The sequence below is a fragment of the Carassius gibelio genome, chromosome A1, assembly GCF_023724105.1.
Source record: "Carassius gibelio isolate Cgi1373 ecotype wild population from Czech Republic chromosome A1, carGib1.2-hapl.c, whole genome shotgun sequence".
NCBI classification, from domain to species: Eukaryota; Metazoa; Chordata; class Actinopteri; order Cypriniformes; family Cyprinidae; genus Carassius; species Carassius gibelio.
This window is the reverse complement of record NC_068371.1, coordinates 30,330,802-30,402,890: the sequence shown is the minus strand read 5'-3', so window position 1 is coordinate 30,402,890 and position 72,089 is coordinate 30,330,802. Positions and strand designations below refer to the sequence as shown.

The window sequence follows — 72,089 nt, the reverse complement described above, 5'->3', positions numbered from 1 at the left end:
GCAAACATTTAAACCAATATTTCACAAAATCACTTTGAGTGATGAACAAATAAAGTTACTCGGTATAGAGATTGAGTATATTGAAAATAGTTATTTTCTAATTAATTCAATGAAAACAGCAATCAAATCCAACATAGCGACACATCAACATCATGAAAACTTGCATGCTTAATGAAATCACAAAATGTGGTTGTGAGACACACAAGAACTGACAAATGATTGATATTTTAGTTTTAAGAAGTTTAAAGTGGTTTGATTTGACAATATGATGATACAAAATACATATCTTAAATGAAGTAAACGTGACATCAGTGTCTGGACTGCAAATCAGTTCACATGCCATCATTGCAATAAACATATATGTAATATATAATATATGTATATATGTATATATAACTAAATAATATTACTTAATAAAATAGGCTACATATCATTATCATAAACAAAGTGAAACACTTTCTACATTCAGTTTTTCCTTGTTGAAACCAAAGTCCCTAAAAGTTTAGTGTGCACATGCAGTAAATATTGCTATATATCAATATAATGTTATAAAACATATTATAAACAAAAGTAAAACACTTCTGGTGTTTCCCTGTTATAGCAAAATGAATGAATGAATGAATAATAAATAAAATTGACCTAAGTATATTTCAGTCCAAGAAAATGAATTTTCTTAGCCCCGAAATACATTTAGAAAGATATTTTGGTATATGAAGGCTGAAACTCAATATATTTCCTATTTCAAAAATAAATTTAATTGAGCTTCACTGTTTGCAACATATATATTCAAATATATTCAGTATATATGGGTGTGTGTGTGTGTGTGTGTGTGTATACTCCACTATACTCCAGCTCCACTGTTTCCTTCTCAAATTTTAAATTAAAATTAAAATATAAATGAATCATGGGAATCTCACATATCCAGTTGCTTGTCAGTGCATTTTCATAAAAACAGGACTTTTACTTTCTACCAGGAAGATTGCACTATAATAATAATTTTAATGAGTGGAAATATTATCTTTTAATGATAAAAAGCGGTCTGCTTGCTTACTTGCATGTTTGCAAGTGAATCATATGCTTTTATATCATGGGTGTTTTTGAGTGTTACATTGTTAAGGTAAATTGTATAATCTGGAACTAAGGAGTATTGCATTTAAGTAAATAACTAAGTAGATATTACTCAAACTTTAACTGGCAATGTTAAATTTACTTAATTCCTTTGCTAAATTGACCTAATGTAGTTAAGTAGATTTTACTTGGTTCAATAGCTACTTTAAATTTAATTAAAGATGTGTTTTTAAAAAAATCCTACAAGTTTTTTTTTTTTTTTTTTTAAGTGTAATATCACTGTGTTTGTTGTAGGGGTGACACCAAATAGTCAACGAATAGATGCTTTGATTCGAGGAGCCTGATTCAACTACCAATCTAACAGTCGAATATTCGTGGCCTGTTATTAATTATGCCATTTTGGCTATATGGGGGAGCTCAAATGTCTGATTTCACATACAGGTTTTATTAAGTTAATATACCGCCTATTATATTAAAGCTGTAAGAATCTGAAAAGAAAGAAGCTTCAAATTAATATTTTAAAGTGCGTGAATAAATCCAACCACCCCTATAGATCTATGTCATAGTGACACAGGCACAGACTGGATGTTTTCGAACAGGTAGGGTACAAGTGATTTCAAAATATTTCAGCTGGTTTATATATATCATGGATATATTATTTACCTGATATAAGATGTATTTGGTTTTGAGTCAAGGGCTTCATTGTAGCACTACGGTGATATCTCTTCAGCACACAGCGCGAGCAAGTCAAACTACAATGTAGAATATTAATAACTATGACTGTGACTGTTAAATACATACTAATACTATTATAATGAGAAGACCATTATACTAAAACGCTATGCATTTTTAGAGTTTAGCGACCGTGTTTCTGCATTGTTTTGTGAAGAACATGTCGAAAAAAGGAGTTCGCATTCAGAGCCCGCAGACACGTTTATGTGCATTCAGGCCCTTTTTGCAAATAGCCGTTAAGTCTTAATATTAATGTTATGTTGTATAAATAAAGCATATTCTAGATGAAATTATAAGTTGAATCCCATTGATTAAAAACTTGCTATCAAATGCTCACTGCACACGCAGCTCAAAACAGAAATGCAGAACATGATAACATTTTAGGCTAACGCTATAATGAGAGTACTATTGTAAAAAAAAAAAAAAAAAAAAAAAGTTCTGTTGATGTTAAGTGTTAGCTATTTGTTAATCAAAACACAAAACATTATTTCCCCCCGTTTATATCTGCAAGGTGTTTGTTACTCATTCTCACTGAGTTAACGTCAGAAATTATGTTAGTCGAATGTCTGACTTGACTCTTGTTAATGTATTTTGCCCCGTTCCCAAACATATATGATTCGACTAACAGTCGAATGTCGGCAAGATTCGGAAATTCTGATTTGACTATATGAAAATCCTTAGTTGGGGACACCCCTTGTTGTACCCATGGTACGGCAGCAAAGTTCCTTGATTATTACACCAGAATGAGAGTATAGTATTACATCAATAGGATCAACAGTTGCAATTTGAAGAAACTTGTATGTCATGTTTTTCTAGAATCTGAAACTTCGACATCTAGCATCCAAACATATTGATTCTGTGACATGAAATCAACTGTGTATTAATGGCCATTCAGCAGTACTTTGTATTGTCTGAACCTGAAGCTGTGGTCTCAGTGTCCTCAGGTGTTGCTGGCGTCAGAGGATGAACATGAGTTTCCGATAGAATACATGAAAACACCTGTAATAGTCTCTCATGTCCAGATTTCACATGTAAACTGAGTGATGTCAGATTTGATTATTCAGGACACAACAGATCAGAAAGTAGATCGGGTCTCTGCTTCAAATGGTAATGTCATTGATATCTGGAGTCTGGGCAAAGAAAGAAATAGAGAAGGAACAAATGTATTTCGATGAGGAGGTGAATAGTGAGGACAATAAAGATACATTTACTTATTTAAAAGAACACCATTGAGAGACACCAAGTTTTATGACTTTCTGTGTTCACATGTATTTATAAGTGTGAACACTAGGTGGCTAAATTAAACACTAAATTAAATTACTATCTTGAAGGATGGTTTCAAATGAGTGTCATATTTAAAATTTTACTCTCACAAACTATCAAATTCTCATACACTAACACTATACTGTCTCTCTCTCACACACACGCACACTATCAAACACTCTCTCGTACACTAACACTATACTGTCTCTCTCTCACACACACACACACTCAAACACTCGCTCGTACACCAACACTATACTGTCTCTCTCTCTCACACACACACACTCAAACACTCGCTCGTACACTAACACTATACTGTCTCTCTCTCACACACACACACATACACACACACACTATCAAACACTTTCTCGTACACTAACACTATACTGTCTCTCTCTCACACACACACACACACACACACACACACACACATACACTATCAAACACTCTCTCGTACACTAACACTATACTGTCTCTCACACACACTTACACACACACACACACACACACACACACACACACACACACACACACTATCAAACACTCTCTCGTACACTAACACTATACTGTCTCTCACACACACTTACACACACACACACACACACACACACTATCAAACACTCTCTCATACACTGACACTATACGGTCTCTCACACACACTTACACACACACACACACACACACACACACTATCAAACACTCTCTCGTACACTAACACTATACTGTCTCTCACACACACTTACACTTACACACACACACACACACACACACACACTATCAAACACTCTCTCATACACTGACACTATACGGTTTCTCTCTCTCTCTCTCTCTCTCTCTCTCTCTCTCTGTGTGCGCGCGCGCGTGTGTGCCGGTTGAGTGGGCGGAGCGATTGTGAGCGAGCGCTGCTGTGAGCTTGTTGAATGTTGCTGAGAGCGTTTTGCACACTGTAAGTTTTTTCTTATACTTTTCGCGTTGACCCCCCCCCACCACCCCTTTTCTGCCTGTTTTTGTGTTTTCATAAGGTTTTCAACGTTTGTTTGGTAGCGAAGAGTGCTGCCAGCGTTGCTGGCTAGCATGGCTTCGGGTGAGACTTTTAGCTTTCAGAAGCTGACGCGCAGGCACGCTGTTCGTTTGTCTCCACCTGGAGGGAGTTCAGTTGAAGAATGTAGTATAGCGGTGGGTGAAACTGTTGGGTTTGAGAGTATTAAATCTGCTGCAAGAATGAATAGTGCTGTTGTGATTTTTTTGGATAGTGTGGACAAAGCTAACCAGTTGCTTGAGAGTGGAGTAGTGATTCAAGGTACTTTTACACCTGTTCTGTCTCTAGTAAGTCCCGCAAAAAAGATAATGATTTCCAATGTACCACCTTTTCTGAAGAATGAGATGTTAGAGAAGGAGCTAGGAAGACACGGAAAACTAGTGTCTCCAATTAAAATGATCCCAATCAGTTCCAAATCTCCACAACTCAAACATGTAATGTCTTTTCGGAGACAAGTACTAATGATCCCTAAAAAGAGTAATGAGGAATTAAACTTGATTTTCAAGTTTAAAGTAGATGATTATGAATACACCGTGCATGTTACTTCAGAAACAATGAATTGTTTTGGGTGCGGATCTGTGGGTCACCTAATTCGTTCGTGTCCGGACAAAACAAACAATAGCCAGTTAGCCGCTAATGTAGCGGAACAGACGTCTGTTAGTGCTGACACTAGTGATGTTCTACCGAAAGATCCACCAGGAAATGTACAAATGGTGCAGGGAGATGGAAATTAAGTTAACAATGAGGAGAACGAAGTGTTGGAAAACACAGTGAGTAAAAAAAGTGAACAGGAAGCATGCAGTGATTTGAATGCAGATTTAAATGTGGGTGAAACCGCGACCGGAGTGGCGGAATCTGTGTTGTGTAATGAGACTGATGTTATGATTGACAGGGAAGTTGGCAAAATGTCAACTAAGAGGAAAAATCTTGAAAACAAAGCAAATTTGCAGCAAGTAACAAAAGTGTCAAAGCTAAATCTAATGTGTGCTTCCTCTCAGTCTGAGGATGGTTTGATGGAAACGCAAGAAAGTGAATATGAGGGAAGTAGTGACACGCAGGTGGATATGGATTGTGCTTACCCTTTCTCTAAGATTCGTTCCTTTTTACAAAGCACAAAAGGAATGAGATCTGTTAAAGTTGACGATTTTTTCCCCGATCTAAAGTTGTTCCTTGATTCTGTCAGACTGCTTATGAAAAACCCTGAACAAAGTGATCAATGCATTTTTACTGATCAAGAAATTTACCGTCTAAAAAAATTACTTGTAAAAGTAAGAGCACAATTGAGTGAGGTTAAAGAATGATGTTTAAGAGATTTATTTTTATTAATTTCCTTCTTGTTTATTTTCAAGTGTTATTTGAAAGCAGATTTACTTTCAAAATGTGTGATTTCAAACTGGGCTCTTTAAACATTAATGGTGCTAGGGAGGATGCTAAGAGAGTTTCTCTTTTCAATCTGTTCAAGAGTAAGAGGCTAAATGTAATCTTTTTGCAAGAAACACATAGTACACATGACAATGAAGCTGCTTGGAGAAAAGAATGGGATGGGGAAATTTTCCTCAGTCACAAGAGTAGTAACAGTGGTGGTGTTGGCATCTTGTTTTCTAGAGACTTTACACCTATCTCTTGTGATATTAATGAAATAATTGAAGGCCGTTTGCTAAAAATACAAGCTGTGTTTGAAAATGTTAAAATAACTTTCTTCAATGTTTATGCTCCAACTTTAGGCACAGAAAGAGCTATTTTTTTCAACACTCTTAACACTGCTATTAATAATTGTAACAATGATGGTTACTTTTTTCTGGGTGGTGATTTTAATTGCACGGTCAATGCATCCTTAGATAGAAACCATCAAGAACCTCATGGACCTAGTAAGAGAGTTTTAACTAGTTTAATTGAAATGCATGATCTGAGTGATGTTTGGAGAGTTTTTCATCCTACTCAGCGTCAATATACTTGGACTCATGTCAAAGATAATGTCCTGTCTATGGCTAGGCTTGATAGATTTTATTGTTTCAAGCATCAATTTAATATTCTTAAAAGTTGCTCAATACATCCAGTGGGAATTTCTGATCATTTTCTTGTACAAGTCTCAGTTTTCATCAAAGATGTGAAATGTAAGAGCGCTTATTGGCACTTTAATGTAACATTACTTTCTGATAAAGTTTTTAAAGAAGCCTTTAATTTTTTCTGGAACAATTATTCAAAGACAAAGTCTGAGTATACATCTTTACAACAATGGTGGGACATAGGAAAAATTCAGATTAAACAGCTGTGTATACAGTATTCTCTAAATGTCACAAAGGATATGACTAAATCAATGGAAGCCCTGGAGAATGAAATAGTGATGCTGCAAGATTTAGCAGATTTCACAGGAAATGGAGAACATATTAAAGCTCTCAAAAAGAAAAAATCAGCTCTGTCAAATCTGTTGGGTTTTTCTGCTAAAGGTGCCCTTGTACGTTCCCGTTTTCAAAACGTCATTAAAATGGATGCACCCTCCCATTTCTTTTTTGGCTTAGAACGCAAAAATGGACAGAAAAGACTTATACACTCTCTGCGGTCCAGCAATGGACAGCTGCTAAAGGAGTCTGAAGAAATCCGTAAGTGCGCAGTGACTTTTTATGAAAAGCTGTTTAAAAAAGAATATCAAGAAAATCCAGAGGTGGCACAGTGCTTTTACCAGAACTTGCCTAAGGTCACTGAGGAAGCCAACGCAGAGCTGAGGGCAAGGATCTCGGCTGAGGAGCTACATACTGCACTACAAAGCCTAGAAAATGGAAAGGCTCCAGGCCTCGATGGCCTTCCTGTGGACTTTTACAAAGCTTTTTGGCCTATCATAGGCAAGGACTTGTTGATTGTTCTAAGAGACAGTTTAACCAAAGGACACTTACCACTCAGCTACAGGAGAGGAATTCTTACACTCCTCCCTAAAAAAGGGGACTTACAAGAAATTAAGAACTGGCGACCCGTGGCTCTGCTCTGCACCGATTATAAACTCTTGTCTAAGGTGTTGGCCATGAGACTTAAAAAAGTGATGGAAGATATTATTCATGTTGATCAAACTTACTGTATACCAAACAGATTGATATCTGATAATATTTTCCTAATTCGGGATATTTTGGACCTCTCCAGTTCATTAGGCTATGAAATTGGTCTTATTTCAATAGACCAAGAAAAGGCTTTCGATAGAGTCGAACACCAATATCTGTGGCAAACACTCGAAGCCTTTGGTTTCGACTCTAATCTTATAGCCATGATCAAGGTTTTATATTGTGACATTGAGAGCTTATTAAAAATCAACGGTGGTTTAAGCGCTCCTTTTAAGGTCCAAAGAGGGATCAGACAAGGTTGCTCACTTTCTGGAATGCTGTACTCTATTGCTATAGAGCCTCTTTTGCATAAATTAAGACAGTCCCTTTCTGGTGTTATTTTTCCTGGTTGTGAGTCAAGTTTTAAACTATCGGCCTATGCTGATGATGTCATTGTCATTGTTAATCAACAAAATGATGTTAATTCCCTTAAAAAAGCAATTAATGACTTTGGTGTTTTGTCGTCAGCAAAAATTAACTGGGGAAAAAGTGAAGCATTAGCCGTGGGTGATGAGCTGAGCAAAGAGCTTGTCTTACCTGGTGGGTTAGTGTGGAAAAAAGATGGTTTAAAATACCTTGGTGTCTATCTTGGTGATGACTCATTTGTATGTAAAAATTGGGAAAATGTTTTTGAGAAAGTTGAAAGGACGCTTAAGGAAATGGAAATGGCTTTTGCCACACATGTCCTATAGAGGACGGACTTTAATCATAAACAACTTGGTGGCCTCTATGTTGTGGCACCGTCTGACTTGTGTGGATCCGCCAACACAACTGCTTAATAAAATACAGTCAGCACTTGTAGACTTCTTCTGGGATCGTCTGCACTGGGTCCCTCAAAGTGTTCTTTTTCTGTCAAAGGAAGATGGAGGACAAGGTCTTATTCATCTTGCAAGTAGAGGGGCTGCCTTTCGACTCCAGTTTATTCAAAGATTCCTTACTGGACCTGCACACCTTGTTTGGAGACCTTTGGCTCGGACAATACTGGGCCGAGGAGGAGATCTGGGTCTCGCTGAATCTTTGTTTTTGATGGACTTAAATGCCTCGAAAATAAACAATCTCCCTAAATTCTACCTTGGACTATTCACAGTGTGGGGGCTGTTTATTAAACAGAGAGCAGAAAATTGCACTTCTCTTTCGTGGCTGCTGAAAGAGCCAATTATATATGGATCCCGTTTTAATGTTGAGCTTACAACAGGACATTCTGTGCTACAGCTTTTCCGTTCTGCTGGGGTAGTGACTCTGGGACATGTAGTTAACATATGTGGACCCAATTTAACTGATTCTGATGGTCTGGCTTCTCATGTGAGAGTTAGATCCACCAGGCTTTTGAATCAGATGCTTAAGGCTCTGAAGTGTGAACTCACAGAAACTGAACTCTCTTTATTAAAGAGTCCCTGTAATGATTTTTGTCAAACAAATGTTGAAGACCCTTTTCCTGTTTTGTCACTTTCTCCTGATTTTAAAAACTGTACTGGTCAACTGTTAGAGCTCAATGAGACTCTCACTAATGAGTTGGGTGTTATGGAGGGCAAAACAATGTATAACATACTTGTCAAAATTTTGAACAAAAACAAACTAAATGGTCGAGCTGATACTCCCTGGAGAGCTCATTTAAAGGTTAACAGTGAAATCAGACCTGTGTGGAGAACGATCTATAAACCACCGTTGACAAAAAAGATTGGAGATTTACAGTGGAAGGTATTGCATGGCTGTGTGGCTGTAAATGCTTTTGTTTCTGTTATCAACCCTAATGTTAATGATAACTGTCCCTTTTGCTTAAACAGAGAAACTGTCTTTCATTGCTTTTTGGAGTGTGATAGATTATCTTTTTTATTCGAGCTGTTACAGCAAATGCTCCGATTGTTTGGAGATGCTTTTTCTAAACAAGACTTCATCTTTGGCTTTAGGTACAATCAAAAGGGTAGAAAGAAATGCCAATTGTTTAACTTTCTCTTTGGACAAGCAAAAATGGCCATTTACATTAGCCGAAGAAATAAGACAGAGGGGTCTTTGGACTCTGATGCAAATACAATTTTTGTGAGAATGTTAAAAGCCAGATTGAAGATTGATTTTGATTTTTACAGCATCACAAATAATGTGGAGGAATTTCTGCACATTTGGGGTTACGAAAATGTCTTGTGCTCTGTTGTGGAAAATGTTTTGTTTTTTGGAAATCTATTGGTTTGAGTATATTTTGTGTTGTGTATTTTTATATATATATATATTTATTTATTTTATTTTTGTTTTTTAGTCTGTGTGGTTTATAATTACCACTAATGGTATTCTTTTGATAAAATAAAGTGATTCAAAATCAAAATCTCTCTCTCTCTCTCTCTCTCTCTGAGGATTGTGGGTAGCGAGGGTGTTTGCAGTAGAGCACGTTGTTTTTGGCGTTCCCTGATAGTTTTTTTCTATTCCATTTCTCTTTAATTATAAACTGTTTTTGAAGTTAAATTGCCAGATTAACCTCGGAGCGCTGACTGCGGTCAGCGCGGGTTCGCGCGCAGGTATGGAGCTGGGCGGTGATTTCTCTCGTCTGACCCTCGATCACGGCTGTAAGTGTACACCGGATGACTCTATGTCAATTGAGGACGTACTGATAGCGATCAGCGAACAGGTCGGTGGTTTAAATATTAAATCTGCCTCAAGGATGAACAGAGCACTCGTTATATTTCTCAAAGAAGTTTCAATGGTTGATGAACTGTTAGAGAAAGGACTTGTTGTAAACGATACTTTTTTACCGCTACTGCCTCTGTCAAATCCTTCTAAGAAAGTTGTACTTTCAAACGTACCACCCTTCATAAAAGAAGGAACTTTAAAAGAGATTCTTGAACGCTACGGAAAATTAACTGCTCCGATTAAGATGATTCCGTTAGGTCTTAAAAATCCAAACTTTAAGCATGTCATGTCTTTCCGACGTTTCACGTACATGATACCCAATTCGCAAAATGAGCCGCTTAATCTGGTGCTAAAAATAGCAGTAGAGGGTAAAGATTACACAATCTTTGTCACTTCGGATAACATGCGCTGTTTTTTGTGCAGTGAATACGGACATCAGAAACAGGCATGTCCCAAACAACAGAGCGCTAACAATCCGGCAGGTTTACAAACATCTCCCAAAATAAATGTTCAGGAGAATAACGTGAGCGTTAAAGAAAGTAACGCGGCTGTTCATGATGTGACAGAAGAAGCTGTTGAGAGGAATGTGGAGATAAACAATGTAAACACGGTAGATGATACAGTAGATGGTGCTACAAGTGTTAATGCTGTAGGGGAGGGGGGAGAAAATGAAGAATTACAGAAATTACAATCTCAGACTAAAAACAGAGATGAAGATCTATTGATGGAGTGTGCAGAAACAGATGACAGAAACGATGATAAGTCAGATGAAGCAAATGAAAGTTGTAGTCAGTCGTTTCCAACCGGCTCTGGTGTGGTCCGGTCTGATAGTGATTCAGATGAATGTGAGAGTGTAGGGAGTTTCCTAGAAATGGGAGACATTGATTCCCAAATAGGCACATCAGAATTGAGTGGCTGTGAAACTAAGTTATATTCTACGAGGGAGATTAGTGCTTTCCTTGATGAAACTAAAGGTGTACGGAATCCACAGTTTGATTTGTTTTTCCCAGATTTAAAAAGATTTTTAGTGTCTTGTAGAGATGTAATGATAAATGCAACAGTTGAGGAGTTTAGTAGACAAAAACGGTATCGTCTTAAAAAAATAATGACCAAAGTAAAGAAAATGATTCATCAAGATGGAAAAAAGTAGCTGCAAAGAGTTTGGAAAAGATAGTCTTGTGAGATATCACCTGCTGCATTAAGATATAATGACATCCTTAAATATTGGATCTTTAAATGTAAATGGATGTCGTAATAAAGAAAAGAGAAGTGCACTTTTAAAGTTTTTGGCTTTTAAAAAGTCAAGTGTGATATTCTTACAAGAAACACACACAGATGTATTTAACCAGGCAGAATGGCTAAGTGAATGGAAAGGACAGGCTTTTCTCAGCCATGGTTCCAGTGTAAGTGCTGGAGTAGCTGTTCTCATATCAGAAAGTGTTCAGGGTAACGCTTCTAATATGATCGAAATTATTCCTGGAAGAATGCAGCGGGTGGATATCACTTTGCAAGATCTGTCTTTTTCCTTCATTAATGTATATGCTCCTAATGTTGGGTATGAAAGAGGTTTATTTTTTAAAAAATTACAGGACGCAATGATTAATATTCCTCGTGATAACTTAATCATTGTGGCTGGAGATTTTAATTGTACTCTTAATAATATAGTTGATAGGAATCATGATGAACCGCATCCCAATTCCGCTGAAGCTCTTAAGAAAGTAATAACTTTTCATTCTCTTGTAGATGTGTGGAGAGAATCTTTCCCCAAAAGCAGGCAGTACACATGGATGAAAGTAAATTCCAATACAATATCAGGCGCTCGATTAGATCGAATATATGTTCAGAAATGTCGAAGAGGACAATTTTTTGATAGCAAAATTGTTCCTACTCCAATTTCTGACCATTTCTATGTCTCTGTTACAGTTACAACATCGAGTAATACCTTTAAATCATATTGGCGTTTTAACAACACTCTGTTGCGAGATCGTACGTTTATACATCTATTTGATTTCTTTTGGAGAGCTTGGAGAGAGAGAAAGACAGATTTTAAATCCCTAAGTCAGTGGTGGGACATTGGGAAAATCAATATTCAGTCTTTTTGCCAACAGTATGTACAAAATAATACAAAAGAAATTCAGAAGAAAATTGAAGAGTTAGAACAAGAAATCATGAGACTGAACAGCTCCATAAGTGAAAGTGGTGGAACAAGTGTGGATCTACTTGAACAATATCATTTTCTCCTGAAAAACTTGCATGAAGAAAGAGATCAAGGAAAAATAGTACAACAAAGATTTACTCAGCTCAACAACATGGACTCTTCAACATCATTCTTTTTTGCTTTAGAGAAAAAAGTCCAAGACAAGAAATCAATAAGTCATCTTAAATTATCAAATGGAAGGGAGACAACCGATAAGAGAGAAATTACTTCACAAGTTTTGTCTTTTTATGAAGAACTGTATAGTGCTGAACCTTGTGATTCCGAAGCGACAGATTATTTTCTTACTGGAACTCCAAAACTGAAGGAAGAAGAGAAGACACTATTAGAAAAGCCACTTTCACTAGAAGAGTTGAGCGAGGCTGCTAAACAGCAGTCGGTGGGACGATCTCCAGGATTGGATGGACTGACTTCAGAGTTCTACAAGGCTTTGTGGTCATTGATTGGACCAGATCTGTACTCCGTGTTCCTTGAATGTGAAAAATCAAGACTACTTCCTCTCAGTTGTAGAAGAGCAATAATTACGCTATTGCCAAAGAAAGGAGATCTAGGACTTTTAAAGAACTGGCGCCCTATCTCCCTTTTAGGGATAGATTATAAAATACTTTCAAAGACATTAACGAACCGCTTGAAAAATGTTATGGCTTCAATAATTTATAAAGACCAATCTTATTGTGTTCCAAGACGTTCTATTTTTGATAACCTTTTTCTTGTGCGAGATTTATTGCATTTTACTGAGATTTATGGACTTGATGTGGGCCTTTTATCCCTTGACCAGGAAAAGGCGTTCGACAGAGTCGATCATGGATACCTTTTTAATGCCTTATCAGCTTTTGGCTTTGGAGAACAGTTCATTTCATGGATCAAGATACTCTATACAGATGTTTTTAGTATGTTGAAGTTAAACGGAACACTAACTAGAACTTTTCCTGTGCGTAGAGGCATAAGACAAGGATGTAGCCTCTCAGGACTTTTGTATTCAATATCCATCGAACCATTATTGAGAGTTCTCAGAGAAAAGCTACAAGGTATTTCAGTCCTCAATCCCAGTATATCGGAAACTACTGTAGTAAGGCTTATTGCCTATGCTGATGACGTTACAGTCATAATAAGATCTCAAGAAGACATTTTTCAGTTGAGGAAGTGTCTAGACTGGTTTCAGAAAGCATCTTCAGCGAAGGTAAATTGGAACAAAACGGAAGCATTACTTTGTGGCCAGTGGCGGGAAGAAGTTCCACCTCATCTCCCACAACAGTGCCACTGGAACACAGACGGATTGAAGATCCTTGGAATCTTTTTTGGCACTCAGCAGTATATGACAAGGAATTGGGATGGAGTGGTTGAAAAGATTTTAGGACGATTGAAGAGATGGAACTGGATTCAGCCACAGTTATCATGTAGAGGAAGAGTCTTAGTGATAAACAACTTAGCTGCTTCAATGTTGTGGCATCGACTGACTGTTTTAGACCCTCCAGCTGGACTTTTACAGCTACTCCAGAAACATTTTGTGAATTTCTTCTGGGGAGGCCATCATTGGGTTCATCCAGGGATTCTGAATTTACCTGTGTTTGAGGGCGGTCAGGGTCTCATTGATCTAACCACTAAATGGAGAGCTATGAGACTACAATCAGCTCAAAAACTGCTGTATAACACTGATCCACAACCATGGATTATGTATGGGTTAGCAGTATTACGAGCAGTTAGTAAAATGGGACTTGATAGACATTTATTCCTTATTTCTAATGATGCAGTCAAAGCTCTGGGTATAAATGGATTCTACCAGTCTGTATTAAGAGCATGGAATATTTTTAAAAAGGAAAGAGAGAGCCATTTTGGACTTGAAGAACCAATATTTCATAACTCATGGCTATGTCATCCGTCTAACTTGCCAAATGTTGGAATTAACACTTTTATTTCATCGGGGGTTTTAAAAGTGGCAGATTTAGTTGACACCGAACATAGTACATGGTTTTCAGCACTAGAAATAACTAAACAAATGGGTAAGAAGTCAGAAAGGATAGTGAAGAATGTTTTAAGCAAGTTAAAATCATCATTTCCTATATCATTTAATAAGTTTCTTGAAGATTATTTTGTTAATGGTTCAAATCAAATGGTTTTTCCTGAATTATTTGTAACACCATATAATTGCCAGGATAATGAAGATAAGAGACAACTTCTTTCCTTAAAAGAACTTCAACATATGTCTTTTTCAGAAAGCAGTAAGCGACTTTTGTATATAGCTTGTGTGAAGTCAAGATTTCGTGAACAACTTAAAAATAAGACGGATACAAAATGGAGGAGTTATTTATCTGTCCCTGACGTTCAATTACCTTCATGGCGTTTATTTTATAAAAGTCCATTGCCCAAACGATCAGGAGATTTACAGTGGCGTATCTTGCACTGTGCTTTAGCAACAAAAACATTTTTGTTTAAGTGTAACTTTAGTACATCTTCAGTTTGCAAATTTTGTAATGTATCAGATACTGTTTTTCACATTTTTTCTGAGTGTTATAGAATTGTACCTCTTTTGGATCTCTTAGAAAATTTATTTAGAGGTTTTGGTTGGAATTTTTCAAAAACGGTATTTATTTTTGGGGTTAAATATATGAAGTCTCAAAGTGAGTCCTGCACATTTTCCAATTTTTTAATTGGGCAAGCGAAGTTAACCATTTGGAAAGCATATCAAATTGAAAATGAAGACAAAAGAATTAATATAGTAGGATTGTTCAAAGCTTTGGTAGAGTCCAGAGTTAAAATAGAGTATGAATTTTATAAAATGAACAATAATATGTTAATTTTTATAAAAAAGTGGTGTATAAATGCAGATTTTATTTTTGTGAATGATGATGATAAATTAGTGTTTCAGTGGTACTCTTGAAATTTGAAAGAATTAATATCGAATTTAAAGTGTTATTTATTACTCATTGTTTATTAAGTATTGTCATGAATTTTGGAAACGTGATGATCATTGTATAATATGATAGAATAATAAAAGTGGATAAGTCTCTCTTCTCTCTCTCTCTCTCTCTCTCTCTCTCTCTCTCTCACACACACACATAAACACTCTCTCATACACTAACACTATACTGTCTCTCTCTCTCTCACACACACACACTATCAAACACTCTCATACACTGACACTATACGGTTTCTCTCTCTCTCTCTCTCTCTCACACACACACATAAACACTCTCTCATACACTAACACTATACTGTCTCTCTCTCTCTCTCTCTCTCTCTCTCTCTCTCTCTCTCACACACACACACACACACACACACACACACACTATCAAACACTCTCATACACTGACACTATACGGTTTCTCTCTCTCTCTCTCTCTCTCACACACACATAAACACACTCTCATACACTAACACTATACTGTCTCTCTCTCTCACACACACACACACTATCAAACACTCTATCATACACTGACACTATACTGTCTCTCTCTCTCTCTCTCTCTCTCTCTCTCTCTCTCTCTCTCTCTCTCTCTCTCTCTCTCTCTCTCTCTCTCTCTCTCTCTCTCTCTCTCTCTCTCTCTCTCTCTCTCTCTCTCTCTCACACACACACACACACACATAAACACTCTCTCATACACTAACACTATACTGTTTATCCAGAGGTGTCAAGTAACGAAGTACAAATACTTAGTTACATTACTTAAGTATACATTTTGGGTATCTATACTTTACTTGAGTAATTATTTTTCAGCCGACGTTTTACTTCTACTTTACTTCTTACTTTTTACTTCTAATTGCACTAGATTATTATTAAAATTAATGGCAAACTAATTCCTACTGACACACTACAGCAAAATATATAAATAACTGGCTTAAAACCCTTTTTGGGGGGTGAAAATACTGTGCCTAAGACTTTTGCACAGTACTGTATTTTAAAAACGACATTGTTGCTACTTTATAAAGAATGATTCAAGACAGTGACAGACAGCACTCATTTTAACTAAATATCAGAGAGATTGACAGAGAAACAGTAGAAACATTATGTGTGGTTTTGTATTAAATAATGACCCAGATTGTGAAATACATTTATTAGCTTTAGATTAAGGGAAGCACAACTTGGGAAATGAGAGCAAGGTGAAAGCTATGGATTTAAATATTTGTAATGTTCTTTAATAATATCCATTTTTTTTTTTTTTTTTTTTTTTTTTTTTTTTGTGGTTCTTTTTTTTTTAGGCACCGGTACTGTTTTAAAAGTATCGAAAAGTCACTGGACCCTACTTAAAAGTTATTATTTCTCACTGGCTCATTTACCAAATGGGTGCTTTCTCGTCCTCCACAAATTAAGCTACTGTAGGTAGTTCGGTAGCGAGACGTTTTAATAAATTATCGTTTGTGTTTGACAACGCGGTTGACAATGTTGTGATAAGTAGGCTATGCCAATTTTGTAACTCGTTCCCCCCTGAACACTGAACATAGCAGACATATGTACAGAATACAAGAAGCTATCAATCAAGAAGGTATCAGGATTAGGAGTTATTTTTCATTTCTAGTTTTTGATTATTCACTTGGATTAATCATTCATTTTGACAGCACTATAATGTTTATTGTAAATAGACAACCATACAAGACTTATTGTTATTAAGCCTGCCCTGGGTACACCAATGTTCTTTTCCATTGCCCTCACAGACTCCTGCAGCTAAGCTTGGATATGCATTAACATTCCATTAAAGGTTATTGATGACATAATTACTGATGTTAACTCAGGGAGAATGTGTAACGAACACCTTGCAGATATAAATGGGGGGAAATAATGTTTTGTGTTTTGATTAACTTATATCTAACATTTAACATGACAAGTTTGACTTTGCACCAAACAAAATACACAGCTTACTGCAAAATGATACATATAGGAAATTTATACAGTACCAAAATATAGAGTATATTAAATACAGTACTGTTGATATAGTACATGCAGTAAGCAATGGATTTTCTGTTGACTGAAGAGAAGTTTCTCACCTGTGCTCTTGACGAAATGTCCGAACTATTGATGCCACCGTGTACCTGCTGAGGTTAGGCTGTACTCTCAATCCAGCCTCCCTCAGAGTTAATCCGTGGTTTATTACATGGTCCACAATTGTAGCACGAATTTTGTTACACAGATTTGGTTGTCTTCTTCTTTGGGAATGTCCTACCCCTCCTCCAGGTCTTCCTCTCCCTCTTCCTCGGCCTCTTCCTCCACCTGGTACTCTCTGGATTCCCCCTCTCATCCGCACTCTCCCTTTTCCTCTGACACCATCCATTTTTTGTTGAAGACAGGTGAACTTACCTGTTGCCTTTTTATAGTGCTTTAACCTGATTGGTGTGTCTACAATTAAGCACCAGTGTGTGTGCACACCTGGTGCCTGTGTTTAACCAATTGGTTCATGTGTGCGCTCATTTGAAAGCCTTTGCTTTGAAATTGCAAAGAAATTACATCATGATAAATTTCTGTGTCAAATGCATACAAGCGTGTTTAGTGTTTTGCAAATCACTGTGTGTAATGTTTTGCAAAAAGTGTGAAGCTGACAATGTGCTTACAGTTGTGCAAATCTAGGCCAGTGTTTTGCTCCTTAAGGGTACGGTTTTGCTAATTGTGGGAAAGTTCTAATTTTAGTGTGTAAGCAATTGAAAAAAAAAAAAAACTGTAATATCATAATTATAGATTCAATGAATATTTGACTTAACATTTGTATGTGAAGTGAAGAATATGAGAATGTGAATAATAAATAAGTCACTGTTTTGTTTTATTTTGCTTTTCTTTTTGCTTCTTTTTTTATCTTTCTTTTGCTCTCGTATTCTTCCTCACTATTCGCCTCAGAGTCTTCATCCTCATCCTCATCCTTTTCTACGGAGCCCCCCTAGGTTCTGGGAAGAGAAAAATAAATAAACTGTGCGCACGGTTTTAGAATCCGTGGGGACGGATTTTAAACTGTGGGTACAGATTGTCAATTTACATCCATGTGGACAGATTGGTAAACTGTTTTACAAACCTTCACACATGGTACAGTTTATTTATTTTTCTCCCGCCTGAGCTTCAGGACAATGACCACAAGAGGGAGTTAAACCACCTTTTAACATTATTTAACACTAGAAAACTGATGGGATATCAAATATAGACTGATTTACCAAGTACATTATATACACAGTAAACATCTGATAATTAACATTTGCAGACAGAAATAAATATCATCCTGAATACACAAATTCTTTATTTATTCTTGCATAATAAAATCTCTCCTACTGTCCAGTCAGTCACCATCAGTCGCAACTCACGCGCATTTATTTTAAGTTTACTCACTTACTGACAACGTTTTCCTAACCAGAAAAAAAAAAAAAAAACAGATTGCCCTGCTCAGCCTCTGATTGGCTAGTACTCGTTGCCATCTGGGTTAGAGCCAATTAGAAGCACAATGTATGTGGGTGGAAAACTCTGCTGTCTCCTGTGTGTATGAGGGAAAGGGAGGGACAGAGAGAACAGGCTGGAACTCCTACGTTTAAATAACATATAGAAAATATTTGCTTGATAACTTATTATGGACCTGAGATTATGCCCAAATAAGCAACTACATTTTAGAAACAAGCCCCAAAAAAAACCGACCCGCGACTACCAATATTTGTATATTTGTAAGCGACTTTACAGAAAAACAAGCCTAAAGTCACTTATAATAAGCGGACTTGGCAACACTGGCTCTGAGCCACCCCTCGCTGCAGACTGTAGCGTGGTGACGTCACGTACGTACGTAACATATGTGTTTACAGCACATGCGCTTGTAATTTGCATTGCGTGATGACATTAGTTGTTTTCGTGTCGTGCATGCATTAAAACAATGCAAATACTTAACAGAAAACTCTAATAAAATGTTAAAGTATTAAATACCATTAAGGTGTAAAAAAAGACGGGAAAAACAACAGTAAAAAACAGCCCATATCGATTATTTTAACAATGTTTCATCTGAGGTAAAATTAATTAAAGTTTATTCTGTGATATATGTGTAGTAGCTTACTTACAATATATTAACATTCTGTTGCACTTTACCTCACTGTGTATATTGTAATATTATACTTTAATGGCACCTTATATATTTCTTATTGAGCTAGTCAAAATTACAACAGATAAAGTAGTCGTCATCTCTAATAGTGCAGATGGTAAAACGTGTGTTGTTCACAATCGATCCGGGTCCGAATCTGCCTTTTGACAGTTTTTTTTTCTCCCTTTTCAAATTTCAAATCACATCAGAAAAACAGTTGTGAGGGAGGGCTTTATTGTCCTAATATGGTGACATACATTTAATAATTTTATATTAAAATTATAATTTACACTCAGTAATTATTGCATACCGTTTTATAATGTACTATAATACTGAGGTGCAGGTAATTGCCACTGTTTGCAATAAGTAATATAAATAGCAGACAATCCTGCTATTTTAACATAGTATAAATAGAATAGCATTTGCACTTAGTGTAAATAGCCACTGCCTTTCTTTCTTACAAACTGCTGGCACCCTCTATTGTCTTAGCTGCAGAGTGTTGAAACTGAAACTATTAAATACACTCACTCTGGCCTGCATAGTTTTATAGGTCTATATTTAGACGTGAGATTGCTAGACATCTTGCTCCCTTATTAAAACTGTGATTAAGCTGGAGCACATTTTAAGCATGTCTGCACTTTCATGAAAAACCATCTGTGTTGCGTTTATAAAAGGTCAGCATGGTCTGTGTTCACACTGCATCACTGCTCAAATTGATTTATTGCTCAGATTATATGTGCACAGTAGTTTATTTGTTACTTTTGTCCTTGTCCCTATCTTAAATAACTGCGTGTGAATGTAACCAGTAAATACATCTGGGTATCATAAGAAATGTGAATTCAGCCAAATGTTTTCAAAGAGTTTAATGAGTCTAAATAGGTCCAAATGCATTTATACAAGGGAATGACGTGGTCTATAAATATATATATTGTAATTACCTAAATACCAAATCTGTATACCTTTATATTAACCTGTTATTAACCGCTCTTGTTTAGCCTGTATATGCTTCCACTAAGTCAAATAATGAGAAAGAACCAAATTGCCTACCACAGCTATGCTGATGATACCCAGATTTACCTAGCCTTATCTCCAAATGACTACAGCCTTCTGCCAATGCATTGATGAAATTAATAGTTGGATGTGCCAGAACTATCTTCAGTTAAACAAGGAAAAAACTGAAGTCATTGCATTTGGAAACAAAGATGAAGTGTTCAAGGTGAATGCATACCTTAACTCTAGGGGTCAAACAACTGAAACTCAAGTCAGGAATCTTGGTGTGATTCTGGAGACAGACCTTAGTTTCAGTAGTCATGTCAAAGCAGTAACTAAATCAGCATACTATCATTTAAAAAACATTGCAATAATTAGATGTTTTGTTTCCAGCCAAGACTTGGAGAAACTTGTTCATGCCTTTATCACCAGCAGGGTGGACTATTGTAATGGGCTCCTCACTGGCCTTCCCAAAAAGACCATTAGACAGCTGCAGCTCATCCAGAACGCTGCTGCCAGTGTTATATCAGTTCACATTTTTAAGAGCATGGCAAAGAAAAATAAGCCATAAGAAGTCAGTACAGCATTAGAATGATTGAACTGATGTTTCAAGGAGAAAGATTTGCTTGAACAGAAACTGGATTATTTGCATCTCCCTGATGCTCCACCAGTAACAGATTTCAGTGCTGCATTTCCAGCAGCCATTGCTCCTGCCATTAAAGCTTCAGATAGTGTCTCTCCTTTAACAAAAGAGGTCAGAGCTGCGCCTCCTGCAGCTGCTGCTCCTGAGATCAAAACTTCAGATGTCTTTCCTTTAACAACAGAGGTCAGAGCTGCGCCTCCTGCAGCTGCTGCTCCTGAGATCAAAACTGGACCAAGTGTCCCTCCACTAACTACAGCTGCTGCTCCTGCACCCACTACTACACCTGTTCCCATTAAGGCCACCTTTTTCAGTCTATATCTTTCCTCTTCTCTTATCTTTTCCTCCTCTTCCAACTTCTGTCTCTCCTCTTCTTCTCTCTTCTTTTTCTCTTTTTCCCAGATTTTTATCTGAGCTTCCTGGTACATCTCCTTAATGTAATGCTCTCCTCCGTTCTCCTTCACCATTCTGTCGATCTTCTCCAGCAGTTCAGTGACCTGTGATCGTTTGTCTTCTTTTTTGTTATTGAACACAAGATAACCTCCTTTACACTGTTTAACTAGCTCTCCAAGCTGCTTGTTTTTGGTCAGAAACTTTTCTATGGTTATTTCTAACTGATCTCCTCTAGTGAACAGAACGATGGTGTAACGTGCAGCTTCTTCTCCAAAGTTCTTCTGAATCCACTTGACTGTGTTTTTCTCTTCATCTGTGAATCTCACGTCCAGTCTGATGACCAGCAGAAACGCATGAGGACCAGGAACAGACATTTCTACACACTTCACTAATTCCTTCTTCAGTTGTTCTTCACTGATTGATGTATCAGACAGTCCTGGAGTGTCGATCACTGAGATGTTTCTACCTTCTACTGTCTGCTGATGCCTTTGGCATTTCAAAGTCACAGATTCAGTAGAAAATTCTTCTTTAAAAGTTTTCTGTCCCAGGATGGTGTTTCCTGATGCACTCTTTCCAGCTCCAGTTTTCCCCACCATCACGATCCTGAGATCTGTGCACTCGCCAGGTTTGGTGTGTTTGTTCTGGATGCACTCTGAGACTGAGGCCCAGATAGTTTTAGAGCAGAAAAATAAGACACAAGTTTAGTTTTTCAGAAGTATGTCATGATATTTGGTAAAAGTGTAATAAAACTGTTCTCACCTCTTTGGGTTGGATGTTGTTCTGTCACTGTCTGTTGTTTGTTCTGGTCACATTTTCTGTATTTTTCTGGTTTCTGGACTGTATTTGTTTCTCCTTTGTGTTCAAAGTAGTTTCTCAGTGATTTTGCTGGTGGTTTGACCACCTCTTCTTCATCATCCTTGTTTTCTTGTGGATCTCTAGAGTGTATGTCTACATTTAATTCAGTTCTCTCTATTTTTGTCACATGAGAAATAAAATCTTTATTTTCAGTCACAACATTTGCTGTGTCCTTTTCTTTTACAGTGTACATGTTACTCGACTCCCGCACTATAATCTGCTCTTGTTTAGTTGCTTCAACTTTTATTTCTTTCTCTTGTTTCATCTTTCCTTTTATGCAGTTTATTGGAACTCTTAAATAAATGCCAATGTCGTAATGTTGGCCATCATTTTGTTTGATGATTTCATCAATCCTCTCTAGAAGTTTTGTGATGTGAGTTGGAATAATGTCATTTTTACTGTTGAATGTATGATATTGTCCTCTGCAGTGACCTACTAGCTCCTGAAACCTTCTACTGTCTATAAGAAGCTTCCATTGTCTATTTGGAATTTTTTCTCTTCCAACAAACAGCACCATTGTGAACTTCAAAGCCTGAGCTCCAAAGTTCTCCTGAACTTGCTCCACGAGGTTCCTCTGCTCCTCTCTGAAGGTCTTCAGGTTGATGACGAGCAGGAACAGGTGAGGACCAGGATAACAGAGGAACATACTCTTCATCATCTCATTCTTCATCTCTTCATCGGTCAGTTGAGTGTTGAAGAATCCTGGCGTGTCGATGATGGAGATTTTTCTGTCTTCTACTTTTCCTGTCTGTTTCTCACTCTCTCTGGTTCTGCTCTCTTTAAATGCCTCTCGACCCAGTACTGCATTTGCAGTTGAACTCTTTCCAGCTCCACAGACTCCCAGCAGCACAATCCTCAGCTCCTGTGAATCACCTGTGAAAAAGATCATGCCATTAGCTGGAGCTCTAGATGATTTTTATTACCAGGTATTTTCTTTGTAATTTAACCAGAGACATTTATTCACCCATGTGCTGTGTCAGTGTTCACACAGAAGGGACGGCAAAACTAAAACTAATTAACTACCCAAATAAATAAACTTAACTGTATTGATAACTAGCTAAAACTAACAAGCTAATCAGCTATGCAACCAAAGAATTAGTTTAACAGTTTAACTGACTAGCTAAATAATTAACTAGCAAGATAGCTCACTAACTAAAAACTAACTAATAGCTTGTTAAGTAAGTAACAACTAACTAACAAGTAATTAGGTTAGTTTTAACTAAGTCATGTGTCAGACCAAAGGAGAAACAATTATGTCTTAAGTAGAAAAAAGGTAGAAATATACATACAACTGTGGGAAAAACAACCTTACCTTTTCGATTTACGGCCAGCATAGTCTTACCCGAACGATGCTGGGTCTCCCATCGTACGTCAGTGAGAACTTCCCAGCTAAACAAATTTAACTTCCCCCTTACGGTCGTCGAGACTTACCCATCTGGTGCCACAAGTATTAAGCTCCCACCAGATGCTTGCAAGAGCCTCCCGATTAGACAACCTTACATCTTCTATTTTATGGCCAGCAAGGCTTACTCATCCGAAGCCGTGTCGTGTGTTCCCATCGTACATCGGCGAGAGCCTACCAGCTACAAACTTTACTTCCTCTTTTACATTCGTCGAGACTTCCCTATTTGGTGCAGCGAGTATAGAGCTCCCACCAGATGTGGGCGAGACTTTCTACTTTACAGCCAGCTGTGTGTGCTCCCATCAGACGTTGGTGAGAGTTTCCAGGCTAGGTAAACCTTGCCTTTTCTTCCTACGGCCGGCGAGACTTACCCATTCGATGCGCGTGCTCCCATCGAATGCCGGCGAGAGCCTCCCGGCCACACAACTTACCTTTCCTTCTACGCCCAGAGAGGTTTACCCATTCGATGCTGCTAGTAGGAAGCTCCCATCAGATTTCTGCAAGGAAATGTCCCATAGCTACCCAAACGTACCTTTTCCATCCTACGGCCTGCAATGCTGACCCAGCCAATACAGTGAGCACGAAGTTCCTGTTGGATGCTGGTGAGAGCCTCCTGACCACACTACTTTACCTTTCTGTCTTTCATCCGGAGAGGCTTACCCGTATGATGCCGTGAGTACAATCTCCCGTCAGATGTTGGCGAGAGTCTCCCGACTAGACAAACTCACCTTTGCCTTTTCTATGGTCAGAGAGGCGTACCCGTTTGATCATGTGTGCTCCCGTTGAACGTCGCCGAGAGCCTCCTGGCCAGACAACCTCACTTTCCAGTCTATGGTTGGCGAGACTTACCCATTCGAACGTGTGAGCCCCCGTCAGGTGGGTCTCCCGGCCACACGACTTTACCTTTCCTATCCCCGTCCGGCGAGGCTTACCCGTCTAATGTGTGTGCTCCCGTTAGACATCGGCGAGAGTTCTCCCAGTCGGGTTACATACTTGCTGGCCGCAAGCGAGTCTCATCCATCCAATGTCGTGAGTATCAACCTCCCATCAGATGTCACAAGAGTCTTCTTGTTGGTCAGCCCAAAAACCTTTTTATCTGCCAAACCAAGAGGACCCAGACGTCCGTCATCCAGAGTCTTAATCTCCAGTTGGAGGCTTCATGGGCTCTCTCGGTTTGCCCTTCGCCCTATGAATAGCAGGGGCTTATCAGCCAGTAGGGCTATACAACAACAACGCTCCTCCTCATCGGCCCGTAGGACTCACCTTTCCAGCGCTGTGAGCCCCAGTTGAGCATCGGTTCGAGCCCTACCGACCGGGCACCTCTAACCACATAGTCCAGTACCTGCAGCCGGTAGGGCCTACCATCCCAATGCTTAAGTCGCTCCCATTGGAGTACGCAGGCTCTTCCGGCCTGCCAACGAGATGACTTCTCAGAAAATTAAATCAGCCCACGCACCCCATCTCCTCACTTCGAGTTCACTTTATAATTACACGGGGAGGGGGGGTACTCTAGGTTCAGGCCATTCCCGAGCTCAGAGCCCTTCCCCGGACAGCACGCCAAATACGGATACCATACCTCAGCTAATTATATGTAAGTGTGAACTCGTGAAACTGACTAGACAAATAGTTAACTAGCCAACCAACTAACTAGCTAACTAAACTGAAACTAACAAAGTAACTTGTTAACTAGCCAAAACTAATTAACTAGCTATGTAACTATCCAAACAACTAGCCAACTATAGCTGACTAACCAACTGCTTGCTTTATTAACTGTATGACTACTTGAAACATTTCAGTAACACTTTAGATTACAGCCTGCATAATTAAACAGAATTTACAGCTTACCTATTTATTGTCTACCTCCACACTCATAGGTGTAAGGGAACAATATGCAATGTTTGGGGAATAGGGGGGAAATAACTTGCTAAATTCTGAAGCATTTATACTGTAAGTACTTTATAACTAAAGGGCACCTATTCTGAAATTACATGGTATGTATGATACACAGATCGGAATTTTCAGTGTAAGCATAATTTACAGCTGTACGTAGTTTTCCACTGTATTTCATCTCAATGGGACGATGCTGCTGATGAGCTCGCTGCCGAGATGACCAAATGCAATGCTCTTTCATCAGATTAACTTTCATACATATAAATATCCCATTATAATACAATAAGTACCCAGTATGTAGTGTAAAAACATACTGCATCACATATTTGTGGTACTTATGAAATACTAACAGTATAAATACTTTTCATTTTCCATGTCATTACCTCCGTATCCTTTAAACATTGCACATTGTTTCCGTTTACCCTCACGTACATACAGCCTTAAGTTATGCTTACGCTGAAAATTTCAATCTGTGTGTGATACATGCCACATAATTTCAGAATAGGTGCCCTTTAGTTATAAAATTCTTACAGTATGAATGCTTTAGAATTTTCCCCTTATTCTACAAATGTTGCATATTGTTCCCTTACACCTAATCTATAGTTACAAATATAGATTTCAACATTTCAACAGAGCATGTTTGCCGTCTTCAAGCTGCAGCACAAAGATGAGCAGCCAACATTTAAATCCCTTTAAACGCCAATATAATACACAGATACATCAATAGTGTCAGTTCTAAATAGATTATATAATGGATTGCTATTTTTAACTTGTCAGGTTAGTGGAGTGTGAATACAGATATTATGCATGACTGACTGTAAAACAACATTTGACCGGCTGTGTCACATTCCTTTTGTTTAAACTTGACACAGAATACAGATGACATAACTCTCACTATCACAACATCATACTGTATGTTAAACATGATACTCTGACTTCTAGAAAAGGTATTAAGAGACCCACATTCTAAATGTACTCAATGAAGGTTGTAACATGGGCACTCGGTACTGAACATTAGCTTCATTATTTACATTCTGATTTGCTTAGTGCTGTCAACTACCAGAAACTGAAAGCACAGAATAAAATACATTTCATCAGTATGGCATCTAAATTGTATTCTGTGAGTATCAAATCAGGTTATTTCATTTTAGACTGACCTTTATATGCTGATTCCATTATGTATCTTGTCGTTTGTTTTTGTAGTTTAAAGTCTCTCTGTATTTGTCCGTGTGAACCTGGAACAAGAAATGTGTCTACACTTCCTCATGCTCTAAAACAAATGCCAGCGTCACCCATTGTCACACCTGAAAGTATAGCTTGCAGTACTGCTGTATGTTCTTTTGTCTGTGACCCACCCATGTTTACTTAGACTTCAGACTTTAGACTTCTTAGATTTACTTTCTGATTAGTGCTGTCAACTACCAGAAGCAGAAAGCACAATACATAATTCATTTCTCTGAATGATATTAAACTAGCTGTATTCTGTGAGTATTACATTAGACTGACCTTTATATGCTGATGCCATCATGTCAGAGTTTCTCTTTGTCGTTTACAGTCCCTCCATCTTTGTCTGTGTGAAACTAACACAAGACGTCTGTCTACACTGACTCCAGATATGATCCAAACTATTTGTGACCGCCCAGTGGCTCCTTTCTGACACCCGAACCTGTCCGTGGCCTACCAATGTTTGCTTGGTCCTTATTGTCTGTCAGTGCTTTGTCAGATTAGTCCGTTTCAAAGGTCATGTATCAGACCAAAGGTAGAATAATTAGGTATCTCCCAAGAACAGGTAGAAATACATATACAAATGTGGAGAAAAAATGGAAATATATAATCACATTGAAATCATAGTAATTCAAAGTTGCTTGTATCTTGCAATAATATAACATAAAACTTCAAAGATAAAGATGCATTTTCTCTTCTTAGTTCAAATAGATGAGCAGCCAACCCCAATACAATACTCCAAAACATCAGTAATGTGAACAGATTTAATAATGGATGCTTATTTGCAGCTTTTCGGGACAGTTAACTTTGTGAGAAAAGATGTATGAACACATACTGAACATACTGTAACAAAATATTTCCTGTTTTCTTTCTGTCTTTTTTATTCTCTTTTTAATATCTCGTTGGTATACTAGTTTATTGTAGATCCTCTGAGGTCTGTTAGGTTGTAAATCTACACTTATTATCATGTTGTCAGAGCTTATAATGCTCAGCCAAATGTTGTCTGTCTACATTTTTCATTTATTTAAAAAAAAAGGCGTGGCATAGAAGCAAGCCATTCACCTCAGAAGAAGTCATTAGCGTTAGAATGATTGTGAAACTGATAGTTGAAGAAAAACAGATGCATTAACTGAAACTTGATTTCTTGCTCCGGTCTGCATGTCAAAACTGACCCAATGGCCAGTCAAAAACACGACCATCTCTTAAATATCAAAACTCAGAATATGTCATTTCCATAACTAAAATTCACATCTCTTATGAAAATTAACCATAGTTTTACTTTTACAAAAAAATGGGTGGGATTGGACAGTAATGGTCAACCATTTAGGTCGCTGTGATTTTGCCAAGTAACAAGACATGATCCTGCATCAAAATTATGGTCCAAAAATAACCAAATCCATACTCCTAAACCTAACCCCACCCATTCCTATCAGAGAGAAATGAATAACAAGGGCATAGAAGCATCTAACATCTGACTGTAAGCATAAAACTGGCATTTCTTGAAGATGCATCCCTCAGATCTGATTGGCTAAATGGGATGTTGTACTTGTGTACTTGGTGAAATCACATTCAACAAAAATTTAGCAGGATCAGGATTTAGAAAACGTATTGTCAACTACAAGAAACAAAAAACACAGTTTATAATTAATTTCTCTTTTTCTTATATGAGCATTTCTCACGGAAAATCGCACCCGCGCACATGTTGACCAGAGGAGAGCGAGACCGCTCATATCAACACGCTTCAAAATCATCCGCAGCGCTGCATAGGATTTTTTTCGAGAATGCCTCGAAATAAGTGCGTTTTTTGGATGTGAGGGAAGGTTTACAGTGTTCAGCTTTACCAAGAACCCAGCGTTACATAAACAGTGGATGCAGTTTGTTTTTCTGGGGCAGCAACGGAGTGTATCAAGTGTATCAGTGACGAAAGTTTTATAAACAAGGCCCAGGTCGACGCTGGATTTGCACATCATTTGCTATTAAAACATAGAGCCGTCCCTGAGATAAAAGACCACATTTATGTAAGTACAACTGCATCAGATTTCTGTATTTTGTTGGAAATCAGCACATAAGTGAATCTATTTTAATGGAAACAACACAAAACATCAGTATTTTAGCTCCACCCACAACACACCTCCAGGAGCTCGGCTTTTTCTGGAAAGAATCGGAAAGCTGTAATTCTCTTTCACAAATATGATAAAACGAAAGACTTTTGGATATATGAAGGATGCAGTGCTACTCTATAGGTACTCAAGATTAACATGAGATTAGGCGAAACTGTGTATGATATGTACCCTTTAAACTAGCTATATTATATTTTGTATCACATTCATTTATTTCATTTAGACTTACCTTTCATTAGGCCTATGTGTTGATGACATTTTATCCATGCAGTTTGTTTTTGTCGTCCAAAGTGGCCGACCTGGACCTATGTTTATTTAGTCTTGTCCATTCGTGTGTCATATTAGTACACTGTAAGATTAAAATGTCAACAAACAGATTCACATTTCTGGAATAGTGGCAAATTGGAAGGAAATTATTTAGGATTGATAATCAGAATAATGTCAAGTAGCATGTGAATGTTATTGAGAAAGGTCACATATACAACCTTTACAGTAAGTTCTTACAATGATAATAGTTTTGAATTTGCTGAATGGTGTCTGTGACTCCATACTGCCACCTACTGCTTTGGTGTGAACAGAAAAACATACGTGTGTCTAGTTGCGATGTGGCTTTCTAATGAATATACAGTACACTGTATGTAGTAGTGTGTGTGCATATGTTTGCATGACTGCCTCTGTTAGTGTGTGTGTGTGGGTGTTTGAATAAGTGCATGCTGTATTTATGCTGTGTGTGTGTGTGGAGATAATTATGAGCTGATATTTTCTGGCACTCAGATGCTGATTTACTCCCACTCATAAGAACAAAGAGAGTGTTTCTACAAACACAGATGAGAGTCCAACAACAGCACAACACTCACACAGACGCTCCTCAGACACTGTAAGTACTTCTTCTTGTGAAATCATTTCTTTGAATTATACCTCTGAAGTGTTTATGTATATATATATATATATATATATATATATATATATATATATATTGCTGTTATTTTTGCTGTTAATTTTAGTAATAGAGTTCATACAGAATGCTTTTGTTTCTTAAAAGGTGAAAAGATTTTGGTAATACTTCACAATAAAGATTAATTTTCTTAACATTAGTTATTCAAATGCTGTTAACAATTACGAAGACTTCTAAAGTATTTATTCTGAATTAATTTTAATTAATGGTAATTGTATTATTTACTAACACATTCTTAAAATCAAAAGTTGTATCTGTTAATATTATTTAATATAACATGAATTAACAATGTTTTATTTTATTAACTGAGATTAACAAATGTTACATAAACATTGAAATAAATGTATTATTGATAGTTAATGCATTAACTAGTGTGTTAACTAATGGAACTTCAAGAGTTACTGAACAGTAGTTTACTTGAGCAGTTCTTGTTTAACAGTCAGTGAAATTCATAATTTTCAAATTAATAATGTAATAATGTTAGTGGCTATGATGTTTGTATTTAATAGAAATATTCACCCTAGTTAATAATTATTATGCAAAAATTAATAATGCATACTTTTGATTCTATTAATAAAAAAGTTTTTTTAATGTACTAAATTAAAATATTTACAACAGTAGTGATGTTGGACAATTTTATTGTTATTATGAACATAGTTAACTAAATAGAGGCAAAACTTAACAGTAAGGCAATAAACTTAGAATCTATTGTTTATTAATTTATTTTTAGATCACTGTATTAATGTGCATTATATAAATAAAATAAATATTTAAAAAATATTTGAAAATGTAATTTATTTTCTGAAATGGCACTGCAGACATAAACATTTTCATAAAACTGTTTTACAAACCTAATTGAGGATGTAAAATAAAAAATAAAAAAATTAATCAATCAATCATTCCTGTTTTCAAAACTGCATTGTCTTCTCCAGAGTGAATAAATCATTGGTTGACGATCAGTCATGGCAAACACAGGTCTTCAGGTGATGGGTCTGGTCCTGGGCGTGGCAGGCTGGGTGTTCGGGATCCTGGTGTGCGTCGCCCCCTGGTGGCGTGTGTCGGCGTTCGTGGGGGACGAGCTGGTGGTGTCTCAGGTGCTGTGGGAGGGGCTGTGGATGACGTGTCTGTCGCAGTGGGGCCGTCTGCAGTGTAAAGTCTATGACTCCGGCCTCGCCCTCTCAGGCTCCGCCCAGATGTGCCGCGCCCTGTGTGTGCTGTCGCTGCTCCTGTGTCTGCTGGCGCTCATGCTCAGCGTGACCGGGCTCAAGTGCACGCGCTGCCTGGGGGACGCGCACGAGACCAAAGCTCGACTGGGGCAGGTCGGCGCGGCGCTCTTCCTCGCGGCTGCATTTTTCTTCCTTTTGCCGGTGTGTTGGACAGCGTATGTGGTGATACGAGATTTCTACGACCCGAATGTCGCCGCACCGCTTAAACGAGAACTCGGACCAGCGCTCTACCTGGGATGGGGCGTGACCGTGCTGATGCTGGTGGGCGGGGCTTTGTTGTATTTAGGCTCCGCCTCCCCTGGAGTTCCAGCTGTGCCTGTTTTCGGAAAAGGCGCCAAAGGAAACCCTCCATCCACAGCAGAGAGCAAACCGGAGAAGGTCTTTGTGTAAGACAGCGTAAAAGACATCCGCCTGGATAAACTGTGTCCGTGTGCTCTCCTTTAATCTGCAGAAATATTATCATTTACTCAATATTTTTTCTGTGTAACACGAAAGGAGAATTTGCATAATTATAGATTTCTTGTTTCTTCTTTATTATCCATTTTCATAGACATTTGTATTTGGTTTTCAATATGGCACATTATAAACATACAGTATACAGCTTATTCACAACACAAAAAGAGTTATAGATAATGTTATGATACTTTTGTGACACTTTCAAAATTGAAACTCGACAACTTGTTTTAATGTGGAAAAGAGCTGTCTGGTGCTTTTCATGTGCAAGGATGAAACAAAATTGCTTTAGAACAACTTGAAGGTAACTGACGTCATTTTGTTTTCAGAAAGTCCATTTGGATAAGAAACCTGAATCCAGCATACACTGAATTGTGTATCTGAATACATTTACAAGACTTTAGAAGCTTATTTTGTTTTCTGAAGGATTTTGTATGTGTTATATGAAGGTCAGTAGTTAGGTTATTCGGATTTTGTTGTTGAATCACTGCCTCACTTATTGTTTTTGTCTTTCTTCAATTCCCAGTATAATAAATGATTATATCTCATGTGATTTATTTAGTGATGTGTTATGCTGCATTATTTGTCTAATGAACGTAATAGAATGATGTAGGTTGGCTGCATGTTGACGTGTGTTTACACGTGTGCATGAACACGCTGACAGGGATCACACGACACAATAGCAGAACACAGGACAGGGACCGTACACAGAGTGTCCTCTGTTGCTCTGATGATGTCATCGTGTGGAATACGAGCTTGTGTCCCACAGAACTCCTTCAGAAGCCCTGCATGAAAACAGACCAGATCAGAGGAGGAGGAATTCATCAACATCAGTACTACAGATGCATTAGTGACCCCTGCAGGCATGTTTGTTGGCTCTAAAGCGGGTTCATATGCTACCCCTGGTGGTTTAAGGAAGAAGTAACTACAGTAGATGATTCAGCCACAGTAGCTGTATTACTGCAACTGTCCACAAGAAGACAGTCAAACCCAAGCCTTCAAGATCCCACAGTCTCAAAAAATAAATACGTTGATGGTTCCATGAGGGACCTTATATATAGAACATTTCCAGTCCACAAAAAGTTCTTTATATTATGAGAATGTTCTTTCAGTGAACAGTATCCATTGATATATATATATATATATATATATATATATATATATATATATATATATAGCCACGCACTATATATATATATATATATATATATATATATATATATATATATATATATATATATATATATATATATATATATATTATTATTATTATTATTATTTATTGAATGAGCACTGTGCAATGTCCAATCTGATTGCACTATATTTTCACTTTTTTTTTATTATTATTATTTTGTTTTACGTAAAATCATTTTCTAACTGTTTTAAATTTATTTTAAATAAGTATTTTTTTAAATAATAATAAAAGTTTTAAAATTGCTTGTTTTATTCTTGTTATTATTTTTCTTAATTATTATTTTACTTTCTTTTATGTAAAGCACTTTGAATTACCATTGTGTACGAAATGTGCTATATAAATAAACTTGCCTTGACAAAGATTATTTTGATATTATAAGTGTTTGTTATTATACATCATAAATGGACACTATAAAGAGATACTCATTCAGTCAGTTCGAAAGTTATATGTATTGTTCTCAAGAACAAACGTGTATTGTCTAACTAAACGTGTTCATCCAGCAGCTCATATGTGTAAGTGAAGTGGCTCTGGAAGCTGCGCGAGAATGAGGAAGTGTTTGTTCTTAAAGTGGCAGAGCAGTAATTCAGCGCTCTCTGTCTATTATTCCAGAGGTACTGTCTCTTTAAGAGTCCAGAGCTCGTTCTCAATGAACGCCGAGCAGTCGGATGCGCGAGTTTCTCTTTTTGTGTGCACTGTGATGTGTGTGTGTCGATAAGAGGTGGATCCGACCGATGCAACGGGAGGCCGTACCAGATTCCGCGCGAGCAATTGGCTGCTCGTGAACTTTGTTTATCCGCGCACGCCACGCACTCAGAATGTCTCGCGAATCACCGGTAGATTAGCGAGATCATCCACACACGCAGTCCGCAGTGTGCAGTGCGCAGGTCAGGATAGAGCGCGTCGCGTGCAACCAAACAGACCGTGAGAGAGAGAAATTAACGGTAACCGTAGAGATGACGGAGAAACGGATGTCGCGCTGGTACTTCGGTGGGATCGCGTCGTGCGGAGCCGCCTGCTGCACGCACCCGCTGGACCTGGTCAAGGTGAGACGCTCGCGTGGACGCGCATAGCACGCTCTCGAGGGCTGATGTTTGAGTGGCCTCCTCTTCATCTTCTTCATCTTCCCCTCAGCTGCCAGCACAGCTCGTGTGTTTGAGTTTGAGGAAGCTTTCCTCAATTGGACAATTCATAAATATGTTTAAGGACAGGCTGCTCTTTTATTGAAATATGATCTCATGATTAGTGAGAGAGCAATAATTCGTCCAGACCGATAATATTCACCCACTTTAACACTATTAAAATAACAATTTTAATTTATCAATTTTCAAAACCTACTGACAAACTAATAATTATGCTAAACAAATAATAATAATAACAATGATAATAATAATAATAGGCTATTTTAAGAATATCAACATAATAATACTTAAGATACAAGTCTCTTCCAAAATCTACTGACAGCTAAGTCAAAATGTGACGAATATTTTGTCATAACTTGAACGTGCCATTTTGATTACGTCATCCTCATATTACTGCACAGACAGGCTTGTGAAATCATTTTGAATATTGTTGGCCATTCAGCATAATATTAGGTACTGGATATACGTGTCTGTTCCAGATTCTGATGGATATTTGTAAGTGATAAATCAGATTATTAGTTTGTCTGTTAAAGACAGCCTCATTAAATTACATTGAGTATTATACATCCAGGAGTGAAATCAGATATTCGGCCATTTTAATATCTGCATATAAATCCTTGTAAGAAGTTTGTTCCAAAATCCACCACTTTGTCAGATATGTCTTTCAAATATTATGCATTTTTATTTAATATTGTGTCAAATAAGTCTCAATTTAAAGCAATTTTATGAACTTCTAATTTTCCACATTTCATTATTATATGTTTGCAGAATATGTTGCCTGACAGTCATTCTGCACTGCTCTCTCTCTCTCTCTCTCTCTCTCTCTCTCTCTCTCTCTCTATATATATATATAAATATATACTGACAAGCCTGTAGTTGAATGCTAGCTTGTGGTCTGGTTTGGGACCGAGTTGAACAGCCTCATGTGATGTCTATCCTCTATAACTAAACCAACTGAATGAGTGTTATCACATTATTACTGGACAGAGGTCCCTTTGTAAAGTCCTGAGAGCGCTCTGAAGGACACCACAGACCTGAACGCTCTCTAGTTCACAGAAACAAACACAGACGTGAGAGCGGGAACGGGTGATAGTGCTTCATGTGCGTCCTCTACAGGAGATCTTGTGACTGTCCTGAGTGTGGTGTGTTCATGTTCAAGGCCAGAGGGATTTCAGGAAATCAGTTCACTGTCATCAGAGTACGTGTGTGTGTGTGTGTGAGTGAGAGCCGGCAGTCCAGATTCCTCACGAGTTACACGTGTGTGTGTGTGTCCAGTCGGCTCTGGTTTGGTGGACTTTGATTGTCTTGTGTCTCTGTTTGTCCTCCAGTGCCCCTCTGCTCTTAAGGGTGTAGTTGTACTTTGGTTTTCTCTCAAAAGTCTCACAGAGACGAGTATCAGGTGGCCTGAATGAATGAGACACGGATGAATGATTTCCTAAACGATCGGTTCTCTGATCGCTGAGAGACGCTCGTCCTCTTCACTTTCTCTGTGCTCTCGTGTTTCTCTGTGATGATAACAGGCTGAAGTATCTCAGGTTTGTCTGCTCTCCACGAAAACAAGAGCCACAGATAAGCAGCATAACACACACACACACACACACTTCTGAAGAGCCGCTTGACGTGAAGGTCACCGGCTGGCCTTCAGAGATCTGTGCTTAATGAGAGTCCAGACAGATACACACACGGCGCTGCATTATTATACAATTACAGTCTCTGAACAGACAGACATGAGGAGTTATTGTTGGTCTCACAGAGTGTGTGTGTGTGTGTGTGTGTGTGCGCTGTTGTCAACGTTAAGCTTTTGTTACAAATTGTTGCATGTTGCAACAGGTATTTCATGCTCAAGTGAACATGGTATAATCAGCTTTTACACACACTTATTCATCAAGGCTGGCTTCTACTGGTCAGAAGTGACACTAAAGACATTCATAATGCTTCAAAAGTTTCCCATTTCAAATAAACGCTGTTCTTCTGAACTTTCACTTCATCTGTCAATCCTGAAAAATGAAATGTATCACGGTTTCCATAAAAGTATTCATCAGTTTTCAACATTGATAGTAATCAGAAATGTTTCTCGAGCAGTAAATCATCATATTATTCTGATTTCTGAAGATCATGTGACACTGAAGACTGGAGGAATGATGCTGAAAATACAGCGGAGCATCACAGAAATAAATTACATTTGAACACATAATCACATAGAAAACAGTTGTTTTGAATTGTAATAATATTAACTGCTTTAACTGCATGTTTTGATCAAACAAGTGTGTCTTGCTGAGCAGAAGAGAAACTCCCGAACACAATGGTGTGGATGTTTTGTGCAGATGTCCTGGTATTGCTGGTGTGATGGTGGTGTTAATGATGCTGGTGTTGACAGGTGCACCTGCAGACGCAGCAGGAGGTGAAGATGAGGATGCTGGGCATGGCCATGCACGTGGTGAAGAACGACGGTGTGCTGGCGCTCTACAACGGCCTCAGCGCCTCGCTCTGCAGACAGGTCAGATCCATGAGATCAGCATCAGACATGGTTTGAGGACGTGACTCGTGAAGAAACGCACACAAACCCCTGCACATGCTGAAAATACATCGTCATGCTTGAACTCAAAACAACAAAAGCTGTCAAACCGCACCGATGACGCAATCTGATCTGCAGAACTGATTAAATGAACACCTTCACCGTGACACTGCACAAATTTGACCAATACACTTTTATGTTTTGATTTGTTTGAGTATTTTACAAAAACGAGAGGAAACAGGTGGACATGTTCTCCGGAGAAAGTGTCAATGTTTTATGTAGCTAATGATATCAATAAACAAATGCATTTCTAATGCAGCTGGTTACAATTAGATTGTGTTTAACATCTTGAAAGCTGTGATGCATGTAACAGAAATCTTTATTCAGCAAGTCTTCTTCATGAAAGTGTTGCATTGCACATATATCAGCTCATATACAGCAGCTCTTCAGATAAAGTCCACTCGAGCAATTAAGCAGATCAAGCGTGAGATTAAGATAGTGTTGAGTGGTTAATCATTGTTTAGGATCAGGTTTGAACACTGAAGATGATGAAATCCTGGTATAATGCTAACCAGAGTGTGTGTCTCTGCAGATGTCCTATTCTCTCACCAGGTTTGCCATCTATGAGACGGTCAGAGACGTGATGGGCAGCGGTGATCAGGGACCCATGCCCTTCTATCAGAAAGTGCTGCTGGGCGCCTTCGGAGGTAACACACACACACACACACAGAGGTTTATTATCTAACCTGCATTCAGTATAGTGTTGTGTGTTTTTAGTTAAACTTCAAGTACTTGTGTTTTGTTTTCTCTCTTTATTCATATGTATGAAGACTTCTGCCATTGAATAAAAAAATAAAGTTAACTTTTTTTTTTCAGAAATTGCAAGAAATAAATTCTTAAAAAAAAAAGAAAAAATCATTTAATGTATATTTATAAAACAAAAACAATTGTGAGATGTAAATTCAGAATTGTTAGTTTGTTATATTTAATTCTTAGTTTATATCTTGCAGATATGACTTAATGTTTTTCTCAGAATTGCGAGTTTATATGCAAATAGTTTTTTTTAAATCTCAAAATTCTATTTTTATTTTTTTTTTAAGAACTGCAAAAAAAAAAAATCTGAATTGTGAGGAAAAAGTTACTTTATTTCTTCAAAAGCTGTCTATGTAGTTTATAATAATTTGTTCATTTCAGTTCTAGTTTGAGTTGTTGTACATGTTTTATTTGAGTTAACGATATTAACCCTAATGCATACATTGCTAAACACGTTTTGCGTTGTGCTCCACAGGCTTCACCGGCGGTTTCATCGGGACTCCTGCAGATCTGGTTAACGTTCGGTGTGTATTGTGGGGTTTGTGTGAGTGCTGTGTTTGTGTTTCGGTCTCGTCTGGCCCAGCGTGAGTGTTTGGTGTTGTTGATCTCCACAGGATGCAGAACGATATGAAGCTTCCTGCAGATCAGAGGAGAAAGTGAGTGAGTCTAGATCTAAAGTCCCTCCGGACGCTCCTAACCTGAGTAATCTGAATCCCAACTGTGTCTCTCGCAGCTATAAACACGCGCTGGACGGACTCTTCAGGGTCTGGCGGGAAGGTGAAGACATTTCAGGGTCTCTCTCAGTCTTTATCTTCTGCAGATGTCTGAATGTGTCTCTCTGAACACCTGTTTCTCTCAGAGGGCACCAGGAAGCTGTTCTCGGGAGCCACTATGGCGTCCAGCAGAGGAGCCCTGGTCACTGTCGGACAGGTGAGGAGCATTTTGGCTTTCAGATTTGATCAGGTTTGATTAAAGCCCCGAAGGTGTTCATGAGCGTGTCTCTCTGTGTCAGCTGGCATGTTATGATCAGGCCAAGCAGCTGGTGTTGGGCACAGGACTCATGGGAGACAATATACTCACACACTTCCTGTCCAGCTTCATCGCTGTGAGTAACGAAGCCTCTGATTGGCAAATCAAAGAAAATTCTTCTTAACTGACCATTAATGGACAACTAGTTTTTACTTTCTTTATGAGTGATTATTTGGTCGCAATCATTTAATATTTACTTAATTGTAGCTGTTTAGCATTTTAATAATATATAATAATATAAAATTTGTTGGCTTAATTTAACATATAAATATATATATATATTTATATTTTAAATTAAGCCAACAAATTTTATTTTATATAACATTTGTAAAAAAAAAAAAAAAATTGAATCATGTTATAACTTTATTTAAACTATTATAAAATATTATTATATTTATTTTATAGCTTAATTTTTTATTAATGTTTATATTTTGTCATCAAACATATATAACAATGTATATATATAATATATGTAATATGTAATTATATTTTAATTTCATTAATAATGTTTAAATATATAAATATATATTCTCTGTTCAGGGAGGTTGTGCGACGTTCCTCTGCCAGCCGCTGGATGTAATTAAGACAAGATTGATGAACTCTAAAGGAGAATACAGAGTGAGTTTCATCTCTCTCTCTCTCTCTGATCACCATCTGCTCTTTATTGCTCATTTGTCAAATTCATGTTTGTATATCAGGGTGTGATCCACTGCCTGAGTGAAACTGCCAAACTGGGACCACTGGCCTTCTACAAGGTACCAGACTTGATTTATTTTGCGTCATCTTTTTCATAACTGGTCATTTCTTTGACCGCGTTTCCCTCTGTCCAATCACGCGACAGGGTTTAGTTCCCGCTGGGATCCGCTTGATTCCTCACACGGTCCTGACCTTCGTCTTCCTGGAGCAGCTGAAGAAATACTTCGGCATCCGGGTGGTCAGCTGAACTTTGACCTCTTGACCTTGTCCCTTTGGCCCCCTCTTGAAGCTGCACTCACTTCCACAATATTATTTCTGGAGAGTCTCTCACTACACTGTCTGAATGCCAAACCCGTCAGGAGAGGATCTCAATGACTAGGCCTTTCTCAATGTCAAGGGTACTTCCTCGGCAGGACTGGTCCTTCCAAGTCACTTCCTTCAGAGGCTAGGCGAGACTCCCCTTTAGCATTCGGAGAACACGTAAATGGAACAGGCTAGCAAGTGCACGTAATTGCATCATTACGTCAGTAAAAAGGTCCGTTTGAATAACGCTGTGAATGGTATAATGGTATAATATTAACTTTTAATTACTTTGGACAACTTAACTAGTTATTTATAAAAGAAATGCCGGTGACGCAATCAAGCTAACAATTGTTAAATGACAGGTCCGGGTCAGTTAGCCATCAATAACGTAATTTGTATTTGTATAATTTACAATATCAATATGGTAGTCATTTTTACTGGCATTTAAACGTTAAACTTTACTTTTATTTACTACAATTATAACAAATGTTTGGTAACGTAAATAAAACCGTTAACGCTCCGACTCCGCTAATGTTCGACATTTGTAAATTTTTGAACAAGATAGCAAAGCTGCGCTCATAGGGTTGTGGGTGATTTAAGAGCGCGAAGGCTACACATATGCATCCTTTCCTGTGTATGCAATATTTTTCGAACAAAGGACTCAGTCCTTGGTTGAAATTCCAAGGATCCTCGACATTGGAACAGTCCTTCGACGGATGACATAGCATCCTCGAAATTCTGGCTTCCGAGGATCCTTCCTTGACATTGAGAAACGCCTACTGTATGCTCCTCTCTTCAGGCTGAGCTGTAGATTATAGATCTCATCCATCTAATTTATGAATTAATGATTCTGATTGTTGTTTTTTAAGCTGTTTTTAAATCCTTGTTCTGCAACAAGACGTTTTAAAGGAATAGTTCACTCATAGGGCTCTATCATACACCTGGCACAATGTGACGCAATGGATTCCTGCTTGACTTGTAGATGATCTGCTCACGCACTTTAACTTCACGCACGGCAAATCGGTTTCTTTGATTGAGAAGCGTTCTGCTTTTCTGCCAACAAATTCTGCCATATAAATCGAGATCTGCCATGGCGCGAGTGTATCTTGCTCTTAAAGGGAATGGGAGATGACACTCTGATTTGTTTATTGAATGTTACGCCCATTACTTATTAAGAGAATAGGGACAACCCATTCCAGAAACCGTTTTTCTGTTGACACACCTGCGCCGTCAGCTTTACACTTTGCGTTTAGACCATTATCTCATCATTAACTCCTGGACAATGCTTTTTATTGTTGTTTTCCTTTTCTTTTCCATTTATTAAATAGTTTTGTTAGGGTGAATCAATTCTAACAGATGTTTTTGCTGTGTGAACTATTTCTTTAAGACATAAGATGCGCACAAATAAGACGGTCCATATCGCTTTAAGGTTTTTAAATGGTTACGTTCAGTCTGTATGAATTGTGTTAAACTGTTTTAATGGAACAAATATCTTCAACTATTTTCTGGATTTGATTCGCATCAGGGTTAGGGGGGGACAGAATAAAACCAAGGTTTACTTTTATATCCAAAATGAGAAGCATCATGAAAAAAACTTTAAAAACACCTTTAGACAACAGACTGATGTGAATCCATGTGTTTGCAATGTGAAAGATGAGTCAGAATCCTGTACTTGATGCTATACTTTAATTTTTCATGATATTTCTGCTGGAAAACTGCCTCATCTGTGACTGAAATAACGTTAGATCTTCTGTCATTTCTGCAAATACGCCTGTAGATGTTTTAGTGTTGAGTTAATGGGGCATGTAGTGAATAAGGTGCATATCTTTGAATATCTTGAGTTATCCTGAGCTAAGCATATAACATTTATAACAAATTTAGTTTAAACTATATATATTAGATTATGTTGGTTAATTACCATATTGGTATATGCCTAAAAACGTGCTTGGTTGTTTTTAATTTAATTTAATTTAATTTGGTTTGACACTAAGAATGAAGTGGATCACTGGAGAAGCCTGTATGGGTGTCCAGCAGATGTGTGCATGCGTGGAGGGTTTGCAGATTTGGTTACGAACAGGTTTTTATAATACAAATGTATTTGTAATTAAGGGTTATTAATTGTAATTTAGGGTTTTTGAAAATCAAATGCTTGAACTGAATAGAACTGAGCTGCTCTCTCTGCCTCGAGAAAAACGCAAATATGAAACCAAATGAGATATAAAACTGGTCTAAACTGCAATTGTGCCTCCTCAGAAGGACATTTTGTCTAAAATGAAAATATATGGAAATAAAAGTACTAACACAAGAAAAACAGCTTTTTTGTATATCTATATAGTTTGTATTCAGCTCGTTCAAACATCGCTCAAACAAACATTCACTGATAAACATGTCTTCAATGTATAAGCTACACAAAACTGTGTATATTGTTATTTAAGATTTGAAAGAGTGGAGCAGGAAACACTATTGCTGACAGCCGTGAAGATTCATGCAGATCATGCTGCTGACAAAGAGCAGGCGAGAGTACACCCGGAAACACAAGGAGCTCATGAAGAAGACCAGTCTGTTAGTCAACACAAACAGTGTCTGTGCTGTTCTACAAGTAGTGTAGTATAGTATAGTGTTATTATAGAAGTAGTATAGTACAGTATAGTGTAGTGTTGTTATAGTAGTATAGTGAAGTATAGTGTTGTTATAGAAGTAGTATAGTATAGCACAGTATAGTGAATTATAGTATAGTATAGTGTTATAGAAGTAGTATAGTACAGTATAGTATAGTATAGTGTTGTTATAGAAGTGCAGTTGCAAAGCTCGTTTAACTTTCTGATCTGTCTGATGTTTTCAGACGTCTACAGTGTAATGTGATGTTCATGTTGTGTCGTCTGTAGCTTGTGTTGGTGTGTGTGGTTAGCCTGTGTTTGTGGAGCTCTTCTGCCATCGTGCCTGATTTGAACAGCAAGATCCATCTGATAAATCAGACCTATTACTATCATTACATCTTAAGAATGAAATCACTTGTACTTTTTTTTAGATTATTAGTGTTAAAAAGTTTCTTTTTAGAATTTCACGCTTGGAGAGATTTGAAAACAGATGCATTTGATCACTTTGGCCAGATGAGGGAGCCACATTATCTAACGCTTTAACCTGATGTTCTTATTTCTTGTTAAAAGTCTTGTAAGAACTCCTCACTTCCTGTCACCACGTGACCAGTCCTCTCCAGCTCTTCCAGCGGTCAGCAGCACATGAATAACCATCTTCTCTGCAAAACAGACTGCGTGTGTTTGACTTGTACATGTGCAAAGATGCACAGCGGTGTTTAATCTGCAGATGCCCTCCCTGCAGTGATATAATCATAGATTAACTCCCCCATGTGTTAATATCCCATCCCAAAGAGAGGCTGCAGGAACAGTAGTCTGTTGATGCATCCTGAGCATTTTTATGTGCACCATGAGAATGTCAAAAACTGCTGCTGAGATTTGAGGCTCGATGTGAGAGCTCCAGAGAAGCAGACTTATTTGGGTTTTCACTCAAGATTTTAGTTCCCATAGTCAGGACTTTCTGGAGAACGAGAGAGGATGTGAACCGCTCGCAGGAACATGGATCTGACTTATGCATTATAAACTTATTGAGTTAAACATGATCAGATTTAATGACTTAATCATTATTTTTATATTGCATAAAGACAAGGCATAAAAAGTGAGCAAACATTGGGACTACACTACTTCTGAAACAAGTAGTAACACTTTTTTAACACTCAACTTTAGATGAATGCCAAATGAATATATATAAGTTCCATGAGACATGTTTAATGTTATTATATATTATTATTATACACAATTTTAAGAACGTTATTAAAGACCAGATCACTTTGTAACAACAATACTGGAACTTGGGTTAACAATATAACAGTAACTTTTACTTCCATTTCCTGTAAAACATGAGTTTGTAACAAATTCATCATCGTCTCTGGACAAATGTGTGTTACAGATATTATGCTTGCTCATAAGACGACTCGTACTCGGTAATATTATCAATTTACCTGCACAGACACGATCAGATGAGAACCAGATCTGATCTGGATAATGAGACTGGATAGTGCTCTTCTAGTATTTGCTGAATCCATGATGTAATTGAACTGAAGATTACTACACTGATTGCTAATTGATTGTTTACTAATTACTAAACTAAAATGAGCTGAATAACAGTTGTCTACTGTAGACTGGCAACTGAAATCAATTTATATAATAATTGATTCATTTTACAACATTAAAAATTATATTTGTAATGTTTTATTCAATAATACTTGAAAGCACACTACTTTTTCCGTGTGCATGAAACTATATTCGTTTATGGTTTCTCAAATAACAGTTTAATAATCATCTATTCTCAAAAGAACCATATGTTTTCTAATTGTGAAAAACATGTTAATAATGAGAATATATATATATTTTTTTTTTACACTGCAAATAAACTTTTGTGGATTAAAAGATTCTATGGGCGTTAATGGAACCAATGATGCCAATAAATAAATGCTTTAATTCTTTAAGGTTTCATGAACTGCCTTTATTATTATTATTATTATTATTATTATTATGTTCTGTTCTCCGAGTTTCACTTATAATGTGATCAAGATTTTTTAATCAAAACACATTAAATGCAGAACTAGGCTGTTTTCTGTCCTGTTCCAACCAAAGATCATATAAGATCAGTGCATGAGCACTGAATATACAGTATACAGTGAAGATCAGATTTGTACAGAGCTTAACAGTGCACATTGTTTTGAAGCAGCTTTGATATTAATTATGGTAATATTCAGAATATCGTAATATCTTTATGCCGTATAGTGGAATTTAGCAGATGAGATCTGGGTGATAATATAGAAACGATCAACCATCTGGTTTGAGATTGATTGCTGACAGTTCACTCTGATCATTCAGTTCTGTTCATTTTAATCTTGGAAACTTGTTTGTCAAATCTGCTTCAGGGGTTTCTAAAGAAAAATAAAAAATCCTGATGAACAATCATCTAACATCAGTCTGTCCAGGCCCTGAGGAAGCAGTACATCTCTCAGTTTTTTTGCCATTTGATGTTGGTCTTGTGTGTTTTTCCTCCACACACAGTGTTTTTATCTAGACAGTGTGATTGTGAATCTGTTCTGTGAACATCTCACCAGCTGTTCTTTGGTGAAGATCACACGTGCATGTTTCCTCTCCGATGTCCTCACATCAGCACTGTTCTTCTGTTTGACATATCCTACACGCCTCACAGATGTTAGCTTGTTCCAGGGGTTTCTGTAAGTCTTCTGAACATCACTGATTATTCGGCGTGGTTCATCTTCTTTTAGGACACACACTCCTACAGACAGAGGAGCTGCAGTGCTGAACTTGCTCTGTCTATCGATGTTTGTCAAACTTATGAACATTTGCGATGCACACACTCTTCGGGTTAACTCAAGTCGATGTTTGAGGTACTGTATGGTTCACATCAGGGAATGCTTCTTGTGAATGCCAAAGAAATTGTCCTGCATCTTTTGTTCAGCCCTGATCCTTGTTCTCCTCAAGGTCTTTTCTTTGGGAGCATCTCAAGGTGTTTTGCTGGAGGTTTTGTTAGGCTTTCTGTGATTCAGAATATAAACTTGCTTTGGAACAATATTTATATTGAAGCATACTATACAAACACATTGAAATATATAAAGGTATACAATAAAATATTTAATTAAATTGGGCAGAATGGGCACACAGTTAAAATTGTTTAGCTTTTTTTTTTTTTTTTTTTTTTCTGTCAGCTTTTCTTGAAAATGGAAATATCCTCTACATTTAGTCAGTATATTACATCATGTTATATGCATTACTTTTAGTCAGTTTTACTAATAAAAAATCACCTAATTTTAATTCAATTCAATTTTAGTTGATTAAAATATATTTATATTATAAATGTACTTTTAAATGAATTTTATTGTCTATAAATTTATCTCGTTCAGACAACGTGTGTTGCATGGTTATCTTAATATAATTGAGATTCTATTATAGTTTTTTATTAATATTTTGGATAATTTATACTTTTGTATTTTCCATTTTCATGTTAGTTGAATTTCTAGTAATTTGGTTGTTTTTCTTAGTTTGAGAAAATAACTGAATTTTTAGTTCAGTTATTTGATTACATCAAACATTTTCTTGTAAACTAGCTGATTTTTTTTTTTTCTGTTTGCAACGAGAATGTTTTTTTCTTTCTTCTTTTTTAAGTTTCCATTTCAGTTTTAGTTTACTGTAACAAACCTTGTGCACTGGTGTAACCATATTACACATTAGTTGTTGTTACCGAAATCCTTATTTGATCTTTTTTTTTGATCAGTACTTTTCTTCATGAGATTAACATTCGTGGCCCTCCTTTATGACACACAGTCCCAGTTTGAAGGTTCAGGGAAGTGTTTATTTTCTAATATGAACAATGTTCATTGAGGTGATCACTCAAAGGGCACAGTCTTATGTTAATAATCCAGACTCTTGTTTTAAGAGATTAATTTTCTTAATTTCTTCATCCTATATGACCTTTGCAGGAACGAGCCACAACTGTAAAGAACTGAACTTTGACAGTAAGAGATCTAGAAAGTGTCTTTGGAGACAATAGTAATGGGATAGGAGGCTGTTGGGGAGATATTCATGGAGTTGGATTTATTTCTGTAGATTTCTCACCACGTCTAAATGAGTTGACCACTCGTCTAGTAGACTAGAGTTAAGGTTGGATTGAGGTTTTAGTATGCCACAGTAACTGATGAATTAAGCAAGTATGGTCATGTTTAATCATGCTTTTTGTGTGTGTTTGTGTGTCCAAAATCTTTGGAGGATTGTTGTATTTTTTTCAGTAAAAGCGAGGAGCTGAGCAGCACACGCATTCATCGACTGGAGACACACCTCACGATAAGAGTCAATGAAATGAGCGCTATAGAAACACAAGAACACTGCATGACCTTCTCAAATCTATTTATTCCTCATGCGTTTGTCTGTAAGTGTGTTCCAGGTGTCCGAAGGCACATGATCAATGCAAAAAGCCCATCAGAGCTAATAAAATCGAGTGAAAGAAGAAAGAACGTTCTGCTCCTCTGTCGCAGGCCACAGAAAATGGATTCAGACACGTCATTCAATTTTTCACTAATGAAGTTTCATTATCAGCCATTGAAGTCGGCCACTTATTTCATTACCTCAGTGAGAAGTGTGTGTGTGTGTGTGTGTGTGTGTGTGTGTGTGTGTGTGTGTGTGTGTGTGTGTGTGTGTGCGTGCGTGTGTGTGGCATCAACTTAGATAGATGCGACTGGTTTCTCAGTGTTCAACAGAGATATCTTTTCCAAACCTCGATACAGCCACAAAAACGTCTTAGTAATGGCTTTCTGTTCTCTTTCGCATGACTCTAACGCCAGACTCTAGACTTCTCCATCTTACGTGCTATTGATCAGATACATCTAAAACATCTCCAATGACCTGAATGAGCACTAGAACAGACTTTTGTAGCTGCTGCAGATTGAAATCGACATTATGTTCGGTGTAAAGATGCAATAAAAACAATAAAACAGATGCTTACCACAACTTTTAAAAGGATAGTTCACCCAAAAATGACTTCATGTTGTTCCAAACTTGGTGTGACTTCATTTCTTCTGTGGAATACAAAAAGATGATATTTAGAAGAAAAAGATTTTACTGTGTGCATACAGTGAATATCAGTGCTCCTCAAGATATCTTCGTTTGTGTTCCACAGTTTTATAAAGACGTGAAGGCAAGGAAATGATGCCAGTGTTTTCATTTTATGATAAACCATCACTTTGAGAGGTTGCAGGAAATATCAGATCATCCCAGCTCACAGCGAATGTTCTCAGAAGCTCTGGAAAGGTTCTCCACAGCGTTTTCAAATAACAATTAATTAAATGTTCATTCAAAGTGTTATTTAACCAAGTTCGCAAAATGTTAGGACACAAAAGTTACTTTTTACACAAATTCTATGTTTTATGGATATTAAAGTCTTTTAGATTTTGTAAACATCGTTTCTATTTTCAGAACTTTCACAGAACATTAAAAACTAATGCTCCCTTAATAACATTCACACAACCAATAATAATAATAATAATAAACTGTACATTTTTTCTAACTAAACATTAACAAATTGTTCTTAGGACATGTTTTTGCTAGCTCCAACTCGGAAACAGAAATGGGCAGCTTAGACCGTTAAAAGCTTGCAGGAACTATCATATCCAACTATAGACACAAACCAGTAACAACTCTGACAATAAATGACCAGTTTAGAGCCTGGAGGAAAGATCAGATCATACCAAATTGTTGGTGGTCATGGTTTGTTGCTGGTCCAAAATGGTCTACCAGCTCCAACCTGGACCATAAAAGACCTTCAAGATCCTTCAGGAAATATATCATAGCTGTTAAGTTGTCAGCCTGGTATTTTGTTGGTCAAAAGTGGTCTTCCATATCTAACTAGATATCAGGTCCAACTAGGACCATAAATTACCAGCTTAGATATCTAAGAGCGTACAGGACATATTAAATAATATGGTCACCAGACTAGTTTATTGTTGGTCAAAGGAGGTCGTCCAACTTGTAATTCGGAGCATAATAATCAGCATTGACCTTGCGAATGTGAAGGAAATATAATATCATGCCCTTCAAGGTCAAGTTGGTTTGTAGCTGGTCCAAAGTAGTTCTAACCAGCTCCATCTTTGGACCATAAACGACCAGTTTCGACCTAATGTGTGAGACTGATTTCCTGTATAGACTGCTGCTTGTAGAGATGTGTATGTTCTCCAGCGTGTCTTTATGATGATTAAAGATGTTAACCTGATTCGACAGAGACATTAACGAAAGTGAGCTGTAATGAGAGAGCGATATCATGTGTAATGGATGTGATATTGTGCACATTACATTACATTATGTGTGATCGGACACCAAGTCTTCTGCGAGCTGTTAGAAACGCTCTCCCGCTGCAAGTGGATGATGGTACATCTCCACAGAAACAACCCATCGAAACACACCGGAGGACTGGATTGTGCTCTTGTTCGGCGTAGGAAGCTGGTAAGTCACCTTCACAAGCACCTGGCGAGGTCTGAGTGCTGGAGAGCCAGAATCAAGGTCTATGAAGCATATTGATGTGGTGTTTTTGTTCAGGGTGGCCGTGATGATTCATACGTGCATTTATTCTCCAAAAACATCCTGAGTTTGTCATATTTAATCTTTCTTATTTTCAAATCGCTGTTTTTGTGCTAAAAATGTTCTGTTTGTGAAACTGGAGCGTGCTGATGAGGTTTGTGGCCCACACAAACACATAAAGACATGTTTCCATTAAAGTGTGGGATATTAAACTACAACAACACAATCAACTGACAACACTCGAGCAGTGTCCGTGTTTCCTGAGAGGTGTCGAGCTCCAGAAAACTCTCCCTCGTGTTAAGTGCTTTAATTGCAGGGTCTGTGAACTGCTGTGTAATTATAGCATATAAAAACATCTTAGTCCTGAATCAATTTTATTCTCACAGATTATCTCATAATATTCTGTTACATAATTAATCCCTTAAAGGGGTCGTGACAGTCGTATCTATCTTTACATCCTCCCATGATCTGGGGTTCACTTACTTTTGTGCATAGTCTTTCAATACATGGAGTTACAGCCCTAAATGGCAATTTGTGTGTGTGTGTGTGTGTGTAAGTTTTTCTATGTAAAAACCTTAACACTTTTTCCTATAAGTGTGGTTTTGTTCAAATTCACTGTGTCTCTGGTACATTTATTTATATGCTAATTTCAGTAGGTTTCTGTCATCCAAAAATCAAGAGTTTCAGAAATAGCCATTTTCAGCTAAGTTTCAGTAAATTATGTTGTAAATTGTGAAAGTGCCTGTACATTTTCCTTTTATTTCAAAAGCTGAAGCATAATTTGATCTCATATATGAGCATTACATTTAGTGCTTTTAAGAGCTGCTTGAAGCAATGCACTGTTAGCTGTCTTCACACACACGCACACACAAAAAAAAAAAATCCTGCTACACACTGACTTCTGTAAAAGTGAAAGTGGATGGTGTTTTTTAAATGTTGTGCTCAAAAAACATGCTTTATTATAATAGCAATCCTTTGAGGCCCTGTCATATTTTCCTTTTCAGAGCTTGGCTAAATCACCATTCATTCACTCCGCTTGTACAAAAAACACTAGCTTGGATGATTTTATCCTCACATCCGTCTTCAGTGAAGCACAAAATGAGAAGATCACACTGGCTCGGCGTGACATGAGGGTCAGTAAATGATGGCAGCATTTGTATTTCAGGCTGAACTGGTCTTTTAAGCGTCTGGGCTGCTGCACCGAGGTCACTGGCGATCTCCAGTCGTAATTAAGATCATACTCCCGCTCCATCAGCATTGTGCCCTTGAGGAAGAGCCTTGACCCTTGACCCCAGCAATTAGTCCTTCAAAACCCTTCAGCTGTGTGATGGAGGTCAGGTTACTGAAATAAAGCAGTTAGAGATTCACTGGTGCTTAAAAATGGAAATATTCGATAAAGAAATACAGTAATATTGTGTAACATCATGATAAAATTAAAGAATCTGTTTTCTCTGTGAATATCAGTTAAAATGTAATTTATTCCTGTGATGTGCAGCTGAATTTTCAGCATCACATGATCTTCAGAAATTTGTCTAATATACTGATTTGCTGCTCATGAAACATTTCTCATTACTAGCAGCATCGAATACAGTTATGCTGCTTAATATTTTTGTAAAACTGTGCTATTTTTTTAATTTTCAGGATTCTTTGATGAATAGAAAGTTCAGTAGACCAGCATTCACTTGAAATGGAAATGAAACGGTTGACTTAATGAAGACAAACAGGTCAGTGAAATGACAAGCTACACAACGAGGCGTTTTATCACTTATTCCATAAGTTCAGAAATCTGCGGTGATGTCTGACTCGTGTGTTTCTCTGTGAGAGCGGCTGCTGACAGTGATGTTTGCTAATTCAGCAGAAACTCCCGGATGGCGAGCTGAATTCTCTTTTATTCGGTGTGTATAGCGTGTGTTTATGAAGCCGGACCTCCTCTGTTGTGTGACTGGAGTCGCTCTGATCTGAGGGTTCGGCTGAGATCTATATGATGAGCCTGAGATACCTGTGTGCTTGAATTCAGATCACATCCGAATGCATCACTGCACACAATCATAGTCTCAGGCTGAGTTTTACCAAATTGATTACTATGCATACTGGATATGCAGTATACAGCAAACAAATGTGTCATGCATGCCCTGAGAAAATAATTTGTGCAGAGATGGGGCTGAACAAATATCTAACTGTATTTTTTTATATATTATCAGAAAAAAAAAAAAATACAGTTCGATATTTGTTCAGCTCTACCTCTGCAGAAATAAATTTTTTTATAATATATATAATGTCATATTTTTCTCTATTATTAATTTCGAGGTGAAACCTCGAAATCAAGAAAGAAAGAGAGCAAATATTGGACTCCCAACAGAAACTGAAAATGATTTCTTGTAAAAATGATTTGTAAAAACTACTTATTCGTAAGTAATCGAAGAATTTGTGTGTCGTTGTGTTTTTACTCATTAGTTCGGAGCGGTCAGTGCTCGTGATGTTCCCGTCCGCTGAGTGAAGTCTTAATCACATCTGAACCGATATCGATCTGCGCCTGTAAACATGCGCCCGCGGTGACGTCACGCCGGACTCCCGGTAACGGAGCTGATGCTGCACGCGCTCTTCACTCACTCGTCGGCGCACGAGGGACTAAACACTGTTCCTGCTCTCGGGTCGGTCTGCGCTGGATTACGAACTCCCGGTTCACTGAAGAAGAAGAAGAAGAAGAAGAAGAAGAAGAAGAAGAAGAAGAAGAAGAAGAAGATGAGCGGGCTGACAGATGAAGCTCACGCTGAACGCCCCTCGGGTGAGTGATGGGGTTCATTCACACCCCTCGGGCAACCAGGAGTGCGTTTATTGATCAAAGTGGTCAGTTCAGTCGACTTTAATTATCCTATTATTATTATTATTATTATTATTATTATTATTATTATTATTATAGATTGCAATGTTTGTATTATTATTTGTAATAATTATAATTATTATATAATTATTGAAAAGTGGTTGGAGGGTCCTATTTAACGCTTCTGTACTGAAACATGTACAGCTCCTGTTTTGGCCCAAAATTAAAGACCAAAAAGTTTGACACTTAAAGAAAATGCTTAATTGTCGTGAAACTAGTGTAAGACTTGCTTTGATTTTGGGAAGTGAAGAATGACTCGGACGTGCTCTTGAAGTTTCTGGAAATCCGCTCAATTTCCAACAAATGCCATCATTTGGAAGAGCATGGTGTTAAAGTCTCAGCTGAGCTCTCTGTGGACATGCATCTTCTCTCCGTCTCATGATGTTCAGTGATGAAGCGAACAGTGATGGACAGTTTCAGTAAGACTGTGCTGCACATGATCTCTTCTTCATACCGGACGGTAATGTGCACTTATCTGGTTATTAAAGGAGATGATGGCTCAAGTGTTCATCTTTAGAAGAAGTCATTCTCCTGAGTGTGCTCTGCTTTGAGAGGCTGCACACGTCACTTCTCTGTGTGTGTGTGTGTGTGTGAGGGACACTGTAGTAAAGCAAACCGATCCATAATGAGAAACAGGCACCCAGAGCTAAGCAAACAGTGGAGTGTTAGTTTGAATGTGATAGAGTGAAAACATGATGACTGGAGCTCAGATGTGCTGTTATTATAATCTCCTGGGATTGTTACAGCAGCAGTCCTGCATTAGCCGATTATTTGTTCTGGGTTTGGTCATGTTAGACTTGTGTTTGTCCCAGAATAAACCAGACAGCCCTCCAGTCAAGTGAAACCACACCTCACTTACACACACACACACACACACACACACACACACACACACACACACACACACACACACACACACACACACACACACACACACACACACACATACACACACACACACACACACACACACACACACACACACACAAGCTCAGCGTGAGAAACAGTGTTCTCCTCTGCTGGAGATCTGAAGTTTTATAAAGATGTAGGCCTAATGGTGTATTTATTTATTTGTAGGTTTGTGTCTTGTAATAATTAAAATTAGACTGCTTCAAGGGAAATTATTAACTGAAACTAAACCTATTAAAATTTAATAATTATTAGGGAATTTAAATAAAGTGTAAATACTATAAATATTACATGTAAAATTTAAACTTAGAAAAATGAGATTGCAAACTTTTCAAATAAATATGTGAAAGCTGAAATACTAAAACTATAACTGAAATAAAAAAGACTACAAAATGACACCAGTACAAAATAACCACAATATAAAATATATAACATTTATTTAAAATAAATCTAAAAAAAAAATACTAAGTATATAAAAGTATAAATAATGCTAAAAAGCACTGATGTAAAGAAATAATGAGTGTAGAATGACATGAAGATGAGTAAATGATGGCAGAATTGTAATTTTCTCTAGTTCACCTTTATAAAAAAATCACTTTAGCTTATTTAATTTAGTCTGTTGATGGAAAAATAGAAACAACCATTACTGAATAAATTACTTCCCACCCACTTGTGTGGTGCGTGTGTGTGTGTGTGTGTGTGTGTGTGTGTGTGTGTGTTATCGGTAATGCGAGACAAAAGCATCTCTGATTTCTCGGTTGCTGAAGCAGTTGTGTGTGTGAGTGTAAAGCTCATTTGACTATGTGCATGCAGTGAGGAAGCTCTCTGTGTGTTTCTTCTGTCTGCTGTATTTCCTGCGCTCTGTGTTTGAGTGTGGTGGTCAGGGGATCATTCTCACGGCTGTCTCTGACATCAAACATGTCACATGTGTGATTAGAAACACAACTCTGTTAACATGTGTGGGCCAAACAAACATTGTCACTCCTCCTCTTGGCTGCTGGTTCATGTATAGTGATGTATATTAATGACGCTGGATGGTGAATAGCTCTCGGTGCGATTCATCACAGAGAGCACCGAGCACAAGCTCTCAGACATGAGCATGTCAGTTCAGTTTGAGAGTTACTGTGGGAATCTTCTCCTGAATACAGTCTGTTTCTCACGTAAAGCTACTATGTGGCGTTTATGAGTCCTTTGTGATGCTTTAACGAGGAGCTTTTTTGGAGCATGCTGATTTCATGCTACTTTAAGTGAATTGAAACTAGAAGCTCAGAAACTCTTTAGGATATCTCACAGAAAGTGAAAGATTGAGTGGAATATTGTTGTATATTTGGGTGAACTGTACCTTTAACACGTTCAAACACTTTTCAGTTCATTCAGAAACTTTTGAGTCTTTTTTTTAGCCCAAAATAACATCCAGTACTTACTCAATGTTGTTTTGTGTCCCGAAGTCTTTCCAGCAGCTTGTAAATAATGTTATTTGTGATGTGTGTGTTTGTTCAGTAGCTCCGTACACACTCTCTATAAGCTCATCTAACTGATTATGTCAGTGTACAGCCCTTCTTTACGAAGACGTGATGTTTTAAGCACCCATAATGACATCTGCCCTGCTACTTCAGTACAATCTCATCACCTCATACTGAATTTATTAAAGGAGTGTGTTCGAAACCCACTCAGACTGCACATGGTGCTAATCGCTCATTTGACTCATTTAGGACTGATTAATCTATGCTAATGAGCCTTTTTCAGATTTCATCGCCGAGGGCAGAGAGAATCATTTGTACTTCGTTACATTAGTTATTTATAATGTATAATATCATATTAATGCGTTTGATTCTGCTTTTTGTACTTATTTATTCACATGCATGAATGACGTCCTCTCTTATAACTGTTCTTTACTTTGTTTCTAATTTGAAGTAAGGACAGTAATGGAGCTCGTCTTTGATGTTGTGTGAATATTAATGAAGCTCTAGGTAATGAAAGACCAGGGATGTGGGCAGCAGAGAATGGCTGGTGGCTGTTGTTATTAGTGGTGTCTGATAAAGCGTCGCAGGCGTTAGCTCTTGTGCAGCTTCTAGTCCTGCACCAGTCGTGCAGTTTTACAGCCTGAAGTTGTGCTTTAGGTGATCAGATCATTTTCACCTGGCAAACCAGAAAACATATGAAGAATATGCGTTACATAGAGACCAGAAGATGCAGAACTAGAAAACATCTAGAGCACCTTGGCAACCGCATAGCAATGCCCTGGCAACAGCATCATGATGGGATGTTTTGCATGGTTGACCACCAATCACATTTTTTTTTAAAGAATATCTAGTTCAGAAAAGTAAAATCTTTCATATTCTCTCTCTCCCTGTGTGTGTGTGTGTGTGTGTGTGTTTGGGTGGATTGGTTGCATGAAAGACTCTTACAACTCATGATGATCATGCTCTTATTTAAATAATTTAACTCCATTCATTGTTATGAACAATATTTAATTAAGAAGGCACAAGGTTGCAGCGCTATGCCTAGCGTCGTGTGTGTGTGAGTAAAGTCTCCTCTCCTCTGCTCAGCTCATAGACTGTGAAGATATTATGAACATTAAGGTTTGTAGTCCGTCACAAGACATTATCACACATCATAAAGTCCAGAAGACAAACATCAGCACTTTTGAAGTACTCATAATATGAAGTATTTCCACGAGATAGGCTTTACAAAACAGTCAGATGCTGACAAAAAAAAATAAAAAATAAAAATTAGGCTACTTAAGAAGATCTTTTTCAATAATTATTTTATAATTTATATATTATGTTTATGTAAATGTAACATTTTAAACTTTATTTTTAATAAAATATGCATAAATGTATTATTTGTTCATAATTATTATGTTATATTTTATTTAATATATTTGTTGTTCTACTATTAAATTAATTATTTTTTTATTAAAAAAAAATCAATCTTTGTTTTTTTTATTATGTAGTTTACATAATTAAAAAATAATATTTTGTTTTCATTTTATTTGAAACTATATAATTTTTCATGTTTTAGTAATATTTATTATATTATTTATTTTTGTTCTTTTTTTATAAAATATTGTTGATTTTTATATTTTGTAGCTTATATAGTTAAGTAACAAAAACTTTTTTATTAAAATGTATAATATTATAAATGTTAATAATATTAAAGTTGTGTATTAATATTTACTGTATTATAGTTTATTTTATTTAGAATATTTATTATATTTGTTTTTCGTAAAAAAAAAAAATAATAATAATTTAATAGTAGTTTTGAGGATTGACTGTGCGATGTGATCATCTCCGTTTTCTTGGTTGTAAGGCAGCATTACAGGGTTACTCCACCCCAAAATTAACATTTGGTCAATAATCACTTACCCCCATGCCGATCGAAACCCATAGAAGCTTTGTTTAGGATGTTTTGGATGAAAACTTGGAGGCTTCACTAAACATAAAAGTAAAATATGGCAGATGGAGTATTCTGGCGATGCTTTTCATACTTTCCTGGACCTTGACACTGTTATTTATTTGGCAGTCTATGGGACAGTCACAAGCCTCCTGGTTTTCATCCAAGATATCTTAAGTTACCTAGGAAGTGGCTAACTCATTACTGGAAAGCTGCAATATACTGTATAAATGTGGTTAAAAATGTAGTTAAAACGTAGTAACGCCATTCTGCTCAAACTCTGAATGACACACGCAGTAATGGAGCTGTAGTGCTTGTTTGAAGACACACACCTCTGAGCGCTGCGTTCACTAAATCAAGATTGGGAGATGTTTATTTCCTCCAGCGACCCTGGATTGATTTTTGACAGTGATTATCTAATGTTTCTGGCACAGCTGGTCTCTGCTGCGGATCCTCGTTCGAGTTCATCACAAGGACTCTGATCGCATTCATGAAGTGAATGTGCATACGTTTAGTGCTTAGATTCACCATCCTTTAAATTTAGATTAAAGCTCACTGGACTCCCACTGGCTTTAACTTTAACACTCAATGTCTAAATGGGAATTTAAAACCTGCTTTCCTTTTGTGTCTCTCGAATGTCACATGCTTTTTGGAGCTTGAAAGTGTAAACTATCCGTCTCTCTCTGTCTGCCTGTGACGCTCTGATTAAAGAGCTGTGCGCACTGGACGGTGAACGCTCTGACCTTCATCTAACACAAAAACACAAACACTCATGCTCATGGAGTTCACTAACCTTACAAGCCTGTTTTCACACATACTCCGTCTGCAGTGCAGTGCGTGAGCCCCTTTTCTAATGCACCACCTAGCTTGATAAACCCCTTCTCAAAGACTTACTGTTTGTCAGTTTTGTTTGGGTAACACACATATTCTGAATACCATCGGCAAAATCCGAATGAGCCACTTTAATCTAGATTAATGTAGATTAATTTCAGGATCACAGTGAGATTAATCTAGATAAAAAAATGTGTATCTATAGCCACCACTAATATATATATATATATATATATATATATATATATATATATATATATATATATATATATATATATATATATATATATATATATATATATATTTATGCCACTTTATGCTAATCATTTGATAGAAGACAGCAAGATACATTTCAAAGTTCAACATCATTTGTTCTTGACATTTTTCTTCAAAAGAAAGAAGTGATCTCCTGAATGCAGCGGGTAGCAAGGAACTGAAATGAAATCCCTGTATCTCTGGAAATAAACCATATGTGAAGATACCAAAAGAAAAGTTTGTTTAGGCCCAAAATTTTATATGTCTTGAGTTGCAGGCATGCAAATTTTGGAGAAAAAATTTAAACTTTTTTTTTATAAATAAATAAATAAATATATATATATATATATATGAAAAAATATAAATAAATAAATGATGACCATTTGCATGTAATGCAATAAAGATAGCTAAAGTCAACAGTTTGACTAATAAATCTCTGTCTGTTATTATGAATATGTTGGATTCAAGCAGAGCGTGACAGATATCCGTCTGAGTTTTCTTCGCTGTCCTTTATCGTTTTCTTTCATACCCCATCCCTCAGTCCCTGTGGATTTCTCCAAGTATGGCATTATGGGTAGGATTTCTTTGTTAGTATTGCAGCAGAGCATACAAAGTATGAAACTGACCCCAGACGGAGCTCAAAGCACACACACACACTTTCTCCAAGCACACACACACTCTCCCCAAGCACACACACACTCGAGCCCATCTGGCTGGGAGCGATCGAGCTGCTCACGGATCTGTGAAGTCCTCCCGTTCATCCAGGTCACCATCTGATTTACATGCCACTGTTTCTACTTATAGAATCCATAGACGTTGCAGTCTGTCAGGGTTCTGGAAGGACATATGCTGTGGAAGACTGAGAGGAAAGAGTCTCGCTGTTGATTTCATCTTAAAATACTTAGAGTCGAGCATAAGAGCAATTTTCCCATGGTTAAAGAGCCAGGGTAAGATGAAAATTCTAAGCTTCCTATCACTGTTTATAAGTCCTGTACATTAGGTTTAAATCCATCCAAGGTTAAAAAACATTTTCCTTTTGTCAAAATATCATTTTAAAATTACCTCAATTCTCAGAGATCCCCAAACGGTTCGTGCGAAGCTGTTCAAAAGATTCAGTTTCCTTAAACCCCACCTTTCTGTTGCATACTGTGTTCTGATTGGTCAACTAACATAGTTTTGATTGGTTGTTCCACACACAACTTCAGGGTAAACAATGCGTTAGCATCTTTTTGGGGTGAATTATGTCTTATTCCTCTCATCGCGTAAAATAAAAAAAACTTGAACAGTCTCGCTGCTTTTTCTTCTGTGTGGGTGTATTCAAGCCGCGCGCTTCAGTTTGAATCTGAATAGCGCGTTCAGCTCGGGGGCGTGGTCACATTAGATATAATGAAGAGAGACGTGAAAAACAGACATCGCGTTGTTTTCATATGGATTACTTTATCACAGAATATCTGTTTTCGGCAGCACTTGTTTAGTTTTAAAGTAGACATGTCAAGCTTTCTATAGATATCTCTCTCAGGTCTCTTCGTTGAGTATTCACGGAGTTACACTTCATTTTAATGACGTGTTTGTTCATGAAGATCAGCGCAGACAGGCTGCAGACAGCACACATACTGATAAGACGCTCGGGAGAAAACAAACACATAACTTCATAATCATACTTTGCGTTGTGATTCGGAGATGGTCGTTGTTCTAAATAAATTTGGTAATGAACCCTCTTTTATGGCCAAATGCTTTGAAAATCCCGCTGTATTCACCGAGATTAGAAAAGCAGTAATCAGTGAAATGTTGTGAACACAACAAAAGGGATTTGTTGTACTGCTCTGGTATTGTGGTAAAAATGAATTTTAGCCATTGGTTCTTCTGATCTTCATTCTTTGCCAGTGAAAATAAAACAAACTTGCCTTTACAATTAAAAACACACTGTCTCCTCGACATGATGCTATCACACCAACCAGAGCGTCTGTGGTGGGGGGGGGGGGGGGGGGGGGGCAGGTCAGAGTCAAGACGGTAGGCGGAGATTATTATGCAAAGTGCTCCTAGTGACGTACATAGAGATGGGCAAAAGATTTGAAATCTATAACGACTCGTTTCAGCGATTCAGAGTCGACTCCTTACTTTAGAAGCCAGTAACTTTATAGATCGTGTACTATTTGGTTTAACTACTTTGCACATTGTTTACACAGATGGACAGCTACATCATACACTGTAATACAGGTACTTTTTGATTTCCCATCTGTGTGGCTCTTTAAGAAAGTAAAAGACACCATGATAAAACACAAGAGGCTTATTGCTTCAGTGAAGGAGATACATGAAACTGCATCTATTGTTATATGCTCGAACATGACTATGATTCCGATCATGTAGACTGAATCACACTAATTCAGTTATTTAATCATAATTTAAATAATGCAGAATGTCATAGAATTTGGCACATTTTGGATTAATAAACCAGAATTATGACATAAATACATTATTATTGAATTAAAAAAATTTAGTTAGTCAATAGATTTTTATTATTATTATATTATTATTTTAGTTATAATTATACAGTATATCTCAGTTGTGCAGAGCTTTATTTGACAAAAACTTACAATTAAATGTTTTGATGTAAAAAAAATAAAAATAATGAATTAATTTTCTAAAGATACATTTCTATTTAATATTAAAATGTATAATATATAAAAATGCAAACAATACAAAAAATTTTGTAGGACTCTATTATTGTTAAAAATAGTACATTATTTACATGTTAAAAAATGTAATAGTTTCAATTAATTTGACGTTTTTCAATTGAAAATTTTAATTAAACCATAAAATATGGTACAGAAAAAAATAGAAAATAGGGAACTTAAAATAAAACTGAACTTATTCTGCCCTATTTATCATTTATGTTTAGCTCATCAGATCAAACTGTATCTTTACATGATGTTCAACACCTGTTATTCTATCTGTTAATGGAAACCTCAAACGCAATTTAGCGAGTAACTCTTTCAGAGGAGGATAATGTAACTGAAGGTAAATGAATTAGCAGTTTGACTCGGTATTGTTGAACGTCTCTGTCAGTATGTGAGTTTGAGCTCGCTCGCTCGAGAGAGAGAGAGAGAGAGAGAGAGAGAGAGGGACTAATCTTCAGGCCGACTGCACACACATCAATAGAAACACACTTCACTTTCCTCAGGTGTAGGAAGGCTCCACAGATAATAAACCAGCGATCTGAGTAATGAAATAAACTCTCTGCAAGCGTTTTCTGTGCAGAAATCCACAAGGACATGACAGTGAAGGCATTCTTGGAAGAAATGAGCATGTGAGTTCAATTAAAAGAAGCGCCAGTGAAGAACATGTACATTTGATTGTTCCGCTCAAGGCATTTGTGTACACTATCATCTATCACTTTCACCCATTATTAATCTATATTCCAGCGGTCATTTTCCTCGTTCTGTACAGCAGATGTTTGCTTATGTGAATCGTGCACCTGCAGCACATGTGAGACTCCAGATGTTAAGAATGACTGGAAGTTCATTAACACAGCAGCTGTGCATCGCAATAGCTCTTATGAATAACTTCATGCAAACTCTGTGTTTGAGATTGATGCATTAGCTGTTTAGTTTGTGCATGGGAGCATTTGAGTGTATCCTTGAGTGTGTGTACTGTATGGGAGATTTAGATGAGAACAGTTCCTCTACATTCATCCGAGCTCTGTGAAGAACTGAAGGACTTGCAGTTTAATGTCTCTCAGCTGTGTGCTGGATTGACGCCCACATTAACACCACCACACACCCCGGAGAACCTCAGTCATCTGCACACTCTCCTGAACAGCTATCCTCGGCTAACAAAGTAAAAAGGTTCTCTTTTGGTTTTCATGGGTCCATTCCACAAAAAAAAAAAAAAAGTTTCATTAGGTTCAAATGTTCTTCAAACTAAGAAAAGAATAATAATTTACTGAAAGATTCTTTTGGGAACCAAAAATGTTAGTTTTACACTTAAGGCCTGGTTCACACGGGACGATTTTAAAATTGTCGGCAGATTTTCCAAACCTGAGAGACCCCACACACGGCGATAAAAAATCACGGGTCTAACAGTTTTGGTCGCTCCGTGTGTGGTGTGCAGCCACACGGCAATATCAACACATCACACACGAACCGATTTGACTCCCGAGCATTCCCAGGTCAGACGGGAAATCTCGCAAAATCCCTCGAGCTCAAACGTGACTTTAGAGTAAACAATCATGGCGGACAAAGAGGATGCAGTGGCCATAGTTTGTGCTTTGTTTTTAACAAAAAAAAAAACATAAGAAAAATAAGAAAAGGCGATGGTCAAAGAGGTGGAGACGACGCGAGCATGGACTATACTTGCTATATCATGATATGGAGATAAGTTGTTGTTTTATCTTATAGAAATGTTGTTACGTACTACACAGATTAATAACCGTTGAAATAAACGTTCATATATTAGTTTCCATGTACTCTGGTGGACTGCAGTTGTGGATGTAGTTATGCCCATCGACTTTATTTGTATTTGTTATATTATATACGCCGGCTGTTTTGATTTTGTTTCCCGGTACTATCACTGCCTCGTCACCTCGCTTTCTGATTGGCTACACGCCACAGTCCACAGGCTGCGTGATTGTTTGTCCTCGGGGGACACCACACACGAGAAGAAATCGGGCAAAATAAATCCAACATGTTGGATATCCCCGATTTGAGATCGGAGAGGTCCCGACATTCTTCCGAGCAGAGGAGATTAGTCTTAACACACCACACACGGCAGGAATATTTGATCAGATTATTTTACGATAATCGGAGCATCCTAAGATTGTCGGAAGGGCTGAATCGGGGCTAAAATCGGCCCAATTATCCTGCCGTGTGAACCAGCCTTAAATGAAGGTTCTGTATCGGTATGGATGGTTCCATTTAGAATCTTCAACACCCATGGAACCTTTCCACTGCACGAAAGGTTCTTTATAATGACAGAAGGTGCTTTAGATCACTGGAATGTTCTTAAAACTATATATATATATATATATATATATATATATATATATATATATATATTAAGAGCTGATCACTCTTCTTTGCAAAACCTTTTTTTTCTGGATTTGCTGTTTAAAGCTACTTTTGGAGACTTTACTTTTCAGAGTGCAGGAAGATCTGGTGATGATGGTGATGATGCGGTTTGAGGTTTAAATGTATAATGAATGATCTAAACTCAGAAAGGGAAAGAGAGCACATTATAAAATACACTAACATTATTTAATGTGGACAAAATTTGCTTCTGATTTGCATTCTGTTGCATATTCTGAGCTATTTGAATACAGAATATTGAATCGTCTGCATAACAATTTGAGTTAAACGTTTTTATGAAAATTATACTTGAGTAAGATGTGGACGCAGACTTCTGATGTGTGTGTGTGTGTGTGTGTGTGTGTTGGGGTTGCAATGAAAACATCTGCAGCAGTGGAATGCTGGGATAGTGATGACATCATTGCGATCACTTAATCATCTGCAGACACACACATGCACATGTTTGCACACACAGTCTTTATCTTGTTTGGTTTGTCATAAATGTGGCGTGTTGATGTTGGCTGGTGTCCACATAAGGGCACTGGAACATATTTTGGAGATTTTTCTCATGGGATGCTCTCGTAGGATCGGCTGCAGGAAATCTCTCGTCTCTCTGTCAGACGTGATCAGCTGACCGATGAGTGGACGCAGAGGTCGAGCACTGAAGGTCTGATCACACTGACTTTAAAGGTGTGTGAAAGTGTGTGTTCACAGATGTCAATAATTTCAGAACTGCCAGACAGAGTCCAATCAATCGTGCTGCTCAAGTCAGCAAACCTGCTTGTTTTGTTCAGAACCTTTAGCAATCTGAGCTTTCTGCACACAGAAAATCTATTTTACCATCATTTTTGAGTCTCTCTTTCTCTTTCACTTCCCTTTTGTTTTGACACTAAAAATAGAAATATATGTACTGCATATAATTTATTATAAAAATACTGATAATGTGTGTGTGTGTGTATATATATATATATATATTAGGGCCCGGGACTTTAACGCGTTAATTGAGATTAATTAAGATTAATTAATTACAGAAAAAAAATTCCCGCATTTTTAATAACTTATTTTTGCACCGCTGAACGTTTCTCACTGGATGCGTTTCGGCGGACCGATTATACTGAAGCACCAACTAGCATTCGCATATCACCGCAGCTCTTTTTTTTTTTTTTTTTTTTTTTTTTTTTTTTTTATTGAAGATATAAAGATTTACAAACAAACATGGCTGCATAAAGTCAGTTTACATATCACCGCAGCACATCGAGCCTCAAGTATCACCTCAACGCAAAACATATAGCAGCTAGCGTGGACTTTACACTTTATGTTGAACTATGTATTATTTTGTTGTTGCAACAGTTTATGTTGAACTCTTTATTGTTTTGGCCAAGGTTATTGAGAGTTGGACTTAGTATGTTATGGCCTCTGAAGCAACAGAGAGATGTTTTCTAATAGTCAGTGTTTCCAATGTTCTGAATGTAATTGACAGTATTGTGTTTTACTTAAAAAAAAACACCTTACAGAAGGTTCCGGCACCTATAAGCTTCCTGAATTTCTGAAATGTACTATTTCTAAATTGTTTCTAATTATGCTATTGCTACACTTCATGACAACAATTGCACTGGTCTGCTAGACTTGGTTGAACAAAAATAAACAATATTTTGTTGCTTAAGCTTATGTATTCAGTCATTATTCAATGGTATACTATAAATCCATGTGAAAAAAAAAATACTTCTCACTGTTCTCAGGTCAAATATTTATCTGCGATTAAAATGCGATTAATTTCGATTAATTAATTACAAAGCCTCTAATTAATTAGATTATTTTTTTAATCGAGTCCCGGCCCTAATATATACACAGATACCATTTTTAAACATTTATATAATACACATTTTATTATTTTATAAATAAAAATACATTATTTGTTTGTATGCAGTATAATAAGTATAGAAATATTTAATTGATCATAATACATTTTCTTTAATGATTATATATTATGTTTATTTAAATTTGTTATAATTAATACAATAAAAAAGTTGGTGTTAAATGATCATTTTAACCTTCATCTTCTCAGTAATAACTATTTTTTGATTCATGTTGCCCGTCGTGTGATAATAAGGCCACTTCAGGACACTTACAGAGCAACGATCCAAACCGTGATGTTGCCAGACACTTTTACAGGGTCACTCATGATGTCCATTAAGTGCACCTTATGTTGCCAGATATTCAATTTACCTGCGGAACCTTAACCTCTGCTACAAACAAGAAAAACTGTTTTGTTAATAGTGTCAGAAGCTGTTCTTCAAATGGCCATTAACTTTCACAGAGCAATAAATTATTCATTAATATTGGTCGAAAATCTCATATTTAGTTCTAAGCTCTTACTCTTGAGTTGTCGGTAAATCAGACAGTGATGTCACAAAACTTCACAGTGTTTAATATGTCAGACGTGGCTTAGCAGTGACTCAGACGCAAACTATGAATATCAGTGATCGCACAACTTAATGAATAGAGACAAAGCAATAAAAGAACAGCTCAGTCAGACTGTGCGTGATCAAATGGTGTAGAATTTTTGAGGAGAAATCACCACAGAGGACATTTACATTAGCAAAGCCGCACACACACACACACACACACACACACACACACACACACATAGTGTTCCCAGAGGTCCCATCGTCATCGAGCGGAGCTTCAGTCGTATTTCACACATGATGTTTTGTTGGTTTAAATCAACTGAAGCACAGAGAATGAATTTGGCATTTTTCATTCTGATCAACAGAACCATATTCTTAAAAGTGACGGTTTTTAGACTTAAAACAATCAGTTGCATAAGTTTTCACCCCCTTGTGCCAGTATGTTCTTCATGCATCTTTGGTGTTGAGTGTTGGACATCTGGTCACTGATGTTTCCTGATTCTTCTTTACAGAACATCTCAAGCTCAGTCAGGTTTCTGAAGTCTTATTTAGGTCCACTAATAAAATGTGAGCTAGACTGATGTCTGAACTCTGAGTTGGACACGCAAACATTGCTGTTTCAAGCCATTCCTGCATAGATTTGGCTTGATGTTTCCGCATCCAGCTGGAAAGCAAATCTTCTCTGGGTTCCAGGTGTCTTGGTGACTCCATCCAGTTTTCCTTCCATTTTTCCTGTGTTTATCTCCCCTCATACACCTGCAAATGTCCCGAAGCGTGACGCCTCCACCTTCATCATGCTTCAAAAAGCTCAACTTCTGCCGTCTGACCAGCGAAGGCAGGGTCTCTGCAGATGTCCTGTGACGTTTAACACCAGCCTTCGCTCTGTCATTGTGCTCACGCTGTGTGAAGCTCTCGGCATCGGATGTTTATGTAGATCGTCAGCTAGTGTAGTCATCGATCTGCGTCTCCTCCACGTCTTTCAATTATGGGTTTAACTACTACAAGCTATAATCATTGAAATATTCTTGCATCCATCCTCTGCTTTGTGCTTTTCATTACTTTGGTCATTTGGATGTACTGGAGTGTTTTTTCATGATATGAGATGAGATGTGTGGTTCACACATGCAGGAGATTTAAACGTTGTTTATATCCAGTGTCAATGATTGTAATCGCTTTAGAAAATGGCATTTGAGTTCCTTCAAATCAATAAGTGTTTACCTCCACATGATTCATTTATCTATTACACGTAATGAGAGTATTTAAAAAGCAATGAAGTAAAGAGGTTCGGCACACAGTCCACTTCAGATCCAGCCTTAATTCAGCCTATTACTCAAACCAACACACACACACACGCACACACACACACACACTAACAATAACTAAATGGTATTTCCAGTCAGCACTTGCTCTTTGGTTATTCAGCTGTATTTTATTACCGCTGATGATAATTCTCTCTCTCCGTCTCTGTCTAGTGATTCAGAGGTTATTGTGAAACAAAGGCTTTTCTAAAAATGAAAGCTGCAAGTTAATGGCTGGTAAGAGTTAAAGGGTCATTTCAGCCAGCGATTCATTTGCTGACCCTGATGTTATTTTAAACCTGTAGGACTTTCTTTCTTCTGCTGAACACTAGAGAAGATATTTTGAAGAATGTTGTTCCCCATCCACTTCCATAGTATTTGTTTTTTTGGATACTATTGATCTCAGTGGTGACCGATAGCCAAGATGCTTCTGTATGTGTGCTCTCTGTGATCTGGTCTGTAGATGTGGGATTTTTCAGCTGTTTGTCTGCTCCAGCGGGTGCTAACAGCACAATTATCTCTTCAACAACACATGATTTGAGGAATTATGAACACACAATTAACTTTAAGACTCTTTAAGAAAGCTGGAGGTTTTTATTGAGAAGCAGCACTAATTAAATCATCCGTTAACACATTAAACACTGAATAGATGCAAACTGCTCACATTAATCTAAGCTCAATTAGTGTGCATAAAAATGATTTCCCATAATGCCGTGTGCACAGGGTTGCTCTGTTTCTCATCTGGAGGATGTGTGATTATTCTGGAGGTTTAAAACTTTTAACCATTTCAACTCCTCAACATCTTGACTCTCCTCCATCCATTTAAGTCATCGGGAAGTTGTGGCCTAATGGTTAGAGAGTCGGACCGGGCCGGCAGGAATTGTGGGAGGGGAGAGCGCATGTACATTTCTCTCTCCATCTTCAATACCACGACTTAGGTGCCCTTGAGCAAGGCATCGAACCCCCAACTGCTCCCCGGGCGCCGCAGCATAAATGATGAACACTGCTCCGGGTGTGTGCTCACAGTGTGTGTGTGTGTGTGTGTGTGTTCACTGCTCTGTGTGTGTGCACTTCGGATGGGTTAAATGCAGAGCATGAATTCTGAGTATGGGTCACCATACTTGGCTGAATGTCACGTCACTTCACTTGACTTTAGCTTTTTTCCTGCAGCTGTGAAGGGTCAAATCAGACAAAAGAGTTTAGCGGGTTTACTGTAGAGAGAAAAGAGAAAGAACATGGGTAAGACATTGATATCCATTGATACATATTCCATTATTTCATCTCAGCATCATGAAGTGCAGCTTCAGTTTCAAGTTTTAAATGCCACTGCATTAGTTTGTTTGTTTCTCGTTCTCCGAGTGCAAACTGATTTCTAACGTGCTTCACTAGGACCGAGGTGAACTCGCAGACACATCTGGGAGCCTCACATTCGGCAGAGAGAGAGAGAGAGAGAGAGAGAGAGAGAGAGAGAGATTGGAACAGAATGGAATTTGAAACGTTTTGGCCAAAAATGTTACATTGGTAAAGGTGTTTTTTGCAGAAACGTTTCAGATTTCGTTACGTTCTCCGGCTTCGGAAAAACAGTGTAAAGATGCCTGGAAGGAGACACCAAAACACATTATCAGTGATGTTTTCAGCACGTAATTCTGTGTGTGTGTGTGTGTGTGTGTGTGTGTGATACGATGGCATGTTATCAGAGGAACGTCAGTTTGGGAAATCTGAGGAGTAAATCTCTGAATGCTCCGCAGGGATTCGGCCACAATAGGAGTTTACTCACAGAGTGTGTTCCTGACGATTAATGATCACGGCCAATTCTGTCAGGAGAAACCAGTGATGGAGGAAGCAGTTTAATTCCAAACTCTCCCAGAGAGCTGAGGCAGATGTGTTGTGTGTTTGTGCAGGAGGTGTGATGAGGAGCGAGTGATGAGCTGCGGTGAGGAATGTCCGTCTGTCTGCTGCTGGTCCTCTTCACACTGACCTCAAACACTCAGGTGAAAACACTCCACACACCAGCGCTCACTCGTTTGAGCTTAGAAGGGGTTTTATGTTTCTGAGTGCTGCTTTGACTCAAAGATGTGATCAGGTTCCTTCTGGGGATGTAATTCGCCTGTTGAAGAAACTGATTTTTATTTAAGAAAGCATAATAAAATGAATTTCACCCTCTTAAAAGGATCTGGTTCTAATTCAACATCAAAGAGGTTTTAAATCTTAAAAATGCATAATTAGCGTGAGTCAGATCAGAAGAAAGATGTTTATCTCGAAGCGCTGCTCAGGTTCGACCCGCGTTTGAGGAAGGATCTGATAATCACAGAGCGTTCAGCGTATGAACGCCAATTAAAATCTCTGAGAGTCTCGTATCAACATCTCTCTGATTTTATTCATCTATTTTCTAACCCATTTTATGGTGAAGCATTTTGTTAAGGAAAAATCGATTGAAAAACTTGAACTGTAAGGAGAAATTGCTTTGGAAACAAGGTTATTATAGAGAAACTAAAACTAACACAAAACAAAACAAAACATTGCCAGGAAACGTTTTATTTTCGGTTAGTTTTATTTGATGTACTAAAATAACTAAAAGTAATATAAAGATGAATAAAAATTATATGGACGTATTCATTTGAAATGTTTCTGAATACAAATGACAAGAAAACCACAACAAACGTTTTATTTAAAAAAAAAAAAAAAAAAAAAACTTGGAATATACCTGAAATAGCTGAAGTACTAAAATTATCAAAACTCAAAATGTAATATTATTATAGAAATATATATTTTTTAGAACAACAAGTAACTATGTACTATTAACATGTAACTGTAACAAAAATTAAAATGAAACTCAAAAGTTAATTCAAAAGATAAATAAATACTATACTATTAATTTAGTGCTTATTTTTCTAACTGAATGATGTGTAGAAGTGTCTCTGATGTGTGAAGTGGTCTTGAGTTTGTAGGTGTCTTCTGGGAAGTCTCTGAAGCTGCTGCAGGAACAATGGAGGACGTACACAAATGAGTGCATCCAGAGCTTCATCAGCACCGCGCCGGCCGCAGGTCAGACCCGTGACTGCTGGGTAATGTGTCCCAGGATGCAGTGCTTCAGTCGCTGAAGCGTCTCTGTGTGTGTTTCAGGGCCGGTGTGTAACAGGACGTTTGATCAGTACGTGTGTTGGCCCGATGGATCGCCGGGCACCACGGTTAATGTGTCCTGCCCCTGGTACCTGCCCTGGTACCGGAAAGGTACAGCACTCACACTTTACCTTCAACCCACTACAGACAGATAACAGTCCTCGTCTGCAGTGCAGCCTGAAGTGAGGGTGTAATTGGTAACACTTTAGATTAGGGAACACGCAGAGATTTCCCTCAGACTCCTAATGTGCTGCGTCTTGAGAGTAAGTAAGATAGGTTTTCTTGTAGAAGTTGTGTTTAAGTACTGGTTACTCTTGCTGGTATAATAATAAAAAAAGTAAACTGCCAAAGCAACTTGATTTACACTATAACAACTAACAATGAAAATGAAAATAAATAAATAAAAATAAAACAGTAACCAAAACATTACAAAAAACACATAATTACTAAAAGTTCAAATGAAAATGAAAAATGCAAGAATAAAATCTAATTAAACATATCTGTGAAAATTAATAAATTATGCTAAAATAACACTGCTTTACTGACATTATGTGAATTAAAACATATATTTACCTGCAAATACTCTAAAATGTATATAAATATGCAACATGATCTCCAGTGTAATAATACTATTATTTATTTTGTATTTATTGTTTACTAATATTTTGAATGAGCTTTTATTTTATGCTATAGGTTATGTGTTTTGTGTTTTTCAGTTTATATAAAAGTAATATCATTTGCTTCAGTGTTATGTATATATATATATATATTTCACTTGAATTTATTTTTGTTTCACTGTTAGTTTTAGTTCTTAAGCATATTTGGTTTCAGTCAGTTGCCAAAGCAACATTTCTAGTTTTCTAAGTTTCTAAGTTTTTCATCAAATAGGTTCATTTTTAGTCAGGCTTTATTTCAGTCCCCAAAACAGGAACTTTTTAATAGTTTTAGTTTACATTAACAACAATGATCTCTTTAACATTCATGAAATCTAGCGTGCACATGCACACTTTGTATGCAAATATTAAAGTTTAAGAAATCAATAAAATGCTGATTGGTGAGTTTCCTGCTGTGTGTGTGTGTGTGTGTGTGTGTGTGTGCTCTTGTTTTTGTGACATATCAGGACACAACTCTGTATAATGACATGGGTATGACACAGGTATTACAAGGAGAGGGCGACTTATGAGGACATAACCCATGTCCCCATTTTTCAAAACACTTATAAATCACACAGAATGAGTTTTTTTTTTTTTTGAGAAAGTAAAAATTCACAAAGTTTCCTGTGAGGGTTAGCGTAAGTGTAGGGTTGGTGAAGGGACATAGAATATACAGTTTGTACAGTATAAAAACCATTACGCCTATGGGATGTCCCCACAGAACATGGAAACACTACGTGTGTGTGTGTGTGTGTGACTGTGAGCAGTTCATCAGGGGCTGGTTTACCGTGTGTGCGGCGCTGACGGCAGATGGGCTCATGGGAAGAACACCAGCGAGTGTGAGCAGGACGACCCAGGACAGGTGAGCGGCGTGTTTACTGACTCTGATGTTTCTGAGCGATGAGCTGACCCTCCTCTCTCTCTCTCTCTCTCTCTCTCCGTCTCTGTCTGTGCAGAAGCAATACGGTCAGATCCTCAGGAAGTTCAGGCTCATGTACACGATGGGATACTCTCTGTCTCTGGCAGCACTGACTCTGGCGCTGGCCATCCTCCTCACCTTCAGGTGAATACAGCACCTACCGAACACACGTCCCTCACCACACACTGAAGATCAGCACAAAAGACACGATCAAAGCTGGAGCTAGTAATGTAGGCCATTACATTACACATTTTCTCATTAAACCTGTCGCTTTGATTTGAATGGGATCATCTCATACAATATTGATATAAAAAGAGAAAGAGAAAGAAACTGTATTCCATTCTATGTTATCAACAACATGAAGTGAATTAAACATTATGACATTATGCCATGGTTTCCTGAGCTGAGGGTTTAATCATGCAGTCAATATAGTAACTGTGATGTGATTACAGGTATTCTAAACTTCATTATAATCTAATAAGTGTTCATCTGATCACGTAATCCAGATTGTGTGTGCTGATCACACATAGACAGCATGGCCGCGGGAAGTGGGGGTGCTGGGGGTGCTGCAGCACCCCCTAGTGACGAGAGGGAGATAAAAAAAAATGTAGGCCTATTAAAATATTTTGCACAATTTATAAATTCCTTATGAATATTTTAGAAAATGATTTTGAAACACGTAGGCTATTACGTATATTTTGGATTTTAATTTCATATTTTGAGGCCTAATCAACACAGGTTCGGAAGTTACGTTGTCGACGTCAGGCAGGCAGGTTTGGTCGCCGAGTAACGAGGTTTCCCGCTCGTTCCATGCAGAATACATTCATCTTTATATAATACAGCGCACCTCGACATTTGGACACCTGTAACCAGTCCAGGGCACCCTGCCTGCATGTAGCTCAGGTAAGAGCATGGTGCTGCCGCGCTTGTAACATTTATTTTTTTGGCAACAAGTGTGGGATCAGCTTTGACTAGCCAAGCAATTGTAAGTAGTACACTATTATAGTATTTTTGTAAGGTGGTGGGGATGGAGATGGAGAGTATTATTTCGTTCGTGTGTTCCTTGCGTAATTATTGTGGAGAAATGTTAAAATAAAGTTTAAATAGTCGGAGATTATTTCCTTGTGGTTTGTGTAAAAAGGTTGGAGATGAAAGCTTTATACTGTGCGTGTGTTCTTTGCGTAATGGATGTGGAGAACTGTTCAATAAACAAATTGCTTAAATAGTCAGAGATTATTTCCTTGTGGTGTGCGTAAAAAGATTTTGGAGTTAATAGAGTTGCGTGTGACATAAACGTGCAGTGACTCAAGCCAGCTGACCAAATCGATTGCATTGTTTTAGCGTTATTGTGAAGTTTGATTAATATTATATTTTGTTGTAATATTATTTGTTGTATCTTAATATGTTGCATGTATGTATAGGCTATCTGAAATTGTAATGAAAGTAATTATTTAGTTTTCTTTCGATTATTAAACTATTATTTCTGATTCTGCTTCTGCTTCAGATTAATAACCCATTGCGCATATCTGAGAACTGATGTCTGTACGTTTCAGACCCTGGCTGGCTGTGCACTGAAGTGTATATGACAATAAAAGTAGTAAATCTCAATGTATTTATTTTTAAAATGTATTTTAAATAGGCCTATATAGGCTCATAGGTTTTTTGTCAAAAAAAAAAAAAAAAAAAAAAAAAAAATTCACAGCACCCCCTGTTCAAAATTACTTCCCGCGGCCCTGATAGACAGTCTTCACCTCGGCGTCTGCTGTTCCCACAGGAAGCTGCACTGCATGAGGAACAATATCCACATGAATCTGTTCGGCTCCTTCATCCTGCGCGCCGTCTCCATCCTCGTCAAAGACGCGCTGCTGGATCAGATGAGCAGCGCTCACCTCCAGGGGCCGCGCTGGGCCGGCGCTCAGGTACCCATCACTGTTTATAGCTGAATCCACAGGAAATCTCGGAGCAAGCTCTTTAAATCTCTTTCTCTAAACGACGTTGTTTCCTGGCAGTTGTTCACTTGCATTGTGTAAATGTAACGGTTCTTCATGCGTCAGCCTCGTTGTGTTGTGTATGTGGAGCTGCAACTGCATATGGGGAAACCAAACTGAATCAGGATAATAAGCATGACGACATTGCAGACAGAGACATAAACAGCCCACAGCAGTTATCAGAAGTTCTGCTCTTTTTTATTAAACTGGTTCAACTGTGATCGTATAGTGGTATGATTATTTTTTAACAAAAGTACAGTCATACATGTTTTACAGTACTTTGGCTCTCTCACAGTATAATGTAAAATAAAATAAAATAAAATCTTCAGCTTTT

At 37.5% G+C, this 72,089-nt stretch overlaps 6 protein-coding genes across 7 annotated transcripts in view; 3 read left to right on the top strand and 3 right to left on the bottom strand.

The window, feature by feature from the left end:
• Positions 1–20,688: 20,688 nt before the first annotated feature.
• LOC128022411 (GTPase IMAP family member 9-like) lies at positions 20,689–21,734 on the bottom strand. The gene has a single exon (XM_052610367.1). It carries the CDS (start codon positions 21,673–21,675, stop codon positions 20,689–20,691), a length of 987 nt encoding a protein of 328 aa, XP_052466327.1. The 5' UTR covers positions 21,676–21,734.
• Positions 21,735–21,788: 54 nt separating this feature from the next.
• Positions 21,789–26,486, bottom strand: LOC128021629 (GTPase IMAP family member 9-like). Its single transcript, XM_052609163.1, has 2 exons — positions 26,384–26,486; positions 21,789–22,807 (listed from the first exon to the last, which is right to left on the bottom strand). The coding sequence occupies exons 1-2, from the start codon at positions 26,400–26,402 to the stop codon at positions 21,789–21,791; spliced, it is 1,038 nt and encodes a 345-aa protein (XP_052465123.1). The 5' UTR covers positions 26,403–26,486.
• Positions 26,487–29,337: 2,851 nt separating this feature from the next.
• On the top strand, positions 29,338–31,764 carry LOC127946170 (claudin-9-like). The gene is made up of 2 exons (XM_052542576.1): positions 29,338–29,447; positions 30,458–31,764. Exon 2 carries the CDS (start codon positions 30,488–30,490, stop codon positions 31,139–31,141), a length of 654 nt encoding a protein of 217 aa, XP_052398536.1. The 5' UTR covers positions 29,338–29,447; positions 30,458–30,487; the 3' UTR covers positions 31,142–31,764.
• Positions 31,765–33,044: 1,280 nt separating this feature from the next.
• Positions 33,045–41,207, top strand: LOC128018218 (mitochondrial dicarboxylate carrier-like). 2 transcript variants are annotated; one of them, XR_008184784.1, is made up of 12 exons: positions 33,045–33,442; positions 35,916–36,035; positions 36,646–36,760; positions 37,342–37,390; positions 37,481–37,522; positions 37,600–37,643; positions 37,726–37,796; positions 37,879–37,971; positions 38,436–38,513; positions 38,594–38,650; positions 38,737–39,565; positions 39,645–41,207. XR_008184784.1 is itself a non-coding variant. In XM_052603598.1 (11 exons), exons 1-11 carry the CDS (start codon positions 33,353–33,355, stop codon positions 38,836–38,838), a joined length of 861 nt encoding a protein of 286 aa, XP_052459558.1. In that variant the 5' UTR covers positions 33,045–33,352; the 3' UTR covers positions 38,839–41,207. The 2 variants fall into 2 exon arrangements, 1 of the variants encoding a protein (XP_052459558.1); XM_052603598.1 differs by having other exon boundaries at positions 38,737–41,207.
• Positions 41,208–66,880: 25,673 nt separating this feature from the next.
• LOC128018064 (glucagon receptor-like) overlaps positions 66,881–72,089 on the top strand; it is a 20,725-nt gene continuing 15,516 nt past the window's right edge. The window contains exons 1-6 of the mRNA XM_052603451.1: positions 66,881–67,066; positions 68,024–68,120; positions 68,199–68,306; positions 69,616–69,710; positions 69,805–69,911; positions 71,542–71,686. Of these exons, the coding sequence (XP_052459411.1) occupies positions 67,016–67,066; positions 68,024–68,120; positions 68,199–68,306; positions 69,616–69,710; positions 69,805–69,911; positions 71,542–71,686 (603 nt within the window). The 5' untranslated portion in view covers positions 66,881–67,015. The remainder of the gene's footprint in view (positions 67,067–68,023; positions 68,121–68,198; positions 68,307–69,615; positions 69,711–69,804; positions 69,912–71,541; positions 71,687–72,089) is intronic.
• Positions 71,799–72,089, bottom strand: part of LOC128018089 (retrovirus-related Pol polyprotein from transposon 412) — a 2,403-nt gene continuing 2,112 nt past the window's right edge. The window contains exon 2 of the mRNA XM_052603471.1: positions 71,799–71,871. The gene's annotated coding sequence lies outside the window, so the exon portion shown is untranslated. The remainder of the gene's footprint in view (positions 71,872–72,089) is intronic.

What these genes read in the sequence shown, in the direction of transcription:
- LOC128022411 (XM_052610367.1), bottom strand. Translation starts at nt 21,675, where the DNA reads ATGGTGGGGAAAACTGGAGCTGGAAAGAGTGCATCAGGAAACACCATC.
- LOC127946170 (XM_052542576.1), top strand. Translation starts at nt 30,488, where the DNA reads ATGGCAAACACAGGTCTTCAGGTGATGGGTCTGGTCCTGGGCGTGGCA.
- LOC128018218 (XM_052603598.1), top strand. Translation starts at nt 33,353, where the DNA reads ATGACGGAGAAACGGATGTCGCGCTGGTACTTCGGTGGGATCGCGTCG. An exon ending in GCTGCTGGGCGCCTTCGGAG is followed by an intron (nt 36,761 to 37,341) that starts GTAACACACACA and finishes TGTGCTCCACAG; the next exon opens with GCTTCACCGGCGGTTTCATC. An exon ending in ACTCTAAAGGAGAATACAGA is followed by an intron (nt 38,514 to 38,593) that starts GTGAGTTTCATC and finishes TTTGTATATCAG; the next exon opens with GGTGTGATCCACTGCCTGAG.